The 72089-nt window shown below is 45.3% G+C and overlaps 1 protein-coding gene across 1 annotated transcript; it reads right to left on the reverse strand.

Annotated features, from left to right (window-relative positions):
• Positions 1–10805: 10805 nt before the first annotated feature.
• On the reverse strand, positions 10806–49019 carry LOC116980993 (1-phosphatidylinositol 4,5-bisphosphate phosphodiesterase epsilon-1-like). Its single transcript, XM_033033575.1, has 2 exons — positions 48549–49019; positions 10806–12500 (listed from the first exon to the last, which is right to left on the reverse strand). The coding sequence occupies exon 2, from the start codon at positions 12128–12130 to the stop codon at positions 10856–10858; it is 1275 nt and encodes a 424-aa protein (XP_032889466.1). The 5' UTR covers positions 12131–12500; positions 48549–49019; the 3' UTR covers positions 10806–10855.
• Positions 49020–72089: the final 23070 nt, after the last annotated feature.

A 72089-nucleotide genomic window follows, 5' to 3' on the forward strand; every position in this document is an offset into this window, starting at 1 on the left:
TCTCACTGGATCGAAACACATGACTCTGAATTGATCTTACAGTAATTCTTTTTTAAATTAAGTGTGAGGTGTATCTGAATGTAACTTGCAAAACCAAAATAAATGAACCTGAAAGGCTTAAAAAAACACTATCAGAAAAATTGCTGCTGAAACAATTTTAGCCAACGAGTTATGGTCCAGAAGGCACTGCCTGAAAGTATGGTGAAAACAGATTAAAGACTGAAAGAGAATAGGTGGAGTATTTCAGTAGGAAGATGAAACAGGTAATGGGATGGCTAGAGAATAAAATTAATTACTCAGGTTCCACCAAACATATGCTGGTGCTACACTGCTTTATTGGGTGATTCAATAGACTAGACTCACAGACCAGGGTTCAATTCCGACTACGGGTGCTGTCTGTATGGAGTTTGTACGTTTTCCCCGTGACCTGCGTAGTTTTCCCCGGGTGCTCCGGGTTTCTCCCACTTTCCAAAGACGTGGAGGTTTGTAGATTAATTGGCTTTGGTAAAAATGGAACATTTGCCGCTAGTGTGCGTAGGATTGTGTTAGTGTGCAGGGATCGCTGATCGGCGTGGATTCAGTGAGCTGAAGGGCCTGTTTCCGCTCTGAATCTCTAAACTAAACTAAACTACAGGAGGTTGTAGTAAGTAATTTAATTTACTAGAGCAATGATCACAGTATGGAGAATCCAAAAGTATGAAAATGAGTAGATCAGTTAACAGCCTGTTTCAGGATGCCGGCCTGCTATTACATTCTCTTCTCACTGGCCCTTATGCGTACATTTTCTTCAGCACAAAAAAAATGACCAAGCACTTTACCAAGATAGTCTTTACAAGAGGATTCATTTTATCTTGCAACAAGAACTGGAGCGGAAAGTGCCAAAGCAAACTGCATTTAGATTCAAGGCCACACTTAAGCTCACAATGTTGACTCTTATCTAAGGCCAATGGAGATATTGTGGAGGGCAAGAGTCATGTGTCCCAGATAAAACAGACATTCTTACTTGCAGCAGCACAGCAGAATATGTAAACATACACTGTAACCAATATAATGAACCAGACAAAATCCATACACATATACATACATACACACACATACACACACACACATATACATACATACACACACACACACACACACACACATATACATACATACACGCACATAGCAGATGTGGGAGACCTTACAACTGATCTTGTGTCTCAGAGCCAATAGTGCACACACACACACACACACACAAACATATACATACACACACACACATACATACATACACACACATATACACACACACACATACACACACACACACATATACATACACCCACATATACACACACACACACACACACACACACACACACACCCACACACACACACACACACACACACACACACCCACACACACATACACACACACATATATACATACATACACGCACATAGCAGATGTGGGAGACCATACAACTGATCTTGTGTCTCACAGAGCCAATAGTATTATTTTTTAATTTTATCTGGACAAAGATGATATTGGCCACTGCTTCAACTCATTAAGGATTGCAAGTTTAGGACTTGGTAAAAATTGCATGTGCCTGGAATGATATTAACAGAATATAACCATTTATGTTAGCAATATTATGCTATGACAAGATGTCCATTTTGTTCATCAATCTGAAAAGGGTCCTGACGGGAACTGTTGCCTGTTGACCAATGTGAAGCAGGGTGGTTATCCAAAACATCACCTGCCCATTCCCTCCACAGATGCTCCCTGACCCGTTGAATTCCACCAACACTTTGTGTTGTCATTTATGTCAGAAATTCATTGATGCTGAAGCTAAAATGTTGCTGGTTAAGACACGGAATCTAAAATGATTAAGAGGAATATCTTGAAGAAGGGTAGACACAAAAAGCTGGAGTAACTCAGCGGGTCAGACAGCATCTCTGGAGAAAAGGATTAGGTTATGTTTCGGGTTGAGACCCATCATCAGACATGAAACACCATCTGTTATTTTACCAGGGCTGATGGCCAACATTGGGTGAGAGTTGGGAGTGAGAAATTGCGAGAGACCAAGCCCGAGGGAGCATAGCGATCGGGGGGGGGGGGGAGGGGGTGTCCCTCTCCCATTGGTACGGAACATTTGCATTTTTCAACTTGAAATTGTGCAATATGGTGCATACTGTAGCGAGTCTTTTAACTTACACTTGAATGCAATATGTATGCTTAAAATTGGATTGGAGTGTTTTTGAAAGGGGGGAGGCTGTGCAATCACTGATCACTGGCCTTGGTGGTACCCAGTGAGGGAGTGGAGCAACCGAGTGGGGAGAGGGTGTGGAAGAAGGGTGTGTCCCCCTCCCAGGGTAGGAACTTTTTGAAATTTGATGTATTAAAATCATGTTTTAGTGCACTGTAGAAGTATGATTTCAATATTTTTTGTATGAAGTATTTTTAAGAGGTAACTTTTTAAGGGGTAACTTAATCCACACAAAGGGTCCATACATGTCAATTGGCCTGCACCGCCTTCTGTGGCAGAGAATTCCACAGATCCACAAGTCTCTGCGTGAAGAAAGTTTGTTCTCATCTCAGTCCTAACTGGCCCCCCCTTTATTCTTAAACTGTGACCCATGGTTCTGAACGCCCCCAACATCGGGAACATTTTTCCTGCAGTTACAGTAAGTGAAAATCTAGCAGGCAAGCAGGATGCTTTCACCAACCACCCCCTATTTGAAGTCCACTATCTTCCACCGTATCTACCCAGTGCTTGGTACTTACTTCCAGCAGCCACTGGTTGTCCTCCAGGATGCACCGAGCCGCAGCCTGATCCATGCCGGTCACCTGGGCAAATTCGGCACAGAGACTCTCACGGCAGCGGCGCAACGCTTCGACGCCTCCGACGGCCCGGGACTCTTGCACTGAGGCTGCTCCATGGCCGGAGCTGCAGTGAGCGACTCGCCAGCCCGGCAAACACTCGCCAGCCCCGCTCCCCGTCCGCATCTGTCCCCGCCGCTGCTTCTGCTTCCAACACCCGCGGCCCATGCAGTTGATATGAGTTTTGAAATTTTCGTTGATCACAGAATTTCTCACAACAGAGTGAGAGAAATTTGTGATCAGCGTAAGAATTTGGTGAAATGCGTGATTCTCACGCTCAATGCATGGGAGTTGGCAGCCCTGCCTCTCTATCCCCCTCTCCCTCTCCCCCCCTCTCTCCCTGTCTCTCTCTCCTCTCTCTCCCACCTCACTCTCATCCCTCTCTCTCCCCCCTCTCTTCCGCCCTCTCCTCTCAACCCCCCCTCTCTCTCCCCCTCTCTCTCTTTTTCTATAGTTCAAGGAGTCTGCGTTAGGTCTCTGACGAATCTTTCCATCTCATCTCTCCTCTCCTCTGACCCCTCTTTAATAGTCGCCTCTTAGGTCCTTCTGTTATTCTTTCCCCTCTTCTCTCCCCAATTCTCTCTCTCTTTCCTCCCTACCGGGGCTCACCATCCCTCTCGATTCTCTCTCACAAACTCTCCTAGATGACTCAAGAGCTGAGAGAGACTCTCCCCAGAGAGCGTATCCTCGAAGAAAGAGAAATACAAAAAGAACAACTCGAGTCCCCCTTCTAAGGAAAAAAAAAAAGAGAGAGATCTCTCAAAAGAAAGAGTCTCCGGAGAGAGCGGCAGCGAAAGAGAGCGCAAAATCTCTCTAGAGAGAGAGGAAAAGATCTCACGAGTCTCTCTCCTAAGAGAGAGACAAGAGAAATAGAAGGAGAGACAAGAAAAGAGAGAGAACCAAGAGAGAGAGAGAAAGAGACTCCGCGAGAGACAAAGAGAGACAAAAAACCGAGAACCCTCGAGAAAGAGAAAGGAGAGGGAAAGAACGCGAGAAAACGATCGGGGAGGCTTCCTCGAAAGATCCAGCCTACTCTCTAAGCCATTAAGAGATCTCTCTCCCTCCCTCTATCTCCCCCTGAGCTCTCTCTCTTCCCTCTCCTCTTTCTTCCTCGAGTCTCTAAAAAAGGGAGAGTTAAAAAGAAAGATCTCTCTCTCTTAGGAAACCGAGAGGAAGAGCTCTCTCTCTGTCTCTCTCTCTCTGAAAAAAGAGCAGAGCTACGGGGAGAAAAAAGTCTCTCGGAAAAAGCCTCTCTCCAATTCGAGAGAACAAGCAAAACTCTCTCTTCTCTCTCTCTTTCCCCCCCTCTCCCCCCCCCTCCTCCTCTCCCCTACCTCTCTCTCCCCCTCTCCCTCTTCTCTCTCACCATTCACGCCCCCTCTGTCTCTCCCCTCTCTGCTCCTCTCACCCCCCTCTCCCCCCCCCCTGTCTCCCTGTCTCATTCCCCCCTCTCTCTCTCCACCTCCCTTTGAGAGTCTGTCCCTTCGGCATAGAGACTCTCGCGGCAGCGGCAGCGGCAGCGGCGCAATGCTTCCGACGCTTCCGACGGCCCGGGACACTTGCACTGTCCGGAGTGCTCCATGGCCAGAGCTGCAGCGAGCGATTCATCAGCCCCGCAAACACTCGACAGGGCCGCAAACACTTGACAGTCCCGGCTCCCCACATCTGTTCCGGCCGCTGGTTCTGCTTCCATCCCTCCCGCAGCCCCGGCTCTCCAACACCCGCGGACCATGCAGTTTATCCGAGTTTTGAAATTTTCGTTGATCACAAAATGTCTCACCACTGAGCGTGAGAAATTTCTGATCAGCGTGAGGGCGTGAGAGTTTGCTTGAGGGCGTGAGTCTCACGCTCAAAGCATGAGAGTTGGCAGCCCTGATTTTACTCTACGGATGCTGCCTGACCTGCTGTTTAGTCCACCACTCACTGGTGTATCCATATGTGGTTTCTGTTCAGTGAAGTTGATACTTGTGCATTTGACTCCATTTGACTTCCAGTCTGATAGTATTTACCAGTAAAATCTGAACCATAGATTTACTTTGTAAAGTGTTATGGGCCTGTCCCACTTAGGCGATTTTCAGCGGACTGCTGGCGACTGTCAAGTTGCCGGCAGTTGCCTGAAAAACCGGGAACTGGAACGGTGACTGTCAGAGTGGAACACACACACACACACACACACACACACACACACACACACACAAACACATCGCAAAGGCGGGGGCCAGAACAAGCGGGGGAGCGCTGTCTAAAACATTCCCACGGTGCCAAGCCAAGGTGACACAGACACACACCACGATGAACAGGAAGGTTGGCGCTGTAAATAAGACAGCTAAAGCACAGTGTATGGTAAGTCCTTTAAAAGAGGGGGGTGAAGGGGGAGAAGGAGTGGAGACAACGTTTAAGAAGCCAGAGATACACGGCTGTGAATCTCAGCAGACATTTAACATTACCAGTCGGTTATCCTTGGTTCTGAAAACTACTACTACTTTTTGTCCCCCAATGAGCCAATGAAATTTACCGGTCAGCACCGGCTACAACCTACGAGAACCTTCGACCTCCTGGAGACCCACTAGGACCTCCTGCCGACCCGAGAATTCTCGCTAATCTCCATGACGACTTCATTCCAGTCGCTGCTAATTTTTCAACATGTTGAAATGGTGAATGTTGAAAAATTTTCGGCGACCAAAATCAGGCCACATCTAGTTCCCAAAATGTGGGAAATCCTCACAACCATGAAGGCGACTCCCCGGCAACCACCCGCGAACATGTGGCGACCATGTGGCGACTGCATAGTCTCCTGCAGTCGCCTAAAAAGTCGCCTAAGTGGGACAGGCACATTAGGATTATGGGAAGGAATTCCATGTTCATAACTACATGCTTCAAGAACACCACTGTGGTTTAGAAATCTTAGATGGAGACATCAGAAGGAAGAGGAAAAAAAGAGTTCTGATATTCAGCACATATATACCTTCAATACATTGTGTTCGCCACAACTGAGTTTTCAAAGTTAATAGGGAACATCTGATGAGAAGCTCTGGCCTTGTTTGTAGCTTTCCTGGCAGCAGAGGGAAGATGCTGGAGACAAGGAACTGCAGATGCTGGTTAATACACAAAAGGGCGGAATGTGCTGGAGTAATTCAGCAAGTCATGCAGCATCTCTGGGGAACATTGGTCGTCGACATTTTGGGTTGAGACCCTTCTTCAGGCTGATTGAGGAGGAGGGAGTTGGGGGAAGAGAGCTGGAAAAATGGGAGAGGCTGGGCAAAGCATGGCTGGTAATAGGTGGTCACAGGTGAGGGGGGGGGGGGGGGCTGATGGTTGGGCCAAAGGCCAGAGATAAAAACAGGAGGTGTGAGACAGGCTTGAAGAGTTGTGAATTGCGAGCCCAGAGGGAGGAAAGTAAGTGGGGGAGGGGATCGGAGGGGTGAAATGTGGGGGTCCAGTAAAGTGTGGGAGGGGGGGTGGGGGAGCTTTAATATCCATTGAATTCTTCCATTTTAATTCTCAATGCTGCATCGCAACCAAGGTGATAGCAGCACGGCATCAACCTGGTGCTGAACAGTGGAGTATGCGATTCTCTTGGTAGAGTGGTGATGTCAGGCAGAGGGTGTAATGGATATGTTGATGGTTTCAAAACTGCAGCATGCATTACTCATTTACCCTGTAAATGGAACAAGCTGTTTTGTGCTCAAGCGCAAGTTATATCATTGAGATCTCAGAGGAGAACACAAAACAGAATATTGTGATTCTCACACAAGTTATTCTGTGTGAAACTACTGCGAAACTGCGACACTGTTTTGCAGATGTACTCAGTCATAGATTGACCAGCCCTGGAGGAACACACTTGAGGACAGTGTGGACACGATGATGTCGGAAATCGGACAATTATGAGGAAGACGAGAAGTTTGTAATGTGCATATTATCCAATGTCTACTACCCAAGAGATTATACACTGGGCAACCAGGGTGGGAAAATAATCCAACATGTTCTGAGAGGCAATAAATAGATTTATCATGGTGTTTAGATTCCACGCCACAGCTAAAGTAAACATTGGGGGTTGTAAACTAAGCTGATGGCAATAAACCTCATCAGGGTGGTGAGTTTAATTGCAGACGTGTGTTAAGACAAATGGTAGAGAGGCTTTCTAAATAGCAGGGAACATAAGGTTAAAGTTAACACTGTGCAAAGGCAAGGAGGAAAGGCTATAGAGACATTGAACAAAGATGAATTATTTTAAAAAATGTAGGATTCACACGTGGCCATTGTGTCGTAATAATATAAAGATGCAGCGGATGTTGCAAATCTTTAAAACGCTTTGGGTTCTCCCAGAGCGTTTCCCATTGAACAACAACCTGGCTCTCAATGTCAGTTATGGGCCTTTTCAGCAGACTGCCGGCGGCCGTCAGAGTGCAACACACACACAAACACATCGCTTCCTTCACCAGCTCGTGTGAATTGTTTAGACAGCGCTCCCTCCGCTTGCCCTGTCTAAAAAATTCACACGGTGCAAAGCCAAGGTGATAGACACGCACCGCGATGAACAGGAAGGTTGGCGCTGTAATTTAGACGGCTAAAGCACAGTGTACGGTAAGTCCTTTAAAAGAGGGGAGGAGGGGGGAGAAGAGGGGAGAAGGAGTGGAGACAACTGTTAAGAAGCCAGAGATACATGGCTGTGAAGCTCGGCGGACATTAACATTACCAGTCGGTTATCATTGGTTCTGAAAACTACTGCTTACACTTTTTTCTTCCCAATGAGCCAATGACATTCATGGTCAGCACCGGCTACAACCTACGAGAACCTTCAACCTCCTGGCAACCCACTAGGACCTCCTGGCGACCCACCTACGGCACGAGAATTCTCGCTACTCTCCACGGCGGCTTCATTCTGGTCGCCGCTAAATTCACAACATGTTGAAAAATTCAAGGCGACCATAATGAGGCCGCGACTAGTTCCCAGAATGTGGAAACTCCTCACGACCATGAAGGCGACTCCCCGGCAACTACCCTCGAACATGTGGCGACCATGTGGTGACTGCAGTTGCCGAAAATTCGCCTAAGTGGGACAGGCCCATAAGATCAAAGAACTGATTGTGGACTTTGGATGAGGAACCATAAACCGGTCTATACCTGTTGTATGTGACGGCTGGTAGGGTGGAAGGTGAGGACAAGGGGGACTCTGTCCCTGTTACGAGTGGGGGGGATGGGGAGAGAGAGCGGAGCTACGGGATATAGAAGAGACCCTGGTGAGAGCCCCATTTTTAGCCAAAGAGGGGAATCCCCGTTCCCTAAAGAATGAGGACATCTCCGATGCCCTGGTGTGGAACACCTCATCCTGGGTGCAGATGCGGCGTAGACTGAGGAATTAGGAGTTGGGGATGGAGTCCTTACAGGAAGCAGGGTGGGAAGATGTGTGGTCCAGATAGCCATGGGAGTCAGTAGGTTTGTAGTAGATGTCGGTCAGTAGTCTGTTACCTGCGATGGAGATGGTGAGGTCTAGAAACGGTAGGGAGATGTCGGAAATGGTCCAGGTGTATTTGAGTGTTGGATGGAAGTTAGTGGTGAAATGGATGAAGTCAGTGAGATTTGCATGGGTGCAGGAGGTAGCACCAATGCAGTCGTCAATGCAGTGGAGGTAGTGTTCGGGGACAGGGCTACGGTACGCAGTGAACGAGGATTGTTCGACGTGAAATCATTTGCTCTTTCAGGCACAAATACTTCTTTAACTGATTCCCTGTACAGTGTCGTGTTCTCAAAGTCACATCAATACATTTTGCTTTATTCCTGTACAATTGAACTTGAACTTTCTCTGCTTAGTGAGTGTTAGTGCTAGTGAATGAGGCACTTTTATACCTATTGATGACAGCAAAGTACACCAATGAGTTTATATTGCCAAGTAATCTTTCATTTACATACTGGATTTTACAGCAGAGGTCATAATCTATCCAAGTAGCATTAACAAGATTTGTATTGTTTTTACTTGGATCACTTCTGTATGAGCCAGTGATTCAAGTGCCAGACTAGGACATCAATATGTAATCCACTTTACTCTCCTTGATATTTTAACGTTTCAGAGTCATACAACACAAAAGTTGCTGCCTTACAGCGCCAGAGACCCGGGTTCGATCCTGACTACGGGTGCTGTCTGTATGCAATTGGTACATTATCTATGTGACCGCGTGGGTTTTCTTTAGGTGCTGCAGTTTCCTCCCACACTCCAAAGACGTGCAGGTTTGTAGCTTAATTGGCTTCTGTAAATTGTTGCTGATATGTAGGATAGAACTAGCGTATGGGTGATCGATGGTCGATGCAGACTCGGTGGGCCAAAGGGCCTGTTTCCACCTCTAAACTAAATTAAACAAAGAGACAGGCTCCTCGACCCAACTGGTCTATGGTAAGTGTAGGAAGGAACTGCAGATGCTAGTTTAAATCGAAGATAGACACAAAATGCTGGAGTAACTCAGCTGGACAGGCAGCATCTCTGGAGAGAAGGAATGGGTGATGTTTCAGGTTGAGATCCTTCTTCAGGGTCAGGGGAGTGGGCAGTATTATGAGATAAAATGGAGTCAGAGACAGGAAGACTGGTGGGAGAACTGGGAAGGGGGAGGTGATGGAGAGAGAGGGAAAGCAAGGGCTACTTGAAGTTACAGAAGTCAATGTTCATACCGCTGGGGTGTAAACTACCGAAGTGAAATATGAGGTCGAATTTGCACTGGGCCTAACTCTGACAATGGAGGAGGCCCAGGCCAGAAAGGTCAGATTGGGAATGGGAAAGGGGAGGTAAAGTGCTGAGCAACCAATGGTCGATGGTGACCAAGCTACCAATCTGAGCTAGTCTCATTTAACCTCTAAATCTTTCCTATCCATGTCCCTGTCCAAAGGCTTTAAATGTTGCTATTGTACTTGTCTCAACTACTTCCTCTGGCAGCTCATTTCATACATGACTCGCTCTGTGTGGAGAAAATTGTCCCTCTGGTTCTTATTAAATCTTTCCCCTCACTCTGGGAAAAAACCTGTGTCCGTTCCCCATATCCATGTCCCTCATGACTTCAACCATGTCTATTAGATCACCCCCTCAGTCTCCTAGGCTCGATCAATGTCCTAGCTTGTCCAACCTCTCCTTATTTAGCCAGGGAGGAGTTGGTTGTGAACATGGGATGGAAGCTAGATGGGAAGACCTTGAATGGAGCATTATTCTTCATCACATCATTTTTCTGCAATTTTTAATTTTCAAAAATGTGGTATAATAGAAGAAAACAAAATAACAACATTCCTGTTGACGGGGAAAGTAATACAATCATGAAAGTCTCCATTTATGACTTATTTGATTTACATTTACATTTTGTTAGAATAGTCACATTTATCTTCCAATTTACCACGAGTTGTAAGGGACTCAGCTATTTTCATAACTCAATCGCAGCCAGAACCCACAAATCAAATGTTCCTCTTACATTCACCGCACAGTTCATTAAATTAGAACGAATCACCAGGGGGAAAAAAGTCACAAAACATTTTTAATACTGTACATCTGAAAATGATTGAATATTCCTAAAAGTCATTGCACATAATAAACACTAGTTGCTGGTTTAGGGTTCCTGGAAAGTCGCTCCTATGGCTTTTGAATGCGATAAACACCAATAAACCAGCTTTATCTCAGTATTTACACAGGTGTTTATGGTAAGCGTAGATATAGTGAAAACAAAAGTTAACTCTCGACAGTTCAGACTTGTTCATTAAAAGCCCACATCCACATTTCTATTTTGACCAGGCTGCTCAGCAAATACTTCACAATGGAGTCCAACGTGGGAATTTCTGAAGGCCATGCCAACATTAATATCCAGGTTCCAACCGTATAGACAGGATGAAAAACATCTTACATCGGCCAGCAAGTCAGAATTATTATCAAAAGTTGACATCTGAAAACTGCAGTTATTTTCGTTTCTAAAACCACCAATTGAATCCATAATAAATAGCCTTGGATAATAAATACACAAATCAGTTAAAGTAGCAGCAGCAGTGGTGGTATCTTACCTTGTACCTGCTGGGTCTGGTCCACATATCCGCCATCAGCAGAGCTTGGCATATCATGTGCTTCTCATTGAGAACTCTGGGAACTTTCACATGGTGGCTAGGATTTCTCTTTTGTCTGACAGAGTTGCTCGCCGTCGCGCCAATGCGTCCCGACGGTAATCTTCTCGTGCGTGCTTTAGATCCCGTGTAAACAGATTTCTTCACTTCCCTGTTATTCTTGTTGTATCGTCTAAACAGTAACGTGGAGCGCTCCTTTCTGTTACGGTTAAACTCATCTTCCATTCCTTCATCACAGGCATCATCCGAATCATCAAAATGGCTGACTGAAGGCCTCAGAGGAAAGCGGTTGACCAAATGACCTGCAACAAACCATTCAGTCAGTGGTTTCACCTTCAGCTTTCTTTGGTCTACGCCTAACCCTGCCTCTGTGGATCGCACGCTCGGACAAGCATAGTTATGGTTGTGTACACCCTCTACAACGCAGTCCTTTGGAAATTGCAGTAACGTGTGTGATGCACTAGTAAAAGCTGAAGATCGACAGGCATCTTCAACGTGGAAGAATGAAGTCTGCGGAGAACACTGTTCGGGATGAAAGACGTGGTTGTGCTTATCCTCACAGCTGACATGGTGCTTTTTCTTCAAGCAAGTGTCTTCTACTACTGCACGGTTGAACGTTGATGACGTACCCATTGAAGATTTTTCTTCGGTTGGGTTTTTGATCCCTTCACCCAAGACCGAGGGTTGAATCTCGAGGTTCCTGCGTGCATCTCCATCTGTTTGCGAGTGGCATGGCTTGAGGTTGTCTGACAACAAGCTAGAATCACATTGTCCCTGGTTAGACCGGCCTCTGTTTCCAGTGGGGCTCCCCACACTTGAGCCCGAGCCTCCCATTGCTCTACCCTGAAGCTCGACTCCACCTGCAGCATTGTATTTTGTCGTCAGTTGTGCCACAGACATGACTGACCCCGTCGTGTGTGCTACCCCCTGCAATTCTGCAGGAGCCTCAGCAGCACCCCGAAGGACTGACAGAGGATCTACAGCCAGCATTCCCTCATTGACAACATGGTTTATTTTAATAGCACAGCCCGAATTACTCAACCTATTTTCATCTTCAGCTGACTGGCCAGATATCATCTTACCTGGGCCCACAGTCGCAAACACAGAAGCAGCTATTCCTTCGGAGGTCATGATGAAAGAAGGACTCTTGGTATTCTTCTGATTATTTTCTTTGACTGTCATAGCATGGAGTATACGGTGGCGGTTCTGAAGATGTCCCTGCTGAAGCCTAGCATCAATAAAGGTTGAACTCAGAGCCTATCCCTTTAGTGGGAGTTTCAAAGTCAGCGAAACTTTACCAGTTGCTAAAACCCATGATCGTTCAAACAGTGAGCAGCTGGACTCTCAAGCATTGTATGACATAAAGGATTCTGTTCTGTATCTTCCACATTAGCTGGGAGAAATCAGCCATTTTGCAGGCTTAGAAATTCATGCTGCTTCCTTCACGATGGATATTACAAATCGTTTAGTGAAAAGCGATTTTGTTTTTTGCCTTTGCAGTTAAAGAAAATTATTTTTCCTCATGCAGTCTTCAAATTCATATTTCGTTTCACTGTAAAACCAAGAAAAAACAAATGAACGAGAGTTGCAGACATTTTCTATAAATAATATGTGACCATAAAAATCAGAATGGCAATGAGAAGTACAGTACGATATAAGGTGGAGGTTGTTCAGTACAATTAGCAATCGGGGTACAAAGAGAGAAGAGAGACACAAAATGCTGAGTAGCTCAGCAGGACAGGCAGCATAGAAACATAGAAAATAGGTGCAGGAGTAGGCCATTCGGACCTTCGAGCCACCACCGCCATTCAATGTCATTCATGGCTGATCCTCCAAAATCAGTACCCCGTTCCTGCTTTTTCCCCATATCCCTTGATTCCGTTAGCCCTAAAAGCTATATCTAATTGCTATATCTAATTGCTACCACAGTACGAGTTCATTCCAAGAGCTCCCCTGAGTTTAAAAAAAATAAAACTCATGCTAAGTACGGAGAATGAACGTAGTGGGTACGTCGGAGCTCGGGGACGTCTCTTTGCGGCTCGTAACACTAACGGCAGGTACTCGGGAAGACTCGCTAACGGCAGGTAAGCACGGGAAGACTCGTGAAGATTTTTCAACATGTCCACGAGAGCCCCGAGTACCGACGAGTGGCCATTACCATAAATCTCTGAGTTCGAATCAGGGCAAACTCGGGAGAGCTCTTGGAATGAACTTGTACCATGGGACAGGGCTTGTATTCTCTCTTGAAATAATCCAGTGAATTGGCCTCCACTGCCTTCTGTGGCAGAGGATTCCACAGATTCACAACTCTCTGGGTGAAAAAGTTTTTCCTCATCTCAGTTCTAAATGGCCTACCCCTTATTCTTAAACTGTGACCCCTGGTTCTGGACTCCCCCAACATCGGGAACATTTTGCCTGCATCTAGCGTGTCCAATCCCTTAAGAATTTTATATGTTTCTATAAGATCCCCTCTCGCCTTTCTAAATTCCAGTGAACGCAAGCCCAGTCGATCCATTCTCGACACGAAACGTCACCTATTCCTTCTTTCTGGAGATGCCGCCTGTCCCGCTGAGTTACTCCAGCATTTTGTATCTATCTTTGTTTTAAACCAACATCTGCTGTTCCTTCCTCTCCAAACTGTGCTAGTTATCTAAAAGTAATGTTTCGTTCCAATGTTGGTTCAAACTCAACCTTGCATGAATCAGTAGACAGTCGACATTTAGACTAGTAGATTTGCTACAGGAAATATTCCTTCCTTTTTAATTGGAGGAAACATGGTGTTATTTTATTCAAAAAATTGGAAATTAGTTAATTAACCAATATAAGCATTTTAATCAAAATCTATCACTTGTAACGTGGTTCTAACATTTAAATAACTTTATACTGGCCTTTATTGGTATCCTGATGCATGAAGGAAACATCTTAAACTTTAAGGGCAACCTCAGTGCACCAATTAACAGTCAAGGGCCTGTCCCATTTGGGCGTCATTTACACGTCATTTACGCGCCAACATTTACCCGTCACGACGCACATGGCGTGCATTACGCGCGCACGGTGCATAGTGACATATGCAGTCGCTTGCGGAGCACTAGGATTTGGGGATTCACAAAATCTTCGTGCGCCGCCTGCGTGACGCGCAAATGACGCCCAAGTGGGACAGGCCCTTAACTCATCGCACAAGGATTTATATAATCTGGAAATGTGAGCAGTTTGTGGGTGGAGCTGGTTTACATCTTGATGATTTTAGCGCAAACAAAATGTTTGCACAAAGAAAAAAGGCTCTCAGCAATTTGCATTTGCAATTCTTTGATCTATTGAACAGGTTTTACAATTCTCAGTGAATTGCTCTGCAAACAACCAAAGGGTTTAGTTATAAAGTAATTTCCTGCAGATTGGCAAGCTGACGCAGTTAAATATTTAATCAACTTGTCGTACTTTTCAAAATATAAAATATATTAGCCCGAGGATGTCAATCTGTTTTTCTTCTGAGAGTACAGAAGCCAATGTATGAGATAAGCATTTAATTAAATGCAATGCAGAGCAGCAGCAGTTACAGCGCCAGAGACCCAGGTTCGATCATGACTACAGGTGCTGCTTGTACAGAGTTTGTACATTCTCCCCGTGAACTGTGTGGGTCGTGACGTTTTGTTCAATATGTTAAAAAATGCTCGCGAGTAAAAAACGGTCGCCATGGAAAAAAATCGTTACTTTTTTTACTCGTAGGTTTAGTCATAGTAGGTCGGCATGTTAGTCGTAGGTAATCGAGGGTAGTCGAAGGTAGTCGTAGATAGTCATCATCATAGTCGAAGGGATATCGAAGGAGATCGAAGGAGATAGTCTTCACTCTCCACTATTCGGTGTCCAATTTTCCCGAAGTTAGTTGTAGCTAGTCGTGGATAGTCGAAGCTGGTCTTCAACATAGTCAAAGGAGATCGAAGGAGGTCTTCAACATAGTCAAAGAGGGTCTTCAACATGACATTTTTTCAAACTCTTCTAAATTCGCCAATTAGGTCGCCCAAGTGGGACAGCCCCTTTACATACAGCTGCCCTCACAAGTGCAACGACCCCTGAATTGCATGTCCATGGGCTAATGGGGACGATTTATTAATGAGTGAGAACCATTGAGATTTCTGAATAATCTGAATAATCAAATAGCGGATTATCAGAGTATTATTGTGGAACCAAATTCAATAGTACCATCGAAACTTGCCCGGAATAAATGGCAGAGATATGTAGCAGACCTATTAAACTGCTCTTTGAAACAGTCAAGAAGAATATATGAGATAAATATCTTCCTTCTGTGCTGCACAGTTCTTGATTCAATGTCCATGTTCAAATTAGAATTTAACATCAGATGAAATAATTTCCCATGTTTTTGAGAAGTTCTGTGTATTTATCAGTGCTGGCCTGTAGCTGTAGAAACTCACCGCAGGGATCAACCATGCAGACCGCTACACCACTTATTTAAAAAGCGTTGCTTTTCTTGATTGGTACAGGTTATGGGGAGAAGGCAGGAGAATGGGGTTAGGAGGGAGCGATCGATCAACCATGGTTGAATGGCAGCGTAGACTTGATGGGCTGAATGGTCTAAATTCTGCTCCTATTCCTTATGACCTTATGACCTTATCCCCATTTTCAGTTTTGATGGCTGGTACCTTGATAATCGCTCATCCTCGTCACTGTAAAACATTGATAATCTAATATCCAGTTGTTCAGAAATCACATTAGATGATCATCTGCTGATTACCAAGCAATTGGATGGCCGATTATCAGTATTACTGCCTGGGATCCCAGTAACATTGGACACACCAGCCCCCGTTCCCTCGCTCGCTGGCACCGTTCTCATGGTGCCGAGCACCGCCGGTTCCCACAGTCCCATGACCCTCATCATGGCCCCTGTTCTTGTTGACCTCACTGGGTCCCCCAATGCTCATGGTCGATCACTTAAGGGCGGCACGGTGACACAGTGGTGGAGTTGCTGCCTTACAGCGCTTGCAGCGCCAGAGACCCGGGTTTGATCCCGACTGCGGTTGCTGTCTGTAAAGAGTTTGTACATTCTCCCCGTGAGTTTTCCCCAAGATCTTCGGTTTCCTCCCACATTCCAAAGGCGTACAGGTTTGTAGGTTAATTGGCTTGGTGTAAGTGTAAAGTGTCCCTGGTGTGTGTAGGGTAGTGTTAATGTGCGGGGATCGCTGGTCAGTGCAGACTCGGTGGGCCGAAGGGCCTGTTTCTCTAAACTAAAACTCACCAGAGCACTCTGTTCTCACCACACCTTGTACTCCATCTGCCCACTCATGTAATCCATCTATATGTTTAAGAAGGAACTGTAGATGCTGGAAAATCGAAGGTACACAAAATGCTGGAGAAACTCAGCGGGTGCAGCAGCATCTATGGAGCGAAGGAAATAGGCAACGTTTCGGGCCGAAACCCGCTGAGTTAATCCATCTATATATTCCTTTGGAAAGACGAGGCAATGCAGAATCTGAAAAATGGTCCTGACCTGAAACGTCACTGGCCCATTCCCTCCCTAAATGCTGCCTGACCTGCTGAATTCCTCCAGCACTATTAGATACCTCTCTGCACATTCCACGTGTACCCCAGAACTGACGTTACCACATATCTTTGCATCATTGAACAATGCACTTGATCCCTTCATTTAAATAATTAATGGTGACTGTGAATGGGTGAAGCTTCAGCACTGATCCTCCTGGCACCCTACTAGTTGCCGAGATGGAAGTTATTCATTTACTGTTACTTAGTCGATTATCCTATGCACACATTGAGGATATCACTCATAATCCCCTAAGAATTGTTATTAGCATGGCACCTAATTGAATGCCTTCTGGAACACCAAAAATATTGGTCCCACCAGCTCCCATTTGTCCATCCTACACATTATATTCTCACAAGAACTTTATTAAAGTTAATGAACAGGATTTATTTCATAAAATCATATTGCTCTTGTCAATTGCATAATGATTGTCTAAGCATCCTCCTGGGTCTTAGTAATGAATTCTCATATTTTCCCCAATGTCAAATAACAGGTAAACGTATCTATGGTTTCTAGTTTTCAGTCTCCCCATTTTATCAAGGCTGATCTTGGAAAGTTCTGATCACAGGCCCTGATCAACCCAAACATTTCCACATTGATGTTGAATCCACCCCCGAGTCTATCCAGATATCCCCACCCTTGACCACTGGTCTCCTTTGGTCCACACCCATCACCTCCTCTCTGCTCCCATTGACCATGTCCACAAGCCCTTCCTTCCCCAAGCTCAAAAACATTCTTTACAGTCTTTACAATCATAAAGTCTTTATAAAACTTTCTTTACAATCGCAGATGATCATCTAATGCGAAGGAACTGCAGATACTGGTTGACAGTGAAGATAGACACAAAATAGCGGTTGACACTGAAGATAGACACAAAATCAGCCATGATCATATTGAATGGCGGTGCAGGCTCGAAGGGCCGAATGGCCTACTCCTGCACCTATTTTTCTATGTTTCTACTGGAGTAACTCAGCAGGACATGTCTGGAGAGAAGAAATGGGTGACATTGGAAGAAGGATCTCGACTTGAACCATCACCCGTTCCTTCTCCCCAGAGGTGCTGCCTGTCCCGCTGAGTTACTCCAGCATTCTGTGTCCATAATGTTCAGTTGATCGCTTAGCTCAACTTCACTGACGTTCGAGAAAGGTGCAAAGCCTAGAACCTGCTGCAGAAGCACTTCTTTAGTAGGACTGAGAGACATTTCACTGCCTTAAAACCTTGATATAGATACAAGTTGTTGCCAGTGGCTCTCTTGCAGTAAGTTGCAATGATATTCAAGTGAGGACCCAATCTAGATGTAACTGCTGTCTGCTGACCAGAGAGACATTAGTTGCAAAAAACAGAATGAACACGGGCCCCTCAAAATAATAAAAATTAAGCATGTCACTTATGTCTGTACAAGATGGCACTGCAGATGTTGGTTTACACCGAAGATCGACACAAATTGCCAGAGTAACTCAGTGGGACAGGCAGCATCTCTGGAGATAAGGAATGGGTGATGTTTCGGGTAGAGACCCTTCTTCAGATGGTCTGAAGAAGGGTCCCGAATATAAATGTACATATTGGCATAGGAAAATTCACGTCAACGAGTTAAAGTGCAAAAAGTGGCTTATAAATCAACTTTCAAATATTGCACATGACTTTGAAAGGCAGAGCCTAAATGCGAATCATTTCTTTAAAAAAAGATGAACATAAATATTGCAGATTTAAATGACATTGCAATTATCCACATGTTGCGAAAGTAATACTTTGTATGAATGATAATGCAGGGAAGTGATTCAAGAACACAGCAGTAGACTGCTTAGAACAGTAAATTCATACAAGTATCATGTCATGATGAACAGATAACAGTGGAAATCATATTCACCAATATATTTGCCATTTTTAGGAATCAAAGGGGCAATGCTAACATTTCACTGGCATATTGATCACTTACCATTCAATGGATGAAGAGCATACTTCAAAAAATAGATTATCGTTGCCAAATTAATATCATTTTAACGGAGCTCTTTGTAATGGACAGACACAAAATGCTGGAGTAACTCAGCGGGACAGACACCATCTCTGGAGAGAAGGAATGGGTGACGTTTCGGGTCGAGACCCTTCTTCAGACCCTTCCTATAATGGATTTAGAGGATGGGCTTGCCAACACCGCACCAGCCAGCTACCCAGCCTCTGCTTCCAATGCCATGTGGTGCAGCAGTGATCCCATCACTCACAGCACAGTACAGTTGGAGCGACTGTTATTGCCACAACAGCAGCTGCATCAACCGGAGAAGAAGGGCTCGCTGGTGCAGACCAGCGGCATCGCCATCTAGTTTTTGTGGTGAAACGACACAAAGTGCTGCAGTAACTCAGCTGATTGAGTCAGTCTGAAGGGTCCCGACATCATCTATCCATGTTCTCCAGAGATGCTGCCTGACCCACTGAGTTACTCCAGCACTGTGTGTCCTCTTGTGTATTAACCTTCATCTGCAGTTCTTTGTTTCAGGTACATACAATGATCCAATACCTTGGATAGACACAAAAAGCTGGAGGAAATCAGCAGGTCAGACGGCATCTCTGGAGCAAAGGAATAGGTGACGTTTCGGGTCAATAGACAATAGACAATAGGTGCAGGAATAGGTCATTCGGCACTTCGAGCCAGCACTGCCATTCACTGTGATCATGATCGAGACCCTTCATCAGACTGAGAGTCAGGGGAAAGGGAAATGAGATGTAGATGGTGATATAGAGATATAGAACAAATGAATGTAAGATATGCAAAAAAGTAATGATGAAAGGGGAAACAGGCCATCGTTAGCTGTAGGCAATGGTGAAAGTGAGTTACAGACAATGAGACTCAACAAGATGACTTTGAAGCTGGTATGACTTGGGCAGGTGAGGGATGGAAAGAGAGGGGATGCAAGGGTTACTTAAAGTTAGAGGAATCAATATTCCTACCGCTGATAATACCTTACTCGGTTATAGTGGACAATCGACAATAACGGACTCTGTTCCCCCTTGTGGTCTGTTATAACAAGGGTTTACAGTATACAAATTATCTCTACACAAGGAAACTATATTTTTCATTTCCTGCAGCAACAGAGAACTGTTTTAAAAGGGAATTGGAATAATTGCCTCCCCAACCTTAATTTACCTCAAAGCAAAATCATACCTTTGTCTCACGAATAATCAAAGATCCTATAGTGGAGGAAGATAGACCACTCCTGCTAAATGCAATGGGCTGACGTGTAGTACGCAATGGAGCAGAACGTGGGCCTTTTTTTCATCCATTTCAGTAACCCGACCCAACCCGACTCGCAGTGTAATCAACGTTGCGGGGGAACAGTTTGTGTTAATTCTGAAAATGAGGAGAAGATTTTTACCAAAGAACGTTTATTTTTACAAGGATCTCCGCACAAGTATCTTTGCTCCGCTATGGGATCTTTGGTGCGGAGACGGAAGCCGGTTACGGAAATGGGGCTGAAAATTACCCATGAATCTGCCCATGACCGTACATCTTTTTCGTCGAGTGGTCTATCTTGCTCGCTATAGGATCTTTGGTAATAATGCAGCATGTTTGTTTCAGTAGACTCAGTTGATATGGGTCAGGGTACACAAGTCAACTTAACCTACAAAGTAAAAATATTTTTTCCAGGGACACCCGTCAAAAGAATACTTATTGTGCTTATGTTTAAGATGGAACTGCAGATGCTGGAAAATCGAAGGTAGACAAAAATGCTGGAGAAACTCAGCGGGTGAGGCAGCATCTATGGAGCAAAGGAAATAGGCGACATTTCGGGTCGAAACCCTTCTTCAGACTCTTATTGTGCTTATATCATGAGTTCGATAAAGGGCCTCGACCCGAAATGTCGCCTTTTCCTTCTCTCCAGAGATGCTGTCTGACCCACTGAGTTACTCCAGCTTTTGGGTCTATCTTTAAACCAGCATCTGCAGTCTCTTCTGACACATTTTATACACAAATGTCTGCAGGGACATGCCAAACATTTACTCAACATTCAATGGTGTAGTCTCAAAATGACACATGTCTATGGTTTAAAAGAAAGTCTTGCATTTTCATGAAAGTACCTTACCAGAGAACTGCTGTGTGAATACTGTTGTACAAATTCCAGTTACAAAGTTGCCTTCCGCTATTTTGATATACTAACACTACCTAATGAAATATGCAGTCCAACTTTTTACTGATTCTTATAAGTTTCACCATGCAAAGTGCATTTCCATTCTGCTTCTATCAATATTGGTTTCATGTTGAATCCCACACACGGCTTTTTCTCAATGGGAACAGTGAAACCCAGGTATTATAGTTTAACAGAAAAGGCATCTCAATTAGTGAATGACTAACTAACTCAAGCTATATATCATAATTGGGTCAGTTGCATATTATCTGTTTAAATATTTGTGTTTGGATTGGATTAGATTGATCCAGCCTGGTATTTTATCCAGTTAAGTTTAATATTTCAACTGCCTCTGCTTTTTTATTGATAGCAATATACTTGCAGCATTGCCAGTCTCTTTTCCTGCATATGGTTTAGATGAACCGAGGTAGATTCTTTGGTTGCGTAAATTAACCTAGGAAGCAAAAATAAGTAAGGGGGGGTGGAGGGGGGGGGGGACTGTTGCATACGCAAGAACAAGCAAGATTCATTATTGCAAGGAAATGCGAAGGGGAGAGGAATTTATGAGATTGCACTGCTCGGAGCAGTACAGACCTAACATATTGAACAGCCGTGTACTGTGCTGTGATAAGCAAAACGAAGTATTGGAAACGGATAGGAAGAAACTGTAGATGTCGGTTTACACCGAAGACAGACACAAAATGCTGGAGTAACTCAGCGAGACAGGTAGCATCTCTGGTGAGAAGGAATGGTCTCAACCCGAACCATCACCCATTCCTTCTCTCCAGAGATGCTGCCTGTCCCGCTGAGTTACTCCAGCATTTTGTGTCTATCTATTGGAATTGGAGTTGGTTTTGATGAGCCATGGTCGGGTCAGGTTTAGTTTCTACAGCTGAGCAGGGCTCCACTCAACATCTTGTCATCAGCATTAAAATATGACTTAAACGATAAACCCAGGCCACGGTACGTCACCTGGACATATTCCCTTGTACGCACATATGCAGCTCAATTAACCATTAAAGACCAAACAGGATTCTGAAGCTATAACTATGACTTTGGACCATTTTCTTTGAAATCCTCAAACATATACCCTATTGTTCGGCATGTAGATTTGACATGTTTTGGCTTTGCTTAGTGTTCTACATTCTCTGAGCTAAGTTAAGGTGTAGATGCTCGCTCCTCTTGAAGTAATTCTGGACATTAGGAGAGCTCCCCCTCCCCTCACCCCACTCACCATCAACAACACCACAGTCACATCTGTGAAGTCTTTTAAGTTCCTGGGAACCATCATCTCCAAGGACCTTAAATGGGGTCCATCGACTCCACAGTCAAAAAGGCACAACAGAGGATGTACTTCCTGCGGCAGTTGAGGAAGCACAATCTGCCACAGGCAATGATGGTCCAATTCTACACGGCCATTGTAGAGTCTGTTCTCACCTTCTCCATCATGGTCTGGTTTGGCTCAGCCACCAATCACGACATCCAGAGGCGGCAGCGGATCGTCCGGTCAGCTGAGAAGGTTATTGGCTGCAACCTTCCTTCCATTGATGAACTGTACACTGCAAGGGCCAGGAAGCGAGCGGGTAAGACCATGTTTGACCCCTCTCACCCTGGCCACAAACTCTTTAAATCACTTCCCTCTGGAAGGCGACTCCGGACTGTCAAAGCTGCCACAGCCAGACATTAAACAGCGTTTTTCCACGACTAGTAGCTCTACTCAATAACCAAAAATCAGTAGCCTCCTTTAGCTCTGGTATTTTACTTCGGAGTCACGTGAGTGACTACGTGAAGACCCCGCCAGCACGCGTGCGCGACATAGCATCTCACGCAGTGCAACAGCGACGGGCGGGGGTGGAGCGCTCCCGCGGCAAAATTGAAACGGACCTACAAGGTAAGGGACATTATATTAAAGATGTATTCTTCCCCTTGCTGTGCTTTATGTTACAGCACGTTGGACAAGGGGAAGAAAAAACGGACCTGGACCACAGGCTGCCGCGGGAAACCAGGTAGGTCCCAGCAGCCGCCAGCCACGGCCTTCCAGCGGATCCAGGACCGCAGGCTGCCGCGGAGAACCAGGTAGGTCCCGGCAGCCACGGGCTTCCAGCGGCTCCAGGACCACAGGCTGCGGGGAACCAGGTAGGTCCCGGCAGCCAATAAACCACGGACGCCCAGTGGTTCCAGGACCGCAGGCTGCGGGGAACCAGGTAGGTTCCGGCAGCCGACAGCCATGGGCAAACAGCGGTACCAGGACCGCAGGCTGCGGAGAACTAGGGAAAGTTCCAGCAGCCGACAAGCCATGGGCAAACAGCGGTTCCAGGACCGCAGGCTGCGGGGAACCAGGTAGGTTCCGGCAGCCGACAGCCATGGGCAAACAGCGGCTCCAGGGCCGCAGGCTGTGAGGAACTAGGAAGGTTCCGGCAGCCAACAAGCCATGGGCAAACAGCGGCTCCAGGGCCGCAGGCTGTGAGGAACTAGGAAGGTTCCGGCAGCCGACAGCCATGGGCAAACAGCGGCTCCAGGGCCACAGGCTGTGAGGAACTAGGAAGGTTCCGGCAGCCAACAAGCCATGGGCAAACAGAGGTTCCAGGACCGCAGGCTGTGGGGAACTAGGAAGGTTCCGGCAGCCGACAGCCGGGTACGACCAGCGCAGGCTGAGCCCAGCACCGCGAGCTGTATACCTGGAAACAACACAGCGGGCTGCAGGCAGGCAGGAGTCGGTCCGGCCGATAGACTCAGGGAGTCCGGCCAGAAGGGCGCACTGCCCAAGGGTAGTGAAAGTGACCGTTTTTTTTTTTTTTTTTTTTTTTTTAAATCAAAAATATTTATTCAAATATTAAAATTGTATTTACAATACAATAAAACAAAACACCACCATAATGCAATATCAACAATTATGCTAATCAACTGCTAAACAACTATATTACAATCCTTGTCAAGGATACATTCAACCTCCCTCGGTGCCCAGCGGTCGCGGAACTCCCTCAGGGTGGTGAAAGTGACCGTTGGCGTGGTTACTAAGGTCCACTTACCGACTCCAAGCTGAATCCAGCGCCATGAGTCGTACAGCTCAAAGCAGCGCAGCAGGCTGGAGGCAAAGCCCAGCAGGATTCAGCCCGGCCGATCATACTCATCTGAGTCCGGCCGAAGCGGCGCGCTGCCCGAGTGCAGCAGAGGTCCGCCCGTGACTTGCTCCGGGAGATGGAGCAAGCTCACTATGGGAGTCTTCGCACTCCCACAACAGCACCTTATCGAGGGCTGTAAAACAATGCATCTCCCTCGGGTAACTTTGAGGGTATGAGACGTGAATTGGCCAAGATTGACTGGCAATTAATTCTAAAAGGGTTGACGGTGGATATGCAATGGAAGACATTTAAAGACTGCATGGGTGAACTACAAAAATTGTTCATCCCAGTTTGGCAAAAGAATAAATCAGGGAAGGTAGTGCATCCGTGGATAACAAGGGAAATCAGGGATAGTATCAAAGCGAAGGATGATGCGTACAAATTAGCCAGAAAAAGCAGCATACCGGAGGACTGGGAGAAATTCAGAGACCAGCATAGGAGGACAAAGGGCTTAATTAGGAAAGGAAAAATAGATTATGAAAGAAAACTGGCAGGGAACATAAAAACTGACTGCAAAAGTTTTTATAGATATGTGAAAAGAAAGAGATTAGTTAAAACAAATGTAGGTCCCTTGCAGTCAGAAACAGGTGAGTTAATCATGGGGAACAAGGATATGGCGGACCAATTGAATAACTACTTTGGTTCCGTCTTCACTAAGGAAGACATAAATAATCTGCCGGAAATAGCAGGGGACCGCGGGTCAAAGGAGTTGGAGGAATTGAGTGAAATCCAGGTTAGCCGGGAAGTGGTGTTGGGTAAATTAAATGGATTAAAGGCCGATAAATCCCCAGGGCCAGATAGGCTGCATCCCAGAGTACTTAAGGAAGTAGCTCCAGAAATAGTGGATGCATTAGTAATAATCTTTCAAAACTCTTTAGATTCTGGAGTAGTTCCTGAGGATTGGCGGGTAGCAAACGTAACCCCACTTTTTAAGAAGGGGGGGGAGAGAGAAAACGGGGAATTACAGACCAGTTAGTCTAACATCGGTAGTGGGGAAACTGCTAGAGTCAGTTATTAAAGATGGGATAGCAGCACATTTGGAAAGTGGTGAAATCATTGGACAAAGTCAGCATGGATTTACAAAAGGTAAATCATGTCTGACGAATCTTATAGAATTTTTCGAGGATGTAACTAGTAGCGTGGATAGGGGAGAACCAGTGGATGTGGTGTATCTGGACTTCCAGAATGCTTTCGACAAGGTCCCACATAAGAGATTAGTTTACAAACTTAAAGCACACGGCATTGGGGGTTCAGTATTGATGTGGATAGAGAACTGGCTGGCAAACAGGAAGCAAAGAGTAGGAGTAAACGGGTCCTTTTCACAATGGCAGGCAGTGACTAGTGGGGTAACACAAGGCTCAGTGCTGGGACCCCAGCTATTTACAATATATATTAATGATCTGGATGAGGGAATTGAAGGCAATATCTCCAAGTTTGCGGATGACACTAAGCTGGGGGGCAGTGTTAGCTGTGAGGAGGATGCTAGGAGACTGCAAGGTGACTTGGATAGGCTGGGTGAGTGGGCAAATGTTTGGCAGATGCAGTATAATGTGGATAAATGTGAGGTTATCCATTTTGGTGGCAAAAACAGGAAAGCAGACTATTATCTAAATGGTGGCTGACTAGGAAAAGGGGAGATGCAGCGAGACCTGGGTGTCATGGTACACCAGTCATTGAAAGTGCAGCAGGCAGTGAAGAAAGCGAATGGTATGTTAGCTTTCATAGCAAAAGGATTTGAGTATAGGAGCAGGGAGGTTCTACTGCAGTTGTACAGGGTCTTGGTGAGACCACACCTGGAGTATTGCGTACAGTTTTGGTCTCCAAATCTGAGGAAGGACATTATTGCCATAGAGGGAGTGCAGAGAAGGTTCACCAGACTGATTCCTGGGATGTCAGGACTGTCTTATGAAGAAAGACTGGATAGACTTGGTTTATACTCTCTAGAATTTAGGAGATTGAGAGGGGATCTTATAGAAACTTATAAAATTCTTAAGGGGTTGGACAGGCTAGATGCAGGAAGATTGCTCCCGATGTTGGGGAAGTCCAGGACAAGGGGTCACAGCTTAAGGATAAGGGGGAAATCCTTTAAAACCGAGATGAGAAGAACTTTTTTCACACAGAGAGTGGTGAATCTCTGGAACTCTCTGCCACAGAGGGTAGTCGAGGCCAGTTCATTGGCTATATTTAAGAGGGAGTTAGATGTGGCCCTTGTGGCTAAGGGGATCAGAGGGTATGGAGAGAAGGCAGGTACGGGATACTGAGTTGGATGATCAGCCATGATCATATTGAATGGCGGTGCAGGCTCGAAGGGCCGAATGGCCTACTCCTGCACTTAATTTCTATGTTTCTATGTTTCTATGTTTCCCTCGATAGAGGAATGCATTGTGGACCAGGGCTGGGCTGGTCCGGAAGAAAGGGACGTGGCTGAAGAAAATGGCAGTGTGCAGGGGGTGCAGAATCCTAAGGAGCTATTGGGAGTGATCACCAAAATTACGGATCAACGAAAAGTACCATTACAGACGAAGCTGGCGGCCAGCATCGACTACCTGTACTTCCATCTTCTGCAGGAACAGGCAACGAAATTACGCAGAAGTATAGGTCTCCTGTGAACTTTACTTCGTTAAAATGCCTGCAGCAAACAATGCGATCTGGGGGTACAGTGGGACTGGCACAAAAACCCAGGAGGTCAAACTACAGAAGATGTTAAAACTTCTGACAGCGGGCATATCATTGGTTGCTCGCCCAGATGATGGTACAGAGATGACAGCAGGATTGACATTGCTCCGCTATACACACTATGAGATCAATTGCTTGCGAGAGCACAGTAAACCTGCACTAAACCCAAAATTTGCAAGGTTGTGCAAAATAGCTGCAACACAACCAGGGGGGAAACTTGTTTAAACAAGTAAAAAAACTCGACGAAGAGATTAAAGCCGTCGGGCTCATAACAGCGTCATCAGCAACAACAGCACCCCTGTGCATCCACCAGCAGGTATCAACACCTGGGCGCTGGTGAAAGCATGAGGGCCGCGCAGCACCACGAAGGTCCTTTTTTAGGCCAAGGCCCAGAGCGACCCTCATGGAAAACGTGCCAACCCCGCACTTCTGCGGAAGAGGCAGAAATTGAAGAAAGGGACGTACCACCGGCAACCAAGGAGGTAGGTGGATCTGGCTCCTTCCAGAACACAAAGGTGTACGACCTGTTACACTTGTTTTGGGAGACATGGAGGGATCATTGTCAATACCTAAAATTTACCTGGATGGGGCAACAATGGCAGAGTATAGCGTTGCCTAATGGCCTAACTTCAGCCCCAAGACTTTTCACCAAGATATTAAAACGGGCCTTGGCAATATTAGAAACAAAAACATATTGTCATGGCATATCTTGATGATATATCAATAATGGGTGAAACTCTGGGGTCATCTCCATCCAGATAAATCTAAGTTGACGGCATCCACAACTGGACTTTCTGGGATTTACAATTAACGTTATCCATATGTCTGTAACATTGCCAAAGAGTAAAGCAGACTTGGCGGAAGCCTACAACAAAATGAATTATTACAAAATAACCCATCATTAGTAATCATCATTACTAAAAACTGGTGTTGGGTGCGTTTTATGGGCTAAAAGCCTACTGCTAACAATGCACCATCTGCATGTCCGCCTACGAATTGATAATATCACAGTGGTGGCATATATTAATCATATGGGAGAAAAGATCGATATCATGTGTCAATCTGGCCAATATATTTGGCTATGGTGTGTTGACATACATATTTGGCTATCAGCAAACTTACCTACCAGGTAAGCTCAATACTGTGGCACACACCAGGTCATGAAAATTCAATGACAGCACCGAATGGCTATTGGACCACATAAAAGTTGCTGATATTACCAAAAGAGGGACACCAGATATCGATCCATTTGCATCTAGACCCAGTCACCAGTTACCAACATATGCCGCTTGTGAACCACACTTGGGGCAGCAGCAATGGACGTTACTCACTGAATGGGGAATAATTGTTTACAATGTTTTTTCCCTCCTGCCTCATCAGTCGGATCCTAAGCAAAAACACATATGGACTCAACATCAAGTGTCTTGAAAGTACCTGATTGGCCTACACAGCCATGGATCCCTGTGGTCTCGGACATAGTCTCTGAACCATAGTCCACCATGCTAGATCCGGGCTGGCGGACAGGACCATGAGCTTGATCACGGCAGCCTATCAAGAATCAACAAGGGCTGGTGTAGCGTATAATACAGCTACAACCACCAACGTCCTGGGAATTCCTATCCAGCCTTCATGTAGATGAAGGACTGAGCTGCAGTACTATAATTATGCAGGAGTGCCCTTTCAGCTTTCTGGTGGCAGGCGCCCCGACAACTCTCCATGGGATCTCACCCTCTAGTTGCCAAACTTATGAGGATTATTTTTAACTAACCCTCCTAGAGGGAGGTACTCCCAGATCTGGGACATCAGTGTTGTACTAAAATTGCTAGGGGCACCAGCAATGTCCCTGTCCCTGGGGGGACTGACATTTAAAATCAGTATGCTGATAGTACTGGTCTCAGCTCTAGGGGTCCAGTTTCTACATAAACTGAGACTGGGATAAATGATGGCATCTCCAGAAAAGATAGCTTCGCATATTAGAGCTTGTTAAACAAGATAGACCAGGATCATCAGGACAAAATTTGGAATTCCAGATATACCCAACTGGCACCCGACTCTGTGTAATGACACACCTTCTATTATACCTTAAAACTACTAAAATTTAAGAGGAAGTAAATTGGCACTATGGGCAGCCATAAACAGCCCAATGGCCGGGTATCAGCACTAACCATCGCTAGATGGCTCAGACAGGTTTAGGAGCTGCTGGGGTGGATACTGACATCTTAAATTTCTATCCACAAGGGCAACAGCAACACCGGCAGCTAGAGACAAGGAAGTGCCTATGGGCCATATCCTGGCAACAGCAGGATGGTCTAGAGAAAGACCTTCCAATTCTTTATAATAAGCCAATGACCAAACCTGCGGTATTGCAGAATCAAGTTTGAATTCTGTAATATATTTAGCCCTAGGGAGGATTATTTTGTTAAAATAAATTGTTATTGCCTGAATTGGATGCATGGCTGAATACAATAACATACTTCCTCCCTTGAATGACTTCGGCAGTGAGTGAAGCATGGACTGTTCCACGGCTTGAAATCACAGAGCTTTAAAATCTTCACGTAGTCACTCACGTGACTCCGAAGTAAAATAGTAAGATTAAACGAGAACTTACCAGTTTGAAGTTTGATCTTTATTTTATGAGGAGTTACGATGAGGGATTACGTGCCCTCCGCTCCCACCCTCTATTATAAAGGTCAACTGGTATATTAGTTCTTCTTATTTTACTATGTTTATTTCAATTACTATTACTGTGATTCCACACCGCTGCTTTGAAGAATGTCGCGCATGCGTGCTGGCGGGGTCTTCACGTAATCCCTCATCGTAACTCCTCATAAAATAAAGATCAAACTTCAAACTGGTAAGTTCTCGTTTAATTTTACTATTTTATTCACATGTTTAATCGATAATGTTTTATTATTAATGTTTTATGTGACATTCCTATCTGTCGCTGTATGTCATGTTGTCACTTGCGGGCGGAGCACCAAGGCAAATTCCTTGTATGTGAATACTTGGCCAATAAACATATTCATTCAATCATTCATTCATTCATTCATTAAGCCTAATAGCAATGTGCTCTTCATTAATTATTTCAATATATTGATACACTATAAATTCAACATTTTCCTATTATGAATAGTGCTCTATAGGACTATATTTCCCTGTATTTTTCCATAGTTGCTCTGTTCTGCAGGTATGGCTATAAAAGTTAACTTCTACAATTTTGCAACTGTCTTTTCCATTCAATCTGTCCGTTATCTTTGGTCCAATATACTTTTTAACAAATTTGCTTTGATTTTCCAAGGCCAAGTATTTAAACATATGACCAAACAATGATTAAATGATATTTGATGGTCACATGTAGCCAGGTACAGTGAAATTCCATGTCTTTGCATAGAATGCACAAAGTACGCAAGGAGTACACCATGTATCTGGTGCTGACAAAGTTACTAAGTACTCATGAGAGGGCTGATAATCCCCCGTTATTCTCGGTGGCACCCCCCTCCCCCACCCGATTCCTCTTTGTTCTCGGCACCCCCTCCCCCCAATTTATCATGAGGTCATAAGGAATAGGAGTAGCATTAGGCCATTCAGCCCATCAAGTCTACTCCGCCATTCAACCATAGCTGATCTATCTCTCCCTCCCACCCCCATTCTCCTGCCTTCTCCCCATAACCCCTGACACCCGTACTAATCAAGAATCTATCTATCTCTGCTTTAAATATATCCAATGACTTGGCATCCATGGCCTTCTATGGCAATGAATTCTACAGATTCACCACCCTCTGACTAAATAAATTCCTCCTCATCTCCTTCCTAAAAGAACGTCCTTCAATTCTGAGACCATGACCTCTAGTCCTAGACTCTCCTACTTGTGGGAACGTGCTCTCCACATCCACTCTATCCAAGCTGTTTCACTATTCTGTACATTTCAATAAGGTCACCCCTCATTCTTTTAAATGCCGGTGCCTTGGATCAACTCCAGGCAGTTTCTGTGACCAGCTGCCCGTCGAGGTCTGGCAACCGTCCACGCCGTCTCATGTCAGTCAACGCCGGTGACTGGGGGCAGAGTCTGGAGGTGGCTCTGGTCGATGCTGATGGTTCGGACCGGTGTCGGAGATGGCTCCCATTGATGCCAGGGATGGTGACTCGCTGCCCTGTTTTTTTTTGCTTTCTTGAATTACATTTACTATTTGCCGATCTCTGGAATCTTTCCAGAATCTTGGAATGTTGGGTCATTCAGTATTTTTCTCAATCACTGTTTAAAAGAAGCCTAAAGTGTAGGCCATCAGGTCCAGAGATAGCCCTTAAACCCTTATTTGAAGTAGCATTTTTTTCAAGAAACAGAAAATCGTTTCTAAACCTGGGTGCAGGGCTCAGGCAAAGCAATTCTTGCCAGTTTCAAACAGAAGGGCCTGAGGAAGGATCTCGATCCGAAACATCACCTATCCCTTCTCTTCAGAGATGCTGCCTGTACGGCTGAGTTACTCCAGCATTTTGTATCTATCTTCAGTGTTAACCAACATCTGCAGTTCCTTCCTACACAGAAAGGTCATGAACCAAACTTGACTTTTGTGGTCAAAAAGGCTTTTGGCACTTTGGCTTTCATCAGTCAGAGTATTGAGTATACAAGTTGGATGGTCATGTTGCAGTTGTATAAGACGTTGGTGAGACCACATTTAGAATATTGTGTTCTGTTCTGGGCACCATGTTATAGGAAAGATATTGTGAAGCTTGAAAGGGGTCAGAAAAGATTTACGAGGATGTTGCCTGGACTAGAGGGTGTGGGCTATAGGGAGAGGTTGAGTAGGCTGGGTCTCTATTCCATGGGGCGTAGGAGGATGAGGGGAGATCTTATAGAGGTATACAAAATCATGAGAGGAATAGATTGGGTAGATGCACAGAGTTTTTTATCCAGAGTAGGGGAATCGAGGACCAGAGGACATAGGTTCAAGGTGAAGGGGAAAAGATTTAATAGGAATCCGAGGTGGGTGTATGGAACAAGCTGCCAGCGGAGGTAGTTGAGGCTGGGACTATCCCATCGTTTAAGAAACAGTTGGACGGATACATGGATAGGACAGGTTTGGAGGGTTATGGATCAAGCGCAGGCAGATTGGACTAGGGTCGCTGGGACATGGTTGGCTGGTGTGGGCGAGTTGGACCGAAGGGCCTGTTTCCACACTGTATCACTCTATGACTTTATGACCGCACTAATTCATCAGCAGCCACTCATTGCAAAATATTGGCAACACCATGTTACCAAATCCTCAAAACAAATCGCACAGCTTAATATAATACCCAAAATCCAGACAGCTACACATTATTTTGGATGAATATTTATCACTTGAAAGCAGAATAGCTGAAGGATCCATCATCAGAAATTAGTGAAAGGAATGAGAAGCAAAAATACTATTGGAGAGGGTCCAGCTGAGGTTTACGAGAATGATTCTGTGGATTATTGGGTGAACACTAAAAAGCTTTGGGCATGTCCTCGCTGGAGTTTAGAAGGATGAGGGGGCATCTCATTGCAATATACTGAATAATGAAAGACCTAGACAGAGTGGATATGGAGAGAATATTTCCACCAGTGGGAGAGTCTTGGATCAGAGGGTTCAGCCTCAGAATAAAAGGACGTACCTTTTGAATGGAGATGAGGAATTTTGTTAGCCAGAGGGTGGTGAATCTGTGGAATTCATTGCCACAGACGGCGGTGGAGACTACATTACTGGGTATTTTTAAACAGAGCCAAGTTCTTGATTAGCAAGGATGTCAGAGATTATGGGAAGACGGCAGGAGTATGGGATTGAGAGGGAAAAATAGATTTAGCTGTGGTCAAATAGCAGAGCAGGCTAGGTGGCCGAATGGCCTAATTTTGCTTCTAAAGGCTTTTGGCACTTTGGCTTTCATCAGTCAGAGTATTGAGTATATAAGTTGGGAGGTCATGTTGTAGTTGTATAAGACGTTGATGAGACCACATTTAGAATATTGTATTCAGTTCTAGGCACCATGTTACAGGAAAGATATTGTCAAGCTTGAAAGGGTTCAGAAAACAATTACAAGGATGTTGCCAGGACTAGAGGGTGTGAGCTATAGGGAGAGGTTGAGTAGGCTGGGTCTCTATTCCATGAAGTGTAGGAGGATGAGGGGAGATCTTATAGAGGTGTATAAAATCATGAGAGGAATAGATCGGGTAGATGCACAGAGTTTTTTGCCCATAGTAGGGGAATCGAGGACCAGAGGACACAGGTTCAAGGTGAAGTGGAAAAGATTTAATAGGAATCTGAGGGGAAACTTTTTCACACAGAGGGTGGTGGGTGTATGGAACAAGCTGCCAGAGGAGGTAGTTGAGGCTGGGACTATCCCGTTGTTTAATCAACAGTTAGACAGGTACATGAATAGGACAGGTTTGGAGAGATATGGACCAAGCGCAGGCAAGTGGGACTGGTGTAGCTGGGACATTGTTGGCCGGTGTGGGCGAGTTGGGCCGAAGTGCCTGTTTCCACACTGTATTAATCTATGACTATGACTTTATATCTTATGGTCTTAATGAAGATGAACACAATTTTAAATCGATGACTTGAGTGATAGAAAACCATGAAAGGCTGTTGTTAGCAACGATAGAGAGATGTAATTAATGCAAGACACCAATACATTAGTGGAAACTTTACAATGTTTCATTTTGTGAAGGGTAAGATGCAGAAAAGCATTGGTGTAATGAAGGTTGATAGTACCATCAAAAGCGAAGGTGTTCCACAATATAAAATCCGAGCAAGATTTTTCAAAGGTTTGACTGTGGAGATTTAAAGCTTCAAATTCAACTTGGAATTCAACTTGGAATTTAAATGTACTTCCTGAAGCTATGCTTACATTCTGCCGTAGGTACATAGATCCATACAAAATACAGTAAACTATTGTATATAAGGACCCCTCCCCTACTGCCCCCACCCCATAACCTTTCATCTTGTTGTCTCGTTTTACTCCAGCTCAGCTCACAAAAAAACTCTCAATCATCTCAGTCATCTCTGAACTTGAGCATTCTATACAGTACCTGTAGGCATTTCTCTTGATATACTCTCAAAACTTAATATATTAAGATCGGAATTCCATCCTTAATCCTTTAAATTTAATTCCACTTTTACACATGTCCTTGAACCTACCTTTGTGACCAAGCCTTTGGTCATCAGTCAAGCATTATGCTAGATAATGCCCTGCTGAGGTCCTATGGGGTGTTGTCCAATGGGGAATTGCTTTTGTTATTGCCTCACAGATATTCCATAAGCAAAAATAAGAATTTTCTCTAATAGTTTCCCTGCCACTGACGTGAGGCCTATAGTTCTCTGGATCCTCTCGACTTCCCTTCTTAAACAAAGGAACAACATTGGCCACTCTCTAGACCGCCTGGACCTTGCCTGTGGCTAGAGAAGAAACAAAGATCTTCATCAAGCCCCTGTAATCTCCTCTCCTGCCTCCCTCAATAAGTTGGGACAGATCCCATCAGGTCCTGGAGACTTGTCTGCCTTCATGTTCCACAGCTTCAGCACCATCTTCTATTTCCCCCCCATCTTTAGCAGTGCAAACAAAACCCCATCATTGTGGTCTGAAAGTCTGTCTAAGAACAGGAATGCAGCATTTGACCTTTTCAATGAACCATTAATAATGGACTTCAGAGGATCTTACATCGAGAAAAAGACATAAACATAACAGCAAAAGTAGTACCAAAAAAAACATTTTTTTTTAAATCGGGGAAAATTGAGATTAAATCTGGCTTTACTTTGTGAGAATATCAGGAATTGGAATAGAGTGGCCCAAATTAGGCATGGGAACAATCACTGCAACAGAACATGTAGCCCAAGGCTAATAGAAACTGGATTCCAAACTTCATTTAAATTGGACCATAAAACCACCAACACTCGCTGTGTAATCTCTAGCTCCTCATCAGCAAATGAAACGAGACTTTTCCATGCTGTATTGGAAGCTACATTGCTGACAACGTGTTCCTGGGAGGAAGTATGGGGGTGTTAAATGATAGCCAGCAATGACTCTTGGAAGAGTATTTCAGGTCAGTTTCAGAAACCACACACAGACTTGGCCACCCCCAATTAACCCAACGCCAACTGTGTTCCAATGCAAGCCAATTTCAGGAGACAGGAATGGGCAAGCATGGGCTCCAATCACCTAAATGTTTCCTTTCAAAAATCAACTTGGCTGCAATATACCTTCAAGTGTAGAACATGCTGCATTCTCCACATGTATGTGCCTGCATATAGTCACAAGGTCAGAAGTGAGAGGAGTAGAATCAGGCAATTCGGCCCATCAAGTCTACTCCGCCATTCAATCATGGCTGATCTATCTCTCCCTCCTAACCCCATTCTCCTGCCTTCTCCCCATAACCTCTGACACCCGTACTAACAAGAATCTATCTCTGCCTTAAATATATCCATTGGCTTGGCCTCTACAGCCTTCTGTGGCAAAGAGTTCCACAGATGCACCACAGTCTGACTGAAGAAATTTCTCCTCATCTCCTTCCTAAAAGAACATCCTTTAATTCTGTGGCTGTGACCTCTAATCCTAGACTCTCCTACTAGTGGAAACATCAACTCTATCCAATCCTTTCACTATTCTGTACGTTTCAATGAGGTCTGCCCTCATAGTGATCCTGATGGTTAGAGTCACATGGTGTAAAAAGCAAACTGCTAGATGAACTCTGGGGGTCAGGCAGCATCTGTGGAGTGAAATGGACAAATGACGTTTTGGATCGGGCCCCTTGTCAGACTGATCATCAGTTTGTGTTTTGTTCCCTTGTGACTGAGCTCTGTGGATTGTCACCTTGTCGTGGTGGAGAAGCTTGTGTGGACCTGAGATCCTGAGAGCGATGCTGTCTGGAGCTATGCTCCTGGCAGGGCCACCCATGGCGGTAAGGTCAAGGGAAAGGTCCCTGACAAAGAGTAGTCCATCCAAGACCTCAACGGTGGAACAGGCGGAGGTCGATGGCTGACCCCTAGTGGAGCGTCACAACGGCTGGGAAGGCGGATGAAGGCTGATAACTCTTCACCACCCACTATGCCTCCTTGGAATCCTCTACAAACTTACTACATTCTCGCCCAAGTCATTAATATAGATGACTAAACACAGTGGACTCCTGTGGCACACATGCGAACATCAAGAAACGATACACCATGTTCAACCGTGACTGATGAAAGAACAGAACCATTTCCTATTTCAGAAAGAAACAGCCCAAACGTGCATGGAACTTGGAGAAATTCCAAAAACCAATGATGAAACTGAAGTTATAATTGTTGTTGCTCATGTTTCCACTTTGATAAATAATGTAATTGTTGCTTAAACAAAACAGGGGAGGAGACCCCTATACATCTCCAGCATGGTATCTACAGATATTAGTATTGTGATCCTTTTACACAGCAGACTCGTGAAATGTGGCTGCCCCTCTAATAATGTACGTTTCAGACATTCAGTTTACACAAAGAGCATTAAGTTTCAACGTCAGGTTTAGGTTTATTCTTGTCGCCTGTACTGAGGTACAGTGAAAAGCTTTGTTTTGCATGCTATCCAAATAGATCAGATATATCATACATAAATACAATCAAGCCAAACTCAAACTCAGTAGATAGAGTAAAGGAGAAGATAGTGCAAAATATAGTTCTCAGCATTATAGTGCATCAGTTGCATGTACAAAGTCCAATGTACACAATGAGGTAGAGATGAATCAGTCAGTACCCTAGCTTTTGGAGGGACAGTTCAGAAGCCTGATAACAGAGGGGAAGAAGCTGTTGCAGAGTCTGGTGGTGCGAGCTATCAAGCTTCTGTACCTTCTGCCGTAGAGTAACGGGGAGAAGGAGGGATAACTGGGAAGGGCCAGTATGTTGTCCAGCAACTCTACAGCAGCTCTTTTGGATAGACATACATTTTGTTTCTCAATGAAGACCAGGGGCGCTGTACGATTGGCAGCCCCGCCAACTGTTTTTTCATCTTTTTTTAAATTTTAGTGCGTTTAAAAAGTTTGTGCCGATGTTCTCCAGTTTATTTTATGTGGGGGGAGTGGGAGGGGGTCGGGGGAAACTTTTTTTTCAGTTTCTTTCAGATGCGATTATTTTCCGGGTGGCATCTCCGTTCGCTCTGCTGCCTACCATCAATGGAGCTTGAGGCCTCCTTGGACTGACCTTGGGCCCCACCGCTGGGCGTGGACTTTACAAGTCGATCCCTTGCCTGGGAACGATCCAACCGCAGCCTGCAGACTCTCACATGGAGAGCTCACAGACTCGGGAGAGGCTAGTCGGGGGCTCCAAAGACGCAGAGGCTCGACCAGCCCCGACGCGGGGTTCGATAGTCCGGCGCGGGGGAACTGACATCCCCCGATGCAGGAGCTGATCGCCCCGACGTGGAGGGCCCAAACGCCACTGGCTACGGGGGTCAAGATCGTCCCGTCAACAGGAGAGGAAAGAAGGGATGAGATTTTACCTTTTTTTCGCCCTCCATCACAGAGAGGAATGTGGAGGAGTCCTCGTATGTTGCAAAACATACTTGGCTAATAAAGTATTATTGTGATTGTGATTGTGACTTTGGCTGAGGGCATTTACAAGCAAAATGCACTTTGGCACTTTGTACGTACAATTTGCACTTAATAAACAGCTGTAATGTCAAAGGATTTTTTTTTAATCCATTGTGAATAAGGCAGGAACAATCATACACAAGCCCAGACAAAAACTGAACAGGATTAACAAGCCTAGACTAAGCCTGAATAACAAGCACGACCAAACTGTATATTAAGGTCATACTGACACCCAAATGTCAAATCAAACAAGCCCAGACCAAGGCAGTTCAATTTGCTATGTACATTTCTACAACTTGCCTTGTGGCCAAGTCCCAACACCACTGCTGGATATCACAATTTACCTTTCAAACTGTAGAGATGCAGTTCAAATGAGATGTGGAATGAAGTGTGAAAACGCACACCTCCAGATTCAGGGACAGTGTCTTCCCAGCTGTTATCAGGCAACTGAATCATCCTACCACAACCAAAGAGCAGTGCTGAACTACTATCTACCTCTTTGGAGACCCTCAGACTATTCATGATCTATTCTTGATCGGACTTTGCTGGCTTTACCTTGCACTAAACGTCATTCCCTTTATCATGTAGTTATACACTGTAAATAGCTCAATTGTAATCATGTATTGTCTTTCCACTGACTGGTTAGCACGTAGCAAAAAGCTTTTCACTGTACCTCGGTACATGCGACAATAAACTAAATTGATAAACTAAGGTGATTGCAGTAAAGTGTATGCGTAACCTTAATAAAACTAAAATGATATTTACACAACTCTGAATCATATGGAGCCTGCTGTTAGGAAAGCCATAGATAAACAATAAATCATACTAATCATTAACATCAGGACCCCATAGCACGTAATGATAAAATGTTAATAGTCTCATTGCATTTCTATGCTAAATAAACATACGTTGCAGATATGTTTTTTAATCTCATTGATTAAATGTTTCATATGTCCAGTTGGCATGTCTTGTTAAGTTCATTTAATGATTTTTAAGCCTTTCTTCCCAATCTACTGCTCTATGAAGATTAGCACCATCGGTACATTGAGACTGCATTTAGTTTCTGATTCAAAGTCATTCATATAAATGAGCAATGTCAGTGATCCCAATGACAAGATCCAAGAAACCACTATGTATATCGCATTTTCCACATTTAGCTACTACCCATGGGGGCGGTACGGTGGTGCAGTGCTAGAGTTGCCGCTTTACAGCGCCAGGAACCCGGGTTTGGTCCTGACCACGGCTGCTGTCTGAACGGAGTTTGCATGTTCTCCCCGTGGCCTGCGTGGGTTTTCTCCGGGTGCTCCGGTTTCCCCCCCACACTTCAAAGACATACAGGTTTGTAGGTTTGTAATTGGTAAATTGTAAATTGTCCCTAGTGTGTGTAGGATGGAGTTAAGGGCCTGTCCCACTTGGGCATCATTTGCGCATCACGCAGTTGGCGCACGAAGATGTTGTACATCCCAAAATCCCGCGTCGTGCATCGTGACGCGTAAATGATGTCGCGTAAATGACGCACAATTTACGCCCAAATGGGACAGGCCCTTTAATGTGCGGGGATCACTGGTCGGCGCGGACTTGCTGGGCCAAAGGCTCTGTATCTCTAAACTAAAAAACTAAACATGGTTTTACATTCTTCACACAGATTTTTATCCTTACCCAGGTGTTGCTCAGTATAGTTCCATTGAAAAATACATCAAATTGTCCCATGAGGTACTAGTAAACTAGCTAGCATTGTTAGTATTCCCCCAATTTCAACTAACACAAATAGCTCTTATGCTCGCAAACGGCTTCTGTTCTTTATCACTTCCTTTTGCTACGCCTGGATTGCTAGAAGTGCTCATATCATACAATGGCCTACAGTTCTGTTCCAACCAATTTAGGAAATTTATGCACTGCGGCAGCATAAAATAATCTTACATATTCATATAAGCCTGCCTTGAACGCAAAAGCAGAATGGTCAGTTTGATCTGTGACAGAGGTTTCAACAAAAACAGCCAGCAAAGAACGAGGCAGACAGCCCCATGAAGCACGGGACTGCAATTGTCCCAGTCATGTGTAGGACAACACACCGTTCTAGTCCTGGCGAAGATGCTGATGAATTGTTGGCTCACTACCAGGTTAAGCCTCACGGGAAGTACTTGCCTCCCTCAGATATTAACAGTCAGCCGCTGCTACTTCTCAGCCAGATTTTTATTTTCATTACATCATTCTCCCACAGAAATTTACGCTTGCAGCTTGTTGACAATATTTAGCACACTTACAAAGCTGGGTAAAAATGCATCTGGGAATAGGAATAGGAATACTTTATTGTCCCATGTGACTGGGCACAGTGAGATTCTTTACTAGCAGCCACCGGCGGCGCTGATAAAGTGATAAAGCACGCCAGCTCCCCCTTTTGTTCCCCTCCCCCACCCCCACCCACCCACAGTGGTTCCCCCACGCCGGGTCCCACATCTACATGTATACTTCACAATCTTTAAGAAGGAACTGCAGATGCTGGAAAATCGAAGGTAGACAAAAGTGCTGGAGAAACTCAGTGGGTGCAGCGTCTATGGAATGAAGGAAATAGGCAACGTTTCGGGCCGAAACCCTTCTTCAGACTGATGTAGGGTTTCGGCCTGAAACGTTGCCTATTTCCTTCGCTCCATAGATGCTGCTGCACCCGCTGAGTTTCTCCAGCACTTTTGTCCACCTTATACTTCATAGTCGTTCCCAATTATTCAGTTTATGATGCCATTAAGATTGGTTGGGACTCAAAGGGTGGATCCCAGGAAAGGCAAGGAACACAATGGAATGAAATAAACTTGAAATAATGTCCAAAACACAGTACAAACTGTATAAGTGTAGGAAGGAACTGCAGATGCTGGTTTACACCGAAGATATACATATATAGACAATAGACAATAGGTGCAGGAGTAGGCCATTCGGCCCTTCAAGCCAGCACCGCCATTCAATGTGATCATGGCTGATCATCCCCAATCAGTACCCCATTCCTGCCTTCTCCCCATATCCCCTGACTCCGCTATCTTTAAGAGCCCTATATAGCTCTTGAAAGTATATAAACTGTATATACTCAATTATCATAGAAACAAAGCTTCTTGCTCGACTGATATGCTTGAAAGACACCAAAAAACACAAATTTAGCGTAGAAATTTATAATTTGTTTATTCATATGAATATATACAAAATAAAAATATAAACTATTGCAAAGTGATTTGTACAACATAATTATACTATAAACTCTCAACTATATGGGCAGTGGTAGAGTTGCTGCCTTACAGCGCTTGCAGTGCCGGAGACCCGTGTTCGATCCCAACTACGGGTGCTGTCTGTACGCATTTTGTACGTTCTCCCTGTGACACACTCCAAAGACGTATAATAATGTAGGTAAATTGGCTTGGTAAATGTAAAAAGTGTCCCTAGTGTGTGCAGGAGAGTGTTAGTGTGCGGGGATCGCTGGTAGGTCACGGACCCGATGGGCCGAAGGGCCTGTTTCCGCACTGTATCTCTAAACTAAACTAAACTATACACCACAGAGTAATCATAGGAACTTTTCAGTATTCATGCTAGGTTATATGTTCAGCCTTACAATGACCACAGGGCAAATGGACCACAATGTTCTCATAGGACAGCCTTTCTTTCTCCAACATTTACATTGAGCAAATCTCTGCCTGAACAAATGTTCCGTTTAAATAATTCCCCTGGAACATGAGTGGCATTAACAGACAAATACATTTACATTTAGGGCTATAAGATCAAGAATTACTTCTCCAGTTTTCTGCAATACCAGTTTCTTTAGCAATGATCTTTAGAGCATCTGACATGAAGGAAACTAACATCAAGATAGGGTGTGAAGAAGGGTCTCAACCCAAAACATCACCCATTCCTTCTCTCCAGAGATGCTGCCTGTCCCGCTGAGTTAATCCAGCATTTTGTGTCTCCCTTCGTTATTACACATAGTTTCCAAGCCTAATATACAGCATCTGCTAATAAACTATTGGAATTTGTTTCATGCAGATTTAACAGAAAAAATGAAAATGTTGTTATATGACCATTTTTTGAAATGCAAATAATGTTGTCTCCCGTCCCCCTCAAAATTGTTTTTCCATTTAACAGTATCCAGAATCTCCCAGCCTGGATAAATTCCCTCAGTTGTTTAACCGTCTAATAAATCAATGCTCCTCTAATCATGCTCTCTTGATCACCACCAAATGTAAACAATGCACCATTGATCACCATAAACTGCTCTGAAATTCTTCTCGTTACCTCAATCTCAAAATTGCTGCTTGATGTTGTTGCAATTGACCAGCCATGATCACATTGAATGGCGGTGCTGGCTCAAAGGGCCGAATGGCCTACTCCTGTACCTATTGTCTATAATTGCTTACCCTTTAACTATCCTTTTTGTCATGTTGCCCCAATATTTTGTGTTCGTCGAGGTCAAATTCTGTTTGACAATGTTAAGAACCTAGAGAAAGCTCCACAATGTGAAAGCCACTATCTTGATGAAAGTTGCAGCCGGAAGGTAATGGTCCTTTACATTAGAGCTGAAGTGTAATATCGGGAAAGATGTTGGCACATAAGCACAGCTCATCTTTGCCAAGTTGCTTCCTATCAGCGGCTCCTGTTCACCAGGTCTTTAAGGAGCTAACTAAATCCTGTTACTCAATATGTGCTTACAGATTTCACTTATTATTACAGAAACATATCAGACAGTGGAAACAACAGGATTGTAACGGGTATAGCTTGGACCCAATAGCAGCACAGAATTAGGCAGGTATAGTTGGTAACAAACTTTATTACGAAACTGTAACACAGAGTAGTAACACAGGAATGGGTACACCGTACTCACACAGAGGCTCAGGATTGAGCGAGGGTTCCGAAGAGGGGCAGGCAGGAGACATAGTCGGGGTAGCGGAAGGTCCGGTAACCAAGAGATCCAACACACGATGCAAACAAACCAGCGAGGAACAGACGAAAGGAGAGTCGAAGCCAGGCAGGAAGTCGGGAAATCGCTGGAGAGTCTTGCATGAATGCTGAGAACAATCTGGCACTGTGTGAACGGTGAGGAGAGTCTATATACCGGGTTAATTGGTGATCAGAGGCAACTGAGTGCAACAGGTGAGGAGAGTTGGGCTGATGAGAGGGGAGTGGCAGGCAGGCAGGTGAGGAGAAGGAGGGACCGGTGGAAAAGTACTGGGAGGTGAAGTGGATGAGAATGCGGAGAGGGCAGACTGTGACAAGGATGGGTTTCAGATGGAAATTGTTGGCACCAGGAATCTTAATAGTTGCACAATAATCTTAATAATAATTGTCCTTCAGCCGGGCAATCAGATAAAGAGCATAGTCCATCTGTCGTGGAGAATATGATGTTAGAAGCCACACGCCTTTTAATGTGATCAGGAATTAGACACATTTTAGCAGCCTATACTCAATATCACTTACTTTCTTACATTGGATATAAACTCATTTTATTGATTATTGCTGTCCTAATGTCTCTTTTCTGTCTATTGTAAGCATTCCTCAATTAGAGAGGAAACCAGCTGTAAACAAAAGATTTTAATCAATTCAAACATTGTAATTATTTCTTAAGTCCATTTTATTTAATCTTTATCCTTTAAGAAAACATTGACATTTTAATGTTATTTCTTCATTTTAACTAAAACCCACAAACTATGTCTTTAGAAATCAGTGTATGAATGAATATAGAAAATGCAGCACAAGAACAGGCCCTTCAGTCCATTCTGTCCGTGCTGGCTTTGATGCCAATTTAAACTAATCACGTCTGCCTGTTTAGCTCCATTCACTGCCTGTTCACGTGTAATAGAATTCAGGGCGGCACGATGGTGTAGCGGTAGAGTTGCTGCCTTACAGCACTTCCAGCGCCATGGACCCTAGTTCAATCCTGGTTAAGGGTGACGTCTGTACGGAGTTTGTACGTTCCCCTCGTGACCGCGTGGGTTTTCTCCGAGAACCTCAGTTTCCTCCCACACTCCAAAGACGTACAGGTTTGTAGGTTAATTGTCTTGGTATGAATGTAAAAATTGTCCCTAGTGTAGAATTGTGTGAATGTGCGGAGATCGCTGGTCAGTGCGGGCTCGGTGGGCCGAAGGGCCTGTTTCTCTATCTGTATCTCTGTATCTGTATAGCTGTATCTCTAAGCTAAAACTAGCAAAAACGAAAGTAAACTAAATGTTTCCTACCATATTTTATACCAGGTGGATTCCAGGCACATACCATTCTCAGATTTCCTTTAAACTCGTTCCTACCCTCACACCCTCCCTCAGATTGCCCCAGAGCCACCTAATTTCAGGAGAAATAAATCCAAGTTTATCCAACCTCTTTTAATAGCAAATACATTTTAATCAAGGCAACATCTTGATGAATCTCTCTTGCACCCTCTCTAAAGGCTCCATTTCCTTCCTATAATGCATTGACTAAAACTGCGCACATTATTAGAAGTACGGCCAATACAACATTTCATGCCGCTACACCATTGTTTCCCAAGTTTAGTGCTCATTGCCAGACACATTCCTCATCATCTTATCTACTTGTGTTGTCACTTTCAGGGAGCTATGGAACAGCAACCACAAGAAACGCCTCGATCTGAAACGTCACCCATTCCTTCTCTCCAGAGATGCTCCCTGTCCCGCTGAGCTCCCCTTGCATTTAGTGTCTACCCAAGGTCCATCTGTACATAAAGGAACTGTAGATGCTGGGTTATATCAAAGATAGACACAAAATACTGGAACAATTCAGCAGGTCAAGTACTGTAGCACCTCTGGAGAAAATGCATAGGTGACATTTTTGAACCCATCTTTGACTGTAGGGTCCCAACCCGAAGCATCACCTATCCTTGTTCTCCGGAGATGCTGCCTGACCCGCTGAGTTGCTCCAGTATTATGTGTTCATCTGTACAAATATATGCTTCGAAGGATCCTACCATTTCCTGTATAGGGGGGTTGCACATAAGGTCGTCGGTTCAAAGGGCGTGACGCATGGAGCAGCTCAATACACTGTTAACACACGAAACGTGTACTTTCTTAGCAGTTAAAAAACGCCGAAATGGTCAATTTTTGCGCTGTAAATAATTGTGGAGGGTGACTGATCGCTCTGAACCAAATGCTCTAGTATCTTTGCTCTGAACCCGAGCACCAAGGTGTAAAGCGGTTGAAGGAGTGCATCCCTCGGGACAGCCCCCACTCTCCCCCTGGGGTCAGCGCTGTCAGGCCACAGCCACCCTCCGCCCCATCTCCCCCTGTGCGGCCGCTCTGTCACGGGCTGTGGGTCGGCAGCGCCCACACACACGGGGCCGGGTGGAGCGGGGCCGACGGCTGCAGCAGAGTTGGGGACAGTCTGGCCCCTCTGCCCACCCAGAGTCACTGACCGTGCTGCATCGGCACCCCTCCCCCCCCCCCCCCCCCCCCCCCACGACCTCCTTCCCAACCCGGCCGCGGGGATAGACGGCCCGGGGTCCACGAGTGTGGAACCAGTCAGTGTGGAATCCGGATGCTGGGACAGAAGATGGGCCCGCTACACTGGAATCCATGGTAAGTGCTTACCTGCAGTTCACCGCGTGTACTCCAGTTGGCGTTGCGTGGCAACAGTACGGGTCATGGGTCGTGACCCGACTGCCATGCAACCTCCCTATACTGTCCTCTTACATTTGACCTGCCAACGTGCAACATTTCACCCTAGTCTGCATTAAACTCCATCTGCCATGACCCTGTCCATGTCTCCAACTGATCCATATCCTGCTGTCCCACCGTCCACAACTCCTCCAATGTCGTGTTGTCTGCAAACGTACCAATTAGACCACCTGCATTTTTGGTCACAAAACCAGAGGTCGTAGCAGTGAACCCTGCAAAACATTACGGGTGGCTGACGTGCGATCAGAACAACCTCCATTCCTAGACAGATATTCAAATAATATAGTCTCTATAAAATGCCCCTCTTTATGTGGCATATAGTGAAAACATTCAAAACCAAACTATTTTTTAAGACTACCAAAATTTACCTTTTGTAGCCCAGCCAATTTTCAAACCAATCGACCACTTCTCTGTGGATCCTGGAATCTAATATTTTCACAGCATGCCATATTAAAAAAAATGGGTATTTTATTTTGACCAAAGGTCCTTAACAGGGCAAATGTTGCTGAAAGACCGAGTTTCCAGAACGACAAGCCGTTGATCTCAATCCTTAACGACCACTGGTCAATTGAGCGATGTATGTGACAAGCGAGTGGTGATTAGGGAAGAGGAACTGTCGGAATCTGCGCTGACCACAATAGAGTCCAATAAATACTCCCCAATTCCCTGTGTGGGCTGAAGCAATAGCACAGAACAATTCTGAAAGAGCTAGCGATAGTGGTGCCTCCAACATTGCATTCCAGACACTGATTAGGCAGCACAATCATGAGCCTGTGTAACAGTTCGACAGCTTCATTAGCAAGCTGACCATGATGGGAGAACAATACACACCGCAAATTTACACGCAAAAATCACAGTTGAAACGAGACAATTACGTGGAAAATTATACCTCTTTCTATGTAAAATTATGAAGCACAAGAGCAATCAATTTGGCTTTTTTTTCTCTCCTCACCTTTTGAAAGGTGTCCAATTATTCCATTCCATTGTCTTATATACTTCTTGCAGTAAATGTCCAATTCTTTCATAAAACAACAATTAAATCTGCTTCATTTGAATTAACTCACAAGTTAAAATTTAAATATCATTTCTGATCTTCTTCTCCCAATTACCTTACATTTACAAATCCTGTATCAGTAACAGCTCACATGAAACAACAAATTGGAAACTATAGCTTTTTCAAACTGTTCCAACACCGATAACCAGTTGCCCTCCCTGAAGAGTCTGAAGAAGGGTCTCGACCCGAAACGTCACGCATTCCTTCTCTCCAGAGATGCTGCCTGTCCCGCTGAGTTACTCCAGTATTTTGTGTCTATCTGCTCTCCCTCAAATTTCTAAGTACGACCTGCCTTCCTGTGTTTGCACATAATGAGATGGATCAGACAGAGTGCTTGACATCATGTTTATTTACCAGCACATGAGATTCACTGCCCGCATCCATTTCCTGATTGTGGACCAAGATGAACTAATTAATTGCACAACAAACCTCTAATCTCAGAGGCACCATCTTCATTTCGAATCATTTCACTTTCTAATGTTTGCTCAAGTAAAATAACTCCAGGAAATATGCTGATTTCCCTCAAATTGGCATCTCTGGCACGTGGCACAATAATGTGCCTGACATCATTCCATTGGAGAGAGACACAAAAATCTGGAGTAACTCAGCGGGTCAGGCAGCATCTCTGGAGAAAAGGAATAGATGACGTTTCGGGTCGGGTCCCTCCTTCTGAATAAGGGTCTCGACCCAAAACGTCACCCAATTCTTCTAACCAGAAACGCTGCCTGTCCCGCTGAGTTACTCCAGCTTTTTGCGTCTCTCTTCGGTTTAAACCAGCGTCTGCAGTTCCTTCCTACACATCATTCCATTGGATATATGTAACGGCTGAAGAGGTTATTATTCAGGCAGTGCCCCTTTTAAGAACAAATTTCCCGAGGCATGTGTGCATTGTATTAATTAAGTTTAGCGTTTAGTAGTTAACTAGTGCTGCCTCACAACTGATGGCCATTATTGAAGCTGCCAATGTGAAAACGATGGTTGTTAGGAAAGCGTATCTCCCAAAGATGCGTGAACTCCGGGACAAATGTAAATCTATCCAAAGAATACAATCTCCAATTTGTTTAGAAAAAGTCCAACTGTTCCTCTTTGAGCTATTCCGACATTCAACTTCTCATTTTGTTATATGATTTTTAAGGTGGTCTTTTACCCAAAGAATGCTGAAATATAATTGCTCTTTGCGATCCCTTATGCAGTTAATCTGTCAAAATTGGGGAAAGGGTGGGGGTGATAATAAGACACTTTCATGTACCCTAACAAGTACTGCTAAGTGACTGCAAATAACTCTGTGGTTTGATATGAATAGCAAGCAGATAATGGGCACTCATTGTCCATGCAAAAAGAAAGCCAGTGGAACTGTAAGAATAACATCTGAATAATTGCTGATATGGTGCATTATGGCTGGTCCCATAATTCAAACGGCACGGTGGCGCAGTGGTAGAGTTGCTGCCTTACACGCTTACAGCACCCGAGACCCGGGTTCGATCCCGACCATGGGTGCTGTCTGGACGGAGTTTGCATGCTCTGCCCGTGACCGCGAGGGTTTTCTCCTCCGCCACTCCAAAGACGTACAGGTTTGTAGGTTAATTGGCTTGGTAGAAATGTAACAAAATTGTCCCTAGTGTATGTGGCAGGGTAGTATTAATGCGCAAGGTTCGCGGGTCGGTGCGGAATCGGTGGGCCGAAGGGCCTGTTTCCACTGTGTATCTCTGAACGAAACTAAACACTAAAAAATAAGGGAGTCTGCAGAAAGTAGTGGACATTGCCTGTACCGACCAGTACTGACCTCCCCATCATTGAAAGGATCTACTGGACAATACTTGACTCAAGAAAGTTACTAATACCATTAAAGGCCCACATCACCCTGCCCACACTTACCTCTCACTGCAACCATTGTGAAGGTGGTACAGGGAGGCACGGGCAGTGGGCAGGTGCTATAGACCTGCACAGGAAGGTAGACGCTCCCGCCCCCACGAGTCTCAGGCAGATCCTGCTGGTCCTTTGGATCGATCAGCGACATGGAGAGGGGGGATGTGCTGCATGGGCAACAGCCTGTCCTCCATATGACATCGCCCAGGCTTGCATCCGACCATACACTACCTGCAAACTAGGGTGCATCACCCATGTTCAGTCATGACCGAGGGGGCCTACCGCTACAGGGAGGCTGAAAATGGTTGCCTCCACAGTCAAGAACAGATGATCTCATCAGTCATTAGAACTGGAAACCACCATGCTCAACCCCAACCTCAGCACCGAACCACTATACACTTGACACTGACACTGTGCCCTACCTACATGAGCTTTTGTACCAAAGTGGTCTTACTTACAATAGCTGATCATTTAATGTACCGTTGCGTGCTCTTATTGCGAGTAATGTGCCTGTGAAGATGCAGCAAGTAAGACCTTCATTGTTCCAGTTTATATCCAGTGCATGTGGCAAATAAACACCCTCTCCACCCCCCCCCCCCCCCCCCCCCCCCCCCCCCGCGCCAAATGATGCAATATCATTGATGCAAACAGCTTAGTGTCTGTGGTGGTGTATGGATTACTATGTGACAACACTCAGAGGTACTGGAGCGCTGGCATTCACATTCTAACATTTGGTACTCGCATCGTAAGTCTGCAATTTTTCTCTGTCAACAATATTGTTTGATCACATAGAGTAGTTTTTTTTGACTTTTTTTACATCCAGATGTTCTATTGTGCAGACATCCAGTTTACGTGATGTTGCAATGTAGCATCCTGCTCAATCAGCGGCAACAATCAGTAAAGCAAAAGCCCAGAATCCAAGAACATTACAAAGTTCCATCCCAAGATATGTGATACATGATCCGTTCAGAAGCATGGTGCAGGAGGAGCCTTCCCTTACCTTCCAGCTGTAACCCATTTCACACAGGCTTGTTGTGCCTCTCTCCAGCGGTGACTGCTCTGCTCGGATACAGACAGTTGTGTGCAGACTCAGCTGCAGCTATTGTACTCCAGTGAGTGAAAGTTCAGTGGCAGATTCAGCATGTGAAATACCAGGCTAACCTCAGATAAGCTGCGAAGCAGAGTTCCCTGGGCTGTGTCAGGACTTTGGAATGTCTGAGCTAACTCCACTTGCGAGGGGTTTTCAACTAGTGATTTGCTGCACCGGGGTTGCCTAGACCTTGTTCACATTCTCTTTGCCTCCAACTATCTGCCAACATTCGCACACAAGGTGCCTTTTTAAGTCCCGTCTCCCCCCCCCCCCCCCCCCCCCCTGTTCAGTGAAATATGTGTGCTATCTCAAGAACACAATGCCTCAATTCAACAGTTTCCTCAGAAGCACAACACAGCAACCTCTACTCTGCTCAGGGTTGCCAACCATTCTCTTCTGACAGAATGTCTTTAAGCGAAGAAAGAAAACGTGATGTGGGGAGGAGGTGGGGGGGGGGGGGGGGGGGGGGGGGTCGGGACGCCAAGGAAAGCCTTGTCAATTAGGAAACAAGCGCTGCAGTCTTGTTTTACTGGCACCCGCTAAAATAAAAAAGCAGCGTTTCAATGAACTTAGCTGCTGCAGTCCATTTACACAGATGCACGGAATGAACCGTATTTTTACTGTGTGCTGCTGCAGAATAAGACACATGTGCCTGGAACAGGAGGCTTCTTGTTGGTCACTTTGCAAAACATAGCCTATAAATCTGTTGTCGGCAGAAAGTGATCTGGATTTCCACACCTGCACTTGAAGTGGGGGAGAAACTCTCCTCTCTATGAATCCACTGTTTCGCAGCCCCACTGTCTCAATGCCAATAGTGTTTGGGGTCAGGAAATTTGCGCACATTATGTTTTTATTATGAATACATTGCAGATAGCTTCAGAAGCTTAGGTGTTGTGTCTGGTCCTGGGTTAGAAGTGATTTAGAACAAGTTATTTCAATAACAAAGGTGCAAATGAGCCCATTTTATGCAGAAATAAAACTGCCCAGTCACTAAATTCATGGGGCAAACAGGCCTTCCAAAACAGGCAAATGCAGGAACCAAGAGATTGTTGGAAAATAAAGCACTCTTGTTGGACTATATAGCACTGTTTTGTTCACAGCTACATGATCCAATTTCAATGTTACTTACCCAGAGTAAATCACATCAGCTATTTTTTTGGGGTAAAATCATGTCTGTTGCGAAATTGGAAAAAAACTATTGTTAAAAAAACCCTTACAGCGCCAGAGAGCCGGGTTCGTTCCTGACTACGGATGCTGAGTTGGTATGGTCATACCATGACCTGTAAAATCGCACATTGTCCCTAGTGTGTAGGATATTGCTCCTGTGTGGGGGGTTGCTGGTCGGCGCGGACCCGGTGGATCGTAGGGCCTGCTCTCGCACTGTATATCTAAACTAAATGAAAGTATCTCTAAACTAAACTAAACTAAACTAAAATTCTGGTGACGATACACAATAAAGCATCCGATATCATCCAAGCATCAGGCACGAACCTTATGATGACAGAGTTCATGAAACAACCTTTTACATCAATACCAATATACATTGGAAGACACACCTTCAAATTACAACCACCATTAAACAGTTTTATGCACATTTCGAGTACATTGGGTAACTTTACTGCCTCCGCTATTTAAAAGGATATCCTGCTAATACTGAACAAGCTACTGGGCAGGCAGGGGAGGCAGGACAGAAAGGTCAGTATGGGAATGGGAAGGGGAGTTAAAATGATTGGAAACTGGAAGATCAACAATTTGGATGAGAACGTACAAGACATGATTAGTAAATTTGCAGATGACACTAAAGAGGGTGGTGTCGTACGTAGTGAAGAAGGTTATCAAAAAATACACCAGATCCTGATCAGCTGCCCTGCTCTTCACTATGAAGGTCCCAATCGGTTTGACTTCCCACTTGTGGGCCTGTTGAATTTTGGAAAGTCAATCCAGGGCAGGACCTTCACAGTGAATGGCAGGGCCCTGGAGACCGTTCTAAAGCAGCTGGATCTCGGAAAGCGGGTGCATAGTTCCTTGAAAGTCACGACACAGGTACATAGGGTTGTTATGAAGGCTTTTGATACATTGGCCTTCATTAACCAGGGTATTGAAGATAGAAGTTGGGATGTTATGTTACAGTTGAACAAGATGTTGGTGAGGCCACACATGGAGTATTGTGGTCACTCTGACATTGAATAGACGTTGTCAGGCTGAAGAAACTGCAGAAAAGATATACGACAATGTTGCCGTGACTTGAGACCCAGAGCTAAAGGGGGAGGTTGGACAGCCTAGGACTTTATTCCTTGGTTTGCAGGAGCCTGATGAGTGATCTTTAAAAGGTGCATAAAATTATGAGAAGAATAAATGCTCAGTGCATGAATACACAGTCATATTCCCAGAGTAAGGGAATCAAGAATCAGAGGACATAGTTTTAAGGTGAGAAGTGAAACATTTCATAAGAACCCAAGGGGCAAACTTTTCACCTAGATTTAGTTTAGTTTAGTCTAGAGATACAGCGCGGAAACAGGCCATTTCGGCCCACCGGGTCCGCGCCGGCCAGCGATCCCCGCACATTAACACTATCCTACACCCACAATTTTTACATTTACTAAGCCAATTAACCTACAAACCTGTACGTCTTTGGAGTATGGGAGGAAACCGAAGATCTCAGAGAAAACCCACACAGGTCTCGGGGAGAACGTGCAAACTCCATACATGCAGCACCCATAGTCGGGATCGAACCCGGGTCTCCGGCACTGCATTCGCTGTAAGGCAGCAACTCTACCGCTGCGCCACCATGACTGCCCTGGTGGCCGGTATATGGAACGAGCTGCCAGAGGAGGTAGGTGAGGCAGGTACCATAACAACATTTTAAAGACATTTGGACACGTATGTGGAAAGCAATGCTTCAGATTGATATGGGCCAAACCGCGGGCAGGTGGGACGAGCGTAGATGGGGGATCTTGGTCAGCATGGGCAAGTTGGGCCGTAGGGCCTGTTTCCGTGCTGTGTGGCTCTAAAACAATACAAGAATGCAAAATACAAGTGCATGTTTAGTATTTAATGGAGTAACTTCTAATAGTACTGAAAACCTGCCAAATATGCTGGAATTAGAGTTTTACAGAATTTAGTTCTTATTGCATTGCTGTGTATGGTGGCTTGCTGTGCATACATTGGTGGCTGCAATTCCAATGTTAGTAGATGCATTCAAAAACATTTTGACTGTCTCTTTACGATGTTGTTAATAATTAAAGAACACTGGAGCATTAAGCGATTTGCATCAAACCTATGCTGGTATCACACTGTGTTTACAGAAGTAAAGAAAGGTTTAGTGTTATCGTGTAGGAAGGAACTGCAGATGCTGGTGTAAACCGAAGATAGACACAAAAAGCTGGAGTAACTCAGCAGGACAGACAGCATCTCTGGAGAGAAGGAATAGGTGACGTTTCGGCTCGAGACCCTTCTTCAGACTGCATGCGGGGAATGACAAGGAATTGAGAATTGTGTGATAAATATATAGACAATAGACAATAGGCAATAGGTGCAGGAGTAGGCCATTCGGCCCTTCGAGCCAGCACCGCCATTCAATGTGATCATGGCTGATCATCCCCAATCAGTACCCCGTTACTGCCTTCTCCCCATATCCCCTGACTCCGCTATTTTTAAGAGCCCTATCCAGCTCTCTCTTGAAAGCATCCAGAGAACCTGCCTCCACCACCCTCTGAGGCAGAGAATTCCACAGACTCACCACTCTCTGTGAGAAAAAGTGTTTCCTCGTCTCCGTTCTAAATGGCTTACTCCTTATTCTTAAACTGTGGCCCCTGATTCTGGACTCCCCCAACATCGGGAACATGTTTCCTGCCTCTAGTGTGTCCAAACCCTTAACAATCTTATGTGTTTAAGAAGGAACTGCAGATGCTGTAATATTGAAGGTACATAAAATGCTGGAGAAACTCAGCGGGTGCAGCAGAATCTATGGAGCGAAGGAAATAGGCAATGTTTCGGGCCGAAACCCTTCTTCAGTCTGTGTACCTTAACAATCTTATATGTTTCAATGAGATTATAGCTTACTGGAAATTATACATCCATTTCTAAAATGTATTTATGCTTTTTTCTGAAATATGGCCAAATTTATTGAAACAGAATACAGTTGCGTGCATGAATATTAAATTAGCGGCCTCGTCACAATGTCTGTCTTATCATCTTGCATTGATCTATTGCCTGCAAATGTGGACAGCATGAAAGTGAATTCCAAGGCTTGAAGGTACTAAGTCCTCAGGCCAGTTATGTCATTTCTCCGCAATTAATAACAAGAGTTAAGGGATATTACTAACGTGGCCAAGATCAACGTCCTCTTTGTATTTAATCATGCAATTTTCATGTAAAACTGGATTCCTGTAATCTGCCCAAATTCTAAGCAAAATTAAGTTGGTCAACCCTGTGGCTCCAAAGGAAGCGAGATCATTAAAGGAGTTTTAAATTTAATTCTATCCATGACTCGCTCAGTTGCTGCATTGCTGCCTTGTTTACTTGCTCTTTCCAGCATTCTCTGTTGTTTCCGATTCCCAGCAATTGCCATTTCTGAAGAAGTGTCCCGACCTGAAACGTCACCTATTCCTTTTCTCCACATATGCTATCTGACCCGCTGAGTCATCTCAGCTTTTTGTGTCTAATTTTGGTTTAAAACAGCATCTGCAGTTCCTTCTTGCAGTTCCAGTTTGCTCAATTCTTTCTTTTCTCACTTTGAGACAAACCATCAGTAACGTTATATCACTGTATGATCAACACTGTATGATTAACACTGTAAACGGATCGATTGTAATCCTGTATTATTTCTATGCTGACTGGTAAGCACACAACAAAAAGCTTTTCACTGTACCTCAGCACACGTGACAATAAACTGACTGAACTGATCAGACTACTGCCGTGACATGCTAGATCAATAAATAGTAAGATTAAACGAGAACTTACCAGTTTGAAGTTTGATCTGTATTTTATGAGGAGTTACGATGAAGGATTACGTGAAGAACCCGCTCAGCGCGCATGCGCGGCATTCTCCAAGCAGCGGTGTGGAATCACAGATAGACACAGTTATTTGAAGTAAACATAGTAAAGAAAAGGAGACATCAGTTATTAGTTTGATCCATACAATGAGGGTGGGAGCGGAGGGCACGTAATCCCTCATCGTAACTCCTCATAAAATACAGATCAAACTTCAAACTGGTAAGTTCTCGTTTAATCTTACTATTTTACTTCGGAGTCACGTGAGTGACTACGTGAAGACTTCAAAGCTCTGTGATTTCAAACCGTGTAACAGTTTTATTTCACTCACTGCCGAAGTTCTTGAGGGAGGAAGTGTTATCGTAATCAACCAATGAATCTGTTTTTTCAAGAAACAAAAAAGGTATTTTTTAACAATAACAAAATAAATTGCTCCCCCGGGCTTAAATTAAATATTTGCAGCTTGTAATATTTTCTCTGCAAATAAATCAGGTTTTGTCAACGGCTTGTTATAAAATTCTGAATGTCGTTTCCCTCGACCATCCTGCTGTATTCAGAATATGGTCAACCGGTACGTCCATTCTCTCGGCCGTTGACGTAGATGCTGCCCTAGTGGAATGAGACTTAAATGTATTACTATCTATTCCGGCAGCCTTCAGTACCTGTTTGAGCCATCTTGAAATGGTTTGGCTCGTTACCCGGCCATGAGGTTTCTTGTGGCTGACCCATAAGGCTTTTTCACTCCCTCTGATATTGTGGGTTGTGTCTATGTAATGTTGTAGATGGGTCACGACACACAACCGTGGCTCTGGTGGGTAGGCCCGGAATACCACTACTGGATTAGCTGTTCCTGGCCTGCTTTGTTTCACCAGACCCTGTATGATGAATGTGATCTGATCTGGGGTGGTCACCATGTTGTCCAGCCTCAACTTGTGTAGTGACTGGACCCTCTGAGCGGATACAAGTGCCATCAACATGAGCGTCTTTAGTGTAGCTTGCTCGAGGCCGAGGGATCTGGCTGGTGGCCATTCCCTGAGGTATGTCAGGACCACACTGATATCCCAAATATGGATATACCTGGGCTTGATATTGTAAATGCCCTTCATCAGTTTTACCACCAGTGGATGGGATCCCATCGCCTGTTGTCCTGGCGCTGGTTGTTGCGTACGTTGTCCCTGTTTCCTGGCAGTACTTCTCCCATTTTTTGATGCTGGTTAAGTACTGCCTCTTGTTGGATGTTCGAAGGGATGCCGACATGGTGGTGATGGTTTGTTCGGACAATCCTAGTTCCAGGTAAGGTCTGTTCAAGACCTGCAACCCAGGAGTTTAATTTTCTCATGGCATGGGTGTTTAACTTACCTGGTAGGTAGGTAGCTGATAGCCAAATATGTCTTTCGACACACCCTTGCCAAATCATGTTGACCAATTTTGTCGCATGATAACGATTTTATGTCGCCCATATGGTTAATATAAGCCACCACCATAGTATTATCAATTTGTAACCGAACATGCAAGTGCTGCATATTAGATACATATGCTTTTAACCCATAAAAGGCGCCCAACATCTCTAGATAGTTAATGCCCAGTGTAAGTAGTAATGATGACTCTAGGCTAGTCCATCTACCACCTGTGCTGGATATGGAGTTAGTCGCTCCCCAGCCGAGCACTGGCATCTGTTTGAATAACTAAAGTAGGGTTAGTGATGATGATAGGGCTGAAACTATGCCAAACGTTTTCTGCCCACCACTGTAGCTCTGATATTGCTTCAGTGGGTAAGTTCATGACACGATCATAGTGACCTGTATGTCGTTTTAGTGCCTGTACCTTTGCTCTCAGCAAATTTTGATAGTGCAAAGGTCTGAATTGTGTAGCCGGAAATGCTGCTACCATTTCCCCAATTACTCTTGCTACTTGTCGAATAGTTGGTCGCTCGTTGACCATTAAATTGTTGCATGATTGTGCTAATTCAACTATTTTTGCCTTTGGCAAGGTAACAGTCATATGGACTGAGTTAATTGTGAAGCTCAGGTAGTCCATGATAGTGGATGGCTTCAACTTAGATTTATCTGGATGTAGGACGAACCCCAGAGTTTCGAGGAGCTGTTTTGTAGCTGATACTGCTGCCACAGCCAATTCCATCGTGTTCCCCTACTATCAGAATATCATCCAGATATGCCATGACAATATGTTTTTGTTTTCTTAGTATTGCCATGGCTGGTTTCAATATTTTGGTGAAAAATCTTGGGGCTGAAGTTAGACCATTGGGCAATGCTTTGTACTGCCATTGCTGTCCCATCCAGATAAATTTTAGGTATCTGCGATGATCCTTGTGTATGGGTACTAGATAGTAAGCATCTTTGAGATCAATGCTTGCCATGAAGTATCCTTTGGAAATCAGTTGTTTGGCAGTAACAAATGTCTCCATTTTGAAATGTATATACTTAACAAACTTATTTAGTGATGTTAAGTCAATGATGATGCGACATCTTTTTTGGTTTTAGTGAATATTCGATACAAATCCCAAAGGTTCATGTTTGGTCTTTTCGATGACCCCCTTTGTGATAAGTCTCACCAGTTCAGCTTGTCCCTCATGTTTCTCTTTGACGGAGGGAGAAAATACCCTTTGAGCCCCAATGTTGAACTGGCGGCGATTTTTCTGACATGAATTGTATCCACTAATGCTGTTGAGTATATAGTTGTCACTCGTGACAGTACCCCATGCTTCTTTGAACAAGTGTAATCTCCCCCCTGTTAGTAAAGAACCCTTACTCTATATGCTGGCAGGAACCAGACCCACCTACCTCCATGGTTATTGGGGTGTCTTCTGTTTTCTCATGTTCTTGAAGGCTTTGCTTGTCTGACGTGCTGGCGATGTTGGGGGGTCTGGGCCCTGATCTAAAAAAGATCTTTGGGGATAAATGCGGTCCCCGAGCTTTCACCAGTCCCATATTGAGGACGTCGACTGGTGGATGCCGTGGGGTGCTGCCGCTTGGGTATTGTAAGTCTTGGTTTGCTCGTCCCGGGGCCTGCCCTCATGAGGCTGAAAGTTTTCGATGCCTCTTCCATGTCCCTTACCTTTTTGGTGAGGTCCTTCCCGAATAACAGAGCGTCCGTCTCTGCAGCTGGGGCTTTGCATAACCCAGCAAATTTGGGATTGAGGACAGGTCTTATGATTTCCCGCCGGAAGTTGTTGATCTCAAACTGAGTGTTGCACATCAATGCCAGTACACTGGCAGGTATCCATGTCCGTGCTGTCCACAGAACGAGCAAAGGCTGTGATGGCCGATGTCAGGGGCCTTAGGATCCGCTGTAGCTTGAGTTCATAGTTACGAATGTGTGACCACACGTGCCCCCAGATTTGGCTGTTCACAGTCAGCACTCTGAGGCCTCACAGTTCTCTGGTGCTGTGTTGATTTATGCTGGCCGCCAGTTTCGGTTCCTGCGGTCTTCCAGCACGTGGGGTTGCTACATAGCGGTCCACCACACCCAGCAGCTCTTCCTGCTCCTGCACCCCTTGCATACTCCCGATCTCGTCTGCCAGCCCCTGTTCCAGACCAGCCCAGCCCTGGTCACCAATGCTAGCCTCCAGTAATGAGGGAGCAGAGGGCAGTGCATGAAACACTGTGGAGGGGGTGCCTGATCTCCCTCCGCGAGAGCGCTCTTTCTGCGCATCCCGCTGGAGCTGCTCCAATAGCTGTTGGATGCAGCTCATGCGGCTGTCTCTCCTCCGTATAGGTGGAGACATGTCCCCGTCCGTCGAATCGGACGCCACCGGCCGGATGTCTCTTCGGATGGCTAAACATCCAGCCCGCAGCTCAGGCACTAGCGGGACTGGGCTCGGCACGGTGATGGGGATAGCGGAGCGCCCGGTAATTGTTCCTACCGCCTTCTTCTAGAGCTGTTGTGCCTTGTAGATGCGAGAGCGCCCCTCAAGCAGCGCGTCTCGCAGGCACCTGCTCCGAGAGCCGCTCCAGCGGCTCAGGCGGCTCTCTCTCCCCCCGTGCGGGTGGAGAGACGTCCCGTCCCGGGAAAACACCTGCCGGCTGCCTCTTCGGGTGGCTATGCATCCAGCCCGCTGCTCAGGTACTAGTGGGCTGGGCTCATCACAGTGTCGGGGAATTGCGGAACACCGGGTAAATGCTTCTTTCGCCTGTTGCTGTCCCCCTCCCTGACGGAAAATGTTCCTCCTCGAACGGGGGACAGTTTTGTTCCAGAGCCTTTTTCTCTGCCTGTAAAACACAAGCAGAAAAAGGCTCCCCTGTAATGGAAACCCGACCGCAGGGTACTCACCTGACGATCCGTTTCATTCTGTAGCGGGAGCGCCTAACTCCCGCTGCAGCCGCTGTTGCACTGCTGGCGTTAATGCCGCGCATGCGCGCTGAGCGGGTTCTTCACGTAGTCACTCACGTGACTCCGAAGTAAAATCAACATCCCCTTCCCCTTTATTTCCCCCCCCCCACTTTATCTCATCTGTAGCACCTGTACCCTGGAATATATAATACATTTTCCAATTGGTGTGTAAGGGAGCAAGAAATATTCAAGCACACCAGACCATTGCTGTGGCCAGAAGCCTGCATGGCCTGACCCTGGTGTTCTGGATCACAACCCGAGCTTCAGATATGAACCCATCCCTCAGGTTAAATCCCAGATCCAGAAGCTCGCCGGACCCACAACTCTGGCCACACACCCACCGTGCACTCTGGACTCCTGGCGCAGATGCATCCAAGATGGCGCCGAACCCAGGCAACCATTTGCGTGCTATTCGCTCCACACTCTTAAATCTCTAATCCCACAGCAGGTGGCGCAGCGGTAGAGTTGTTGCCTTACAGCGCTTGCAGCTCCGGAGACCCGGGTTCAATCCCGACTACGGGTACTGTCTGTATGGAGTTTGCACGTTCTCCCCGTGATGTGCGTGGGTTTTCTCCGAGATCTTCGGTTTCCTCCCACACTCCAAAGACGTGCAGGTTTGTAGGTAAATTTGGCTTGGAATAAGTGTAATAAGTCGCCGCGGGGTGTGAACTTAACATCGGAGCCGATCCCTTGCCTGGGACTTTACCATCGAGAGCTCGCTGTTTCGGGAGAGGCTAGTTGGGAGCTCCAATAACGCAGAGGCTCGACCAGCCCCGACCCGGGGTCCGATCGCCGGTGCGGGGGAGCTGACACCCCCCCCCCCCCGATGCAGGCGCTGATCGCCCTGAATTGGAGGGCCCAAACGCCGCCGGTTACGGGAGTCAAGATCGTCCCGTCCACAGAGGGCTCGAGGCCCCCCGACTGCGGTAGAGCACAAGGAAGAGATTGAACTTTTTTTCACCTTCCATCACAGTGAGGAATGTGGAGGAGTCACTGTGGTGGATGTTTATGTTAAAATGTGTTTTGTGTGTTCCGTTGCTTTTTATTTGTGTGACTGACTTGGCAAATGAAATTCCTCGTATACTTGGCTAATAAAGTATTATTGTGATTGTGATTGTGAAAGAGTGAGTCAAATGTCAGATGTTCCAAATAATCACAGGCCCAGTTATCGGTATTACTGTATTCTCGTGACGATAGAGTAGTGGAGTCATACAGTACAGGAACGTGCCCTTTGACCCACCTTGTCCACTCTGTCCTTTTTGCCCATCTACACCAATCCCATTTGCCACATTAGGTCAGCATCATCCCAAACCTTGCCTATTCAATTGTTTCTCTAAATATCCAATCCAATCCAATCCAACTTTATTTGTTAAAGGGCTTTCTCACTGTGCGACCTGAAGCAAGACTTAACAAGATTTAACATCGTGGGAACCTTCTGCGATAGCAGTACGGCATTCGTGGACCACCGAGGACCTCCGTGGTGCTAACGGCAGGTAGTCGTGTGACTTGGTAAGGTCGGGAGAAAATTCAAACATTTTTTAATTTCTCCATGGAACAAAGGAAATAGGCAACGTTTCGGCCCGAAACGTTGCCTATTTCCTTCGTTCCATAGATGCTGCTGCACCCGCTGAGTTTCTCCAGCATTATTGTGTACCTTCGATTTTCCAGCATCTGCAGTTCCTTCTTAAACACAAATGCACCGAGTTCCTCCAGCACTTCGTGTTTTGCTCAGTATTCCAGCATCCGCTGTCTCCCGCGTCTCCAATAAAACAAAACTACTGTCAAAAGGGTGAAGAATAGGGGCAGAGATAGATACATTCCTGATTAGTGCGGCTGTCAGGAGATTATGGGGAGAAGGCAAGAGAATGTGGTTGAGAGGGAGTGCCCATCTGTCACTATTAATTGGACAGTTCGGTCTGTGAAACGCAACACGCCAGCCCCGACATCCAGCCCGGTGGTCAGTCCTTTGAAGATAGACACCAGTTGCTTGGAGCAACTCAGCGGGACAGGCAGCATCTCTGGAGAGAAGGAACGGGTGGCGTTTCGGGTCGAGAGCCTTCTTCAGACTGAAAGTTTCACCTCTCAGTAGATAATAAAATAAGACAATCATCACGGTCAATGTGAGACACAGTCTTAATTCCTATTTGACAAAATAAAAAGACGACTTCTTGCACATATTGAGAGAAGGTGCATCACACCAAACAACATTTGTCTAAAAAAAAACAGATTATTCTTCAGCTCATTAAAGAGCTCGGGTGAAAAAAAACAATATAGTGTGTGAAAAAAAGTAACATCATTTGTGCCACGTGATTAACAACACTACAGTCCACGATGTTCATTCAAGATTAACGGGAAAGATCGGGAGACGGACAAGTCAGTCGCACAAATAACAGAAATGCCGAGTACCGTGGGAACTCTTTATCGTGGGAACTCTTTATCGTGCGGAACTCGTGCTGGACCACGACCACTTCACTCGGGTGACATCTTGCTTCAGGTCGCACCGTGAGAACTGGCCATTAAGCACTTTAAAACAACCAATGTTGACCAAAGTGCTGTACAGAAGAATAAACAAGACATCATAAACAGACAACATAACAGCAAAGTGCTTTACATAAATTAAATAATAAGTTCCATTACAAACCATAGAAAAAGGTTAAATTAAAAAAAAAGAATAAAATGGACACAACACATTTTAGAGTTCAACACAAACGTCCCCCCACAGCAGAATCAAAACTTTCCACTGTGGGGAAAGGCACCAGAGAGTTAAGTCCTCTTCCTCTGTGAGACACCCGAGGTCGGGGCCCATTTGTGGCCGTGCAGCCAGTCCGATGATTTTCAGAGCCCTCTTGCCGTGAAGATGGAACTTCGTCGTTGGGTGAAACATTCCTCAGCGGCTTGGAGAAGTCTGGAGCGGCTGCCTCCTCCCTGGGGACCGGGGCACTCGTAGTCCTCAGGCCGCGCCGGTTGTAGCTCCGACCCCGGCGAACTCGAACCCTGGCTCTGCGGCGCTCCAAATCCAGCGCCGCCCGCGGCCGGACGCCCGCAGCCCCAGCTCCGCGATGTTGGGATCGACAGCCACAGCGCTCCGGAGCTTACCGCACGGCGACCCGGTAAGGCATCGCCCGCTCCCTGTTGGTATCCCAGCGCTGCGCCACCGCCGCCGAAGCTGTAGTCCCGGCCGGTCCCGACAGGAAACGCCGCTCCATTCTCGATGGTAGGCCGCGAGGACGGGGCGAAGAAGCAGCTTGGAGGAATGCTGCCTCTCCGACCAGGTAGGGGACTAAGAAATAAAGTTTCCCCCTTCCCCACCCCCACCCCCCCCCACATAGAAGACCTCCACTAACATTTTTTATTTAACAGGACTTAAAATAAAATAAAATAAAAAAGGAGTAGAGACGGACTGCGGTCAGGCAGCCATACACAGACGGCGCCCACTCCCGCACATCCGCCATCTTGAACCTAAATATGGTTATTATATCCAATTCCACCACCTCCTCTTGCGGCATATTTTAGATATCAACCACGGGCGGAACGGTGGTGCAGCAGTAAAGTTGCTGGCTTGAGCCCCTGTCCCACTTTCATGACCTAATTCACGACCTCTGCCCAGTTTACCCTTGACTCATACTCACAGCATGGTCGTCACGAGGTCGTAGGAGGTCGTAGGAGGTCGTAGGTAGGTCGTAGCAGGCCGTGATGCTAGTCGTAGGTACTCGTGGCATCAAATAGGTCGGGGCGCTTTTTCTCGCATGATGAAAAATGTTCATGAGTAAAAAAGGTTGTGAATTAGGTCGTGAAAGTGGGACAGGCCCTTTACAGCACTTGCAGTGCCAGAGATCCAAGATCAATCCTAACTATGGTGCTGTCTGTATGGAGTTTGTAAGTCCTTCCCCTGACCACGTGGGTTTTCTCCGAGATCCTTTAATAGTGTGTGTAGGATAGTATTAATGTGCGGGGAGCGCTGGTCGGTGCAGACTCGGTGGGCTGAAGGGCCTGTTTCCACGCTGTATCTCTAAACTAAACTAAACTAAACTAAACTACATTCTATGTAAAAACTTCCCCCTCAGATCCTCTTAAACAAAAACATTCCTCTCACCTTAAACCAATGCCTGCTTTTTTTGATACCTTTATCCTGGGAGAAAGATTGTCCACCCCAACTCTGCCTCTTCATTTCACGGCGTATCACAGGTCACTCTTCAATTTCCTTCGCTCCAGGAATATAAACCCATCCTATCTAATCTCTTCACATGACTACGGTGCTCCAATCCAGGCAACATCCATGTGAATATCCTCTCCACTCCACGACCATGCTGATCATGGCATGAATATTGACCAGGCCAGTGGAAAGAATATAATTGTTCTGCATGAAATAGTGCCCACCTTTGAAGAAAGATGGACCAGTTGAAATCTGAATTGAAACAGCAGAATCTCTGACATTGCTCTGAAATATCCACTTAGATTCTCTGCAAAATGGCTTTGAATCTACATCCACCTGGATGAAAGGCACAAGTGGGTCAACACCATGAAACTAAACATCACCACAAATCACCCTAGTCTCTCTGCTTCTTCCATCACCATCATCGTTGAAAACATCAACGGGCACGGTGCCTTACAATGCTGTGTACGACAGTGATCGCAACTTCTACTGAAGTGTGAATGGCCGTTGGCTCGCTAGGAGCTCATCCGCCCTTTGACACGTCTTGTTTTTGGTCCTGCTGGGGGTCCACAGCCCCATCTTCACCTGGCAAACCACGTGGGGGAGACGGTTTAGTCACCGACTATCCGACCATGGAGCACGGGATTACATGGTACCCGTGGTGGTGGAAACTCCCCCCCCCGACCTGACCTGACCTGACCTTCTTCCAATATGAGCCAATTGTTGATTGTAACCAGACAGAGCAGACATGGACATCTGAAATGTAAGCCTTCCTACAATACAATACAATACAATACAATACAATACAATACAATACAATACAATACAATACAATACAATACAATACAATGCAATACAATACAATACAATACAATACAATGCAATACAATACAATACAATGCAATACAATACAATACGGGTTTATTCGTCACATTGCACATAAAGTGCAAGTGAAATGAATTTGTCAGCAGCGATACAATGAGAAAGAACACACAATACACAATAAAAATTTAACACAAACATCCACCACAGCATTCATCACTCTGGTGGAAGGCACAAAAATTGGCCAGTCCTCCTCCATTTCCCCCCGTGGTCGGGACCAGAGTCCAGAGCCAGTCCATAGTCGGCTCTTCCCCACCGGAGACCGCGGCTTCAGGATGGTGTAGGCCACAGGCCGGCGGTCGAAGATTTAAAGTCCCCGCCGCAGCCAGAAGCACCGCAGACCGCAGGGCCGGCGGTCGAAGCTCCCCTCCAGGGGTGATGGTAAGTTCATGCCGGGCCCACGGTAGAAGTTGGCCGCGGGCCGGCGGTGGAAGCTCCTTCTTCCCCCGGGTCCCCCACGAGGGATCCCGGGCTGTAGACGCCGCGCCAGCTTGAGCTCTGCAGACCGCGGCTTCAGGCTGCCGGCTGCCGCGGGCCAGCGAAACAGAGTGCACCCCTCCAGCGAGCCCCAGCGAGGGCTCGCCCGCTCCACGCCGAGAGTCCACGCTGCGCCCGCCGCTGTAGCCCCGGGCATGTCTCCGGGAAAGGCCGCGCCGATCCTCGTTGTTAGGCCACGGGGGAGGTGGACCTGGAAAAAGTCGCCTCTCCGTGGAGGAGGCGGCCGAAGCGGTTTCCCCCTCACCCCCCCCCACACCACCCCCCACACAAAACACACAAAGAACCATTAAAAACATACTTCAAAACATACTAAAAAAACAAAAAAAGTTGGTAAAAAAACGGACACGCTGCTGACACGCTCCTGTTACTTCATTTACAATTTGTGTTTAGGAAATATCCATCATGGCCCAGAAATAATCACTTACAGGGGAGGAAAGCACCACTTATTTGTATTGGATAGACACAAAGTACCGGAGTAACTCAGCCAGACAGGCAGCATCTCTGGAGAGAAAGAACGAGGAGACGTTTTGGATTGAGACCTTTCTTCAAACTGAGAGTCAGGGGAGAGAGAGAGACATAGTGAAAAGGAAGGGTAAGGTGTGAAAACGAGACATCAAAGGGGATGTAGTTCAAGGAAAATGTAGATTAGATCATTGTTAGCTAGGAGAAGGTGACAACGAAGCATACAGAGATAAAATGTAATCAGGTGGACAGACAGACGGGTCGGAGATCTAGGATGGGAGAGGGATGGAGAGAGAGGGAAAGCAAGGGTTACTTGAAGTTAGAGAAGTCAATATTCATACCGCTGGGGTGTGAGCTGCCCAAGCAAAATATGCATTGGGCCTAACATTGGTCAGTGTGGGAATGGGAGAGGAAGTTACAGTGTTTAACAATCGGGAGATCACATGGGCATTTGTTCCACTCTATGTTATAGCCAAGTGTGACTTCATCAAGCATGAAATCCCACAAGTGCAATGAGGTTCCATTCATGTGTAGGAAGTTACTGCAGATGCTGGTTTACACCAAAGATAGACACAAAATGCTGGAATAACTCAGCGGGACAGGCAGCATCTCTGGATAGAAGGAATGCGTGACGTTTCAGATCGAGACAGTCTGAAGAAGGGTCTCAACCTGAAACGTCACCCATTCCTTCTCTCTAGAGATGCTGCCTGTCCCGCTGGGTTACCCCAGCATTTTGTGTCTATCTGAGGTTCCCATTCATCTGTCGATACTAGTTCTTAAAATATCCGTAATCAATATCCATAATCTAAGCATTTTTTTCTACAATATCCATAATCTAAGCTTCTAAAGACAAAATTAACAATGTTCCTTTTATCCAGTGTTATGAGCAATCAGACTAACTGTACTGCATCCACCACCAAAGGAAGGTAAACATGTTTAAAAATTCCATTCACTTTTGGTGCAAAGTATGTTTTGGCTCCGAGATGTCATTATTTCTGCTCAAATTCCAATCGCAAGGTACAAAATTGCCTCTTTTCATCCATTTCTTTCCCTAGAAATTCTGCTTTAAACACAATCCTTTGTGGAAACAAACACTCCTGTGTTTAGCCAGCTTCAATTAGGCAATTACAACAAAAAAAATCATGCCTATTAAAGCCATTGAAATGAAAAAAAAGGTAGAAAGGCAACAAAAGCAGACTTGGTTCTCTTACAAGTGAGAAAGCAGCTGACAAAGAACTTGCAACTTTTGGCATTCCCCCACTACTTCCGGCCAAAACAATCAAAGGTTTGATTTTAAGGGATTCTTTGCAAAATCTGGTTGATAGATTTCAATCTGCCGGTAGAATCGTTGTACTAGGAGAGTTTACAGAAATGGGACTAAAATACAAAAAAACGTGAAAACTGTGGCATTTCCAGTGAAATTAACTATTCCATACACCCACACATGAATTCCTGAGTAATTCATTTATGCAGATTAAAGTTTCTCATCTCCCATTTCCACGCAACAAATATTCTAGTTTGCATTATCCTATAAAAGGATGCCACAGACAGAAGTTTATTTCACAATTGACACTTAAGGCAAAATAGCCAAATCTCTTAAGACAAGGAAAAATGTCTCAGCTTTCCCATTAAGCCAGTGGGCAATACTTCTTAGCAAAAAAAAAACAAATAAACATCCTATTGAGGTTTACTGCAAACCAAACAATAAATCTCCTATGAATGAAATGCAAAGTTAAAACTGATGTGAACGGTGAATACATAAATATAGTCTTTCAGGGATATTCATTTATAATGAAAAGTAATTTAGAAAAAACTGATTATCTCGATAGTTCAACAATTCCACTATTGTTGTTTTAATTAACAAGATCATTTTAGGGCCAAAAATACCTATTCCAGTTTACCAAATTTCCTTATTATGTAAAACCTGTCTACTGAAAAATAATGGCCATTTGCCCAGACCTTTACATTCATTAAATTTAATGCAGAGTAAATTGTAAGCAGCATTCTCATTAAAAAAAAATGCCTTTTGGGAATGAGTATAGAAGTTGGGAGGTCATGTTGCAGTTGTATAAGATGTTGGTGAGACCGCATTTAGAATATTGTGTTCAGTTCTGGGCACCATGTTATAGGAAAGATATTGTCAAGCTTGAAAGGGTTTAGAAAAGATTTACGAGGATGTTGCCAGGACTAGAGGGTGTGGGCTATAGGGAGAGGTTGAGTAGGCTGGGTCTCTATTCCATGGAGCGCAGGAGGATGAGGGGAGATCTTATAGAGGTATATAAAATCATGAGAGGAATAAATAGGGTAGATGCACAGTCTTTTACCCAGAGTTGGGGAATTGAAGACCAGAGGGCATAGGGTTATGCTGAAGGGGAAAAGATTTAATAGGAATCCGAGGGGTATCTTTTTCACACAGAGGGTGGTGGGTGTATGGAACAAGCTGCCAGAAGAGGTAGTTGAGGCTGGAACTATCCCACCGTTTAAGAAACAGTTGGACAGGTACATGGATAGGACAGGTTTGGAAGGTTATGGACCAAGTGCAGCCAAGTGAGACTAGGGTAGCTGGCATAATGTTGGCTGGTGTGGGCGAGTTGGGCTGAAGGGCCAGTTTCTACACTGTATCACTCTATGACTCTAGTGCTCCCAACAGCACCATATCCCCAGAAGACTACAACTTAGATCAATTAGTAACATTGTTGGTTTTGAAATCTTGGCTTGTAGGTGCAAGTACCCAAAAAGTGCTTTGTCACATATATTATTAGTCAATTACTGCTGTGTTTTCAGAGGCAACTCTCCAAAGTAAAAGACTTGCTTCAATATTTCCACATTTCAGATGAACATTAACATTCAAACGTACATCATGGTGTGCAGATAGATGTCTAGTTTAGTTTAGAGATACAGTGCGGTGTCAGGCCCTTGAGCCCACCAAGTCCGCACTGACCAGCGATCCCCTCACATTAACACTATCCTACACACACTAGGGACAACTTACATTTATACCAAGCCAATTAACCTACAAACCTGTACGTCTTTGGAGTGTGGGAAGAATCCGAAGATCTTCTGCAGTTGTATAGGGCTCTGGTAAGACCACATCTGGAGTATTGTGTACAGTTTTGATCTCATAATTTGAGGAAGGACATCCTTGTGAGTGAGGTAGTGCAGCGTATGTTCATGAGATTGATCCCTTTTTTTTTTTCTTTTTTATTATGAAACTACTTTTATTCAAAAAATAAACATAAACATAGAGTATTAACACAATCAAAGACTGCCTATGCTGACAGTTTACAAGCAAATGATCGTCAAATTAATAACATCAACGTCAACTGGACCCACGAAATGGCCGTTGAAGGTCGAGTGTTCCATTTATCAACAAAACACTCGACCTTCAACGGCGACCAGTATTCATGGAAAGCCTCCAAAGTCCCCATGGACACCACGTGTTCCCTCTTAACACTTAAACAAAATTATCAAATTAAAATATTAACATTCTTATCGATAATATATTCAACCTCCTGTGGTGACCAGCGTTCACAGAAGGCCTCCACAGTCCCCATGGACACCGCGTGTTCCTTTTCTAGGGACACGCGAGCTCGGACGTAACCCCGGAAAAGGGGCAGGCAGGCGATCGGTGTGCGGCCATCGACTGCCCGCTGCCTGGACCCGCGAATGGCCATCTTGGCCAGGCCCAGGAGCAGACCGACAGGGAGACCCACTCCTCCCTCCCAACCTTCCTCCCTCTGCACCGGATGCCCATAAATTAATAATGTTGGACTAAAATGTAGCCAAAACTTGAGGAGCAGCCCTTTCAGATACTCGAACAGTGGCTGCAACCTCTCACACTCTATGTACACATGGAACACGGTCTCTTCCTCACCGCAGAAATTACAAGCAGGGGAAGAGTCCGTGAACCGGCTCAAATACCTATTACAGGCCACGGCTTTGTGCAACACTCTCCACCCCAGATCCCCGATGTAAAGGGGGAGGACTCCCTTGTAGATAGACCTCCACTGGGGACCGCTCCCCTCGTCAGGTGGTAACACGGACCGCCAGGGTGTGTCTGGACGAAAGACGAGGGCGAGGAAGTGGAGAGTGTGCAGGAGCAGCCTGTACAGTACGCGCCTCTCCGCGTCACAGAACGGTACGCTGGGCATCTCGGAAAGGCGGCTCTTGATCCCTGGGATGGCTGGACTGTCATATGAGGAAAGATTGAAAAGACTTGTATTCGCTGGAGTTTAGGTTTGTATTCACTGGAGTTTAGAAGGATGAGGGTGGATCTTATAGAAACATATAACATTTTAAAAGGACTGGACAAGCTAGATGCAGGAAAAATGTTCCAAATGTTGGGAGAGTCCAGAACCAGGGACCACAGTCTTAGAATAAAGGGGAGGCCATTTAAGACTGAGGTGAGAAAAAACGTTTTTACCCAGAGAGTTGTGAATTTGTGGAATTCCCTGCCACAGAGGGCAGTGGAGGCCAAATCACTGGATGGATTTAAGAGAGAGTTAGAGATCTAGGGGCTAGTGGAATCAAGGGATATGGGGGTTATGGCAGGCACGGGTTATTGATTGGGGACGATCAGCCATGATCACAATGAATGGCGGTGCTGGCTCGAAGGGCCAAATGGCCTCCTCCTGCACCTATTTTCTATGTTTCTATGTTTCTATCTCGGAGAAAACTCACGCAGGTCATGGGGAGAACGTACAAACTCCTTGCAAGCACTGTAAGGCAGCAACTCTACCACTGTGCCATCGTGCCGCCCTTTGTGAGGCCCAACATCCTGCTCTGAACCATCTTCACCAACGTGTTGTGTTCCTGCGTAACACAACAACGATTAAACATCAAAATTCATTGCATTTGTAGCCGTTCAATTAATAACAAGATACCATGCAGCCATCTTCCTTTCAAAGATTTGTATTCTAAATCACCAGCCTTTCTTGAGTTAAAGCACCCCTGCTGGTTGCTATCTGAGGAATTTTGCATGGAAACAAGGCTTCTCGCTTCATCCACCATAAACCAGCGGGCAGGTGCGACTAGCGTAAACGGGGTATCGTGGCCAGCATGGGCAAGTTGGGCCGAAGAGCCTGTTTCTGTGCTTTATGACTCCAAACGCTGTCATTATAAAGATTACATTGTTGCAATCTCAGTTCATCTTAGTATTTCGGTGTTGTCCGGGGGGCAGAGATGGTGCCAAAGTAGAGAGGGGAAGGCAGACCAGACCGAGCCAGGCAGCTGACCGCCTGACCTCCTCCTCACACCGTCAGGCCAGGGCTTGTGACACCTGCCCATCCCTTGGATAGAATAAAAGTCAAATTGCCAGTCTCTGAGAAAAAAGAACATGCAGGAAAACAGCGTGGGAAGGAACTGCAGATGCTGGTTTAAACCAAAGATAGACACAACATGCAGGAGTAACTCAGCGGGACAGGCAGCATCTCTGGAGAGAAGGAATGGGTGAGAGTCTGAGAATCTGAAGAAGGGCCTTGACCCGAAACGTCACCCATTCCTTCTCGCCAGAGATGTTGCCTGTCCCGCTGAGTTACTCCAGCATTTTGGGTCAATGCTGGAAAAGATGACAGGACAGTACTCACCTTGATAATTGTTGGCAAGAGCGGAGACCATTGCCAAAGTTCTGCCGAATGGATCAACAAGAATCCCGAATCATCACCCATTTCTTTTCTCCAGAGATGCTGCCTGGCCCGCTGAGTTACTCCAGCATTTTGTGTCTATCTCCGGTGTAAACCTGCATCTGCAGTTCCTACCTACACAAGATCCAGCTCCACCTTTGTTGCTCCACCAGCTGGGGTGGGCCAGTCGATGTTCACTCTCTGCGTCCTGCTGCAACTCCTCCAAGCAGCACTTGCACCTACTACACCCTGGCCACCCCAGGTTACCAGATGTCAAAGGTCAAACGTTCATTGCAAGGAAAACAACATGTGGTGGCAGCCTGGCCGGGTGTCAGGTCAACTCCTAGGCTGTGGGCCGAGCATCAAAAATGTGTCTAGAAATCCATTTTCATGACCCACATCTCGGAACTTTTCCACAGATTTAGATGAAATAAAATTGAGAAGGAATATGGCCCAAGATTGAATGCAAGAAGCAAGACTTTAGTGGCGTCTCTCATTTCACAGGAAAGTCTTTAGGAAGCAGGTTAGGAGAATATACAGAACCTGTAAATAACAGAACTATTATTGTTTATTTTTTATGTGTGTTGAGGAAGGGTCTCGATCCGAAACGTCACTCATTCCTTCTCTCCAGAGGTGCTGCCTGTCCCACTGAGTTGTTCCAGCATGTTGTGTCTATCTTCGGTTTAGTTCAGTTCAGTTTGTGTATATACACATACATGCATACATAGATTCACACACACACACATATATATGTGTGTGTGTGTGTGTGTGTGTGTGTGTGTGTGTGTGTGTGTATGTATGTATGTATGTATGTGTATATGTGTATATATACACAAACTGTGTATGTGTGTGTGTATATATATGTGTATATATATACACAGCTTTTTGTGTCTATCTTCAATTTAAACCCCGCATCTGCAGTTTCTTTCCTACAAACTTTAATTTTTCATCACACTTCCATGCGGATATCTGTCTGTGGCCTCCTATACTGCTACTGTGAAGCCTAAGGCAAACTTGAGGAACAACACCTCATCTTCCACCACCACATGTTACAGTCCTCTGAACTTAATCTTGACTTTTACAATAACTTAATATTGACTTCTGAAGAAGGGTCTTGATCTGAGACATCACCTATTCCTTTTCTCCAGAGATGCAGTCAGACCCGTTGAGCTACTCCAACTTTTTGTGTCTATCATCGACTTTCTTGATTTTGGTCTGTATCAGTCATCCCGCTGTGATCGTGGCCCAGCCTGTTAGGTTTTTTTCAGCATATATTTTCTGAGACTGGAGGAACTGCCCAGCTTAACCTGCCAGGCATGTTGCCCTGTTCTGCATTTTGCAACTACCACATTATTTTGTAGTTTGTAGTCGCCCAAAAAATCACCAGTGAAGTTTCCCTTCACTAATTGATCAAATAACCTTGTGTGCGACTTATTGCCCATGGCCACTTCACCCACCATGCCTACACGTCAACAAACTTATTTTGTTTTCTTCCCATTTCCAACTAAAGATCTTCAACGTAAAAAAATGTTTTAATTTCTTTTCCCCCAGATACAGCCTAACCTGCAGAGTATTCCCAGAACTTTCTGTTCATGTCTCAATGTCATTTTCCAAAGCAAAATTCCTTTCTGGTCAGTTTGAAGAAGGGTCCCAACCCGAAAAATCATTTGACCATTCCCTCCACAGGTGCTGCTTTACCTGCTGAGTTCCTCCAGTCTTTCAGTCTTTGTTCAATGGTCTCCTGCTGTGATCTAGTAACTGGCTCCCTTCATAATCAGTTAGCTGTTAAGCAGTTCATCTGGAAACACGTTGCCTGGTTGTTGTTTTCACGGGGAGGTTTCTGTAGCTTATTTGTGCAGTTGTCATTGCAATTTCAAGAGTCAAGAGAGTGTTATTGTCATGTGGCCCAGATAGGACAATGAAATTCCTGCTTGCTGCAGCACAATAGAATATGTAAACATAATACAGAACAGATAATGAATGCTTGTAGGGTACATTTGAAAGTCGTTTGAAGGTTGGTTCTTGGTTGTATTGACGGCTATTAATCAGTCTACTGTATAATCTTTAATGATGACTTCTTCCCCTTAATATAGCTCCAAAACCAGGGTTCGCACCTGAACTCAGTTGTCTGCGTAGAGTTTGTACATCCTCTTTATGACCACATGGATTTTTCTGACTTAGTTTATTTTAGTTTTAGAGGTACAGCGCGGAAACAGGCCCTTCGGCCCAACTAGTCCGCGCCGCCCACTGATGCCCACATATTAAACACTATCCTACATACACCAGGGACAATTTTTACATTTATGCCAAGCCAATCAACCTACAAACCAGTACGTCTTTGGAGTGTGGGAAGAAACCGAAGATCTCGGAGAAAACCCACGCAGGTCACGGGGACAACGTACAAACTCCGCAGTCGGGATCGAACGGCTGGGCTTGTACACTTGGGAGTTTAGAAGGATGAGAGGGTATCTTATTGAAACATCTTATCTGCCC

Source organism: Amblyraja radiata, chromosome 15 (genome assembly GCF_010909765.2).
Source record: "Amblyraja radiata isolate CabotCenter1 chromosome 15, sAmbRad1.1.pri, whole genome shotgun sequence".
Classification (NCBI taxonomy): Eukaryota; Metazoa; Chordata; class Chondrichthyes; order Rajiformes; family Rajidae; genus Amblyraja; species Amblyraja radiata.

Bases quoted from the DNA above. Each gene is read 5' to 3' on its own strand.
- LOC116980993 (XM_033033575.1), bottom strand. From the start codon at position 12,130: ATGACAGTCAAAGAAAATAATCAGAAGAATACCAAGAGTCCTTCTTTC.